The sequence below is a fragment of the Halichoeres trimaculatus genome, unplaced genomic scaffold (genome assembly GCF_033239565.1).
Source record: "Halichoeres trimaculatus isolate MK-OKI-2021-1 unplaced genomic scaffold, fHalTri1.1 fHalTri1_scaffold_10, whole genome shotgun sequence".
NCBI classification, from domain to species: Eukaryota; Metazoa; Chordata; class Actinopteri; order Labriformes; family Labridae; genus Halichoeres; species Halichoeres trimaculatus.
Window position 1 is genome coordinate 11,818,048 of NW_027437187.1, and position 68,986 is coordinate 11,887,033.

The 68,986-nt window shown below is 40.0% G+C and overlaps 6 protein-coding genes across 9 annotated transcripts in view; 3 read left to right on the top strand and 3 right to left on the bottom strand.

Moving 5' to 3' along the window:
• calb2a (calbindin 2a) overlaps positions 1-2,147 on the top strand; it is a 21,270-nt gene extending 19,123 nt beyond the window's left edge. For both annotated transcript variants that reach the window (XM_074678573.1, XM_074678574.1), the window contains exon 11: positions 1,372-2,147. In XM_074678573.1, the coding sequence (XP_074534674.1) occupies positions 1,372-1,488 (117 nt within the window). In that variant the 3' untranslated portion in view covers positions 1,489-2,147. The remainder of the gene's footprint in view (positions 1-1,371) is intronic.
• Positions 2,148-15,272: 13,125 nt separating this feature from the next.
• Positions 15,273-24,971, top strand: LOC141796935 (C-signal). Its single transcript, XM_074678278.1, has 6 exons — positions 15,273-15,544; positions 15,758-15,809; positions 18,544-18,731; positions 22,220-22,387; positions 22,641-22,751; positions 22,985-24,971. Exons 1-6 carry the CDS (start codon positions 15,392-15,394, stop codon positions 23,096-23,098), a joined length of 786 nt encoding a protein of 261 aa, XP_074534379.1. The 5' UTR covers positions 15,273-15,391; the 3' UTR covers positions 23,099-24,971.
• A 128-nt stretch (positions 24,972-25,099) lies between these two features.
• syt19 (synaptotagmin XIX) lies at positions 25,100-32,859 on the top strand. 2 transcript variants are annotated; one of them, XM_074678275.1, is made up of 9 exons: positions 25,100-25,913; positions 27,405-27,639; positions 27,733-27,806; positions 28,931-29,050; positions 29,377-29,556; positions 29,677-29,826; positions 29,960-30,079; positions 30,934-31,045; positions 31,146-32,859. In XM_074678275.1, exons 2-9 carry the CDS (start codon positions 27,450-27,452, stop codon positions 31,451-31,453), a joined length of 1,254 nt encoding a protein of 417 aa, XP_074534376.1. In that variant the 5' UTR covers positions 25,100-25,913; positions 27,405-27,449; the 3' UTR covers positions 31,454-32,859. The 2 variants fall into 2 exon arrangements, with proteins under 2 accessions (XP_074534376.1, XP_074534378.1); XM_074678277.1 differs by having other exon boundaries at positions 27,410-27,639.
• A 2,008-nt stretch (positions 32,860-34,867) lies between these two features.
• On the bottom strand, positions 34,868-45,481 carry LOC141796764 (myosin heavy chain, fast skeletal muscle-like). Its single transcript, XM_074678027.1, has 39 exons — positions 45,275-45,481; positions 45,058-45,201; positions 44,797-44,953; positions 44,671-44,698; positions 44,480-44,585; positions 44,292-44,384; positions 44,117-44,180; positions 43,936-44,034; positions 43,727-43,830; positions 43,480-43,618; positions 43,227-43,345; positions 42,791-42,940; positions 42,494-42,664; positions 42,104-42,404; positions 41,903-41,973; positions 41,717-41,804; positions 41,467-41,584; positions 41,259-41,382; positions 41,038-41,174; positions 40,699-40,954; positions 40,379-40,621; positions 40,119-40,295; positions 39,893-40,038; positions 39,713-39,803; positions 39,237-39,626; positions 39,017-39,143; positions 38,810-38,928; positions 38,529-38,725; positions 38,245-38,428; positions 37,976-38,141; positions 37,730-37,854; positions 37,308-37,616; positions 37,011-37,214; positions 36,796-36,921; positions 35,841-36,011; positions 35,644-35,748; positions 35,453-35,548; positions 34,967-35,098; positions 34,868-34,885 (listed from the first exon to the last, which is right to left on the bottom strand). The coding sequence occupies exons 1-39, from the start codon at positions 45,479-45,481 to the stop codon at positions 34,868-34,870; spliced, it is 5,802 nt and encodes a 1,933-aa protein (XP_074534128.1).
• A 3,611-nt stretch (positions 45,482-49,092) lies between these two features.
• LOC141796763 (myosin heavy chain, fast skeletal muscle-like) lies at positions 49,093-59,647 on the bottom strand. Its single transcript, XM_074678026.1, has 39 exons — positions 59,441-59,647; positions 59,224-59,367; positions 58,963-59,119; positions 58,840-58,867; positions 58,080-58,185; positions 57,893-57,985; positions 57,741-57,804; positions 57,560-57,658; positions 57,347-57,450; positions 57,086-57,224; positions 56,833-56,951; positions 56,397-56,546; positions 56,095-56,265; positions 55,705-56,005; positions 55,504-55,574; positions 55,318-55,405; positions 55,068-55,185; positions 54,860-54,983; positions 54,631-54,771; positions 54,295-54,546; positions 53,975-54,217; positions 53,715-53,891; positions 53,489-53,634; positions 53,309-53,399; positions 52,832-53,221; positions 52,612-52,738; positions 52,405-52,523; positions 52,124-52,320; positions 51,840-52,023; positions 51,571-51,736; positions 51,325-51,449; positions 50,620-50,928; positions 50,323-50,526; positions 50,108-50,233; positions 49,847-50,017; positions 49,650-49,754; positions 49,466-49,561; positions 49,215-49,346; positions 49,093-49,113 (listed from the first exon to the last, which is right to left on the bottom strand). Exons 1-39 carry the CDS (start codon positions 59,645-59,647, stop codon positions 49,093-49,095), a joined length of 5,805 nt encoding a protein of 1,934 aa, XP_074534127.1.
• Positions 59,648-63,252: 3,605 nt separating this feature from the next.
• LOC141796762 (myosin heavy chain, fast skeletal muscle-like) overlaps positions 63,253-68,986 on the bottom strand; it is a 9,791-nt gene continuing 4,057 nt past the window's right edge. For both annotated transcript variants that reach the window (XM_074678025.1, XM_074678024.1), the window contains exons 18-38: positions 68,851-68,974; positions 68,390-68,530; positions 68,054-68,305; positions 67,734-67,976; positions 67,474-67,650; positions 67,248-67,393; positions 67,068-67,158; positions 66,592-66,981; positions 66,372-66,498; positions 66,165-66,283; positions 65,884-66,080; positions 65,600-65,783; positions 65,331-65,496; positions 65,085-65,209; positions 64,663-64,971; positions 64,366-64,569; positions 64,152-64,277; positions 63,891-64,061; positions 63,694-63,798; positions 63,511-63,606; positions 63,253-63,393 (exon numbers count right to left, since the gene is read on the bottom strand). In XM_074678025.1, coding sequence (XP_074534126.1) covers positions 63,253-63,393; positions 63,511-63,606; positions 63,694-63,798; positions 63,891-64,061; positions 64,152-64,277; positions 64,366-64,569; positions 64,663-64,971; positions 65,085-65,209; positions 65,331-65,496; positions 65,600-65,783; positions 65,884-66,080; positions 66,165-66,283; positions 66,372-66,498; positions 66,592-66,981; positions 67,068-67,158; positions 67,248-67,393; positions 67,474-67,650; positions 67,734-67,976; positions 68,054-68,305; positions 68,390-68,530; positions 68,851-68,974 — 3,634 coding nt within the window. The remainder of the gene's footprint in view (positions 63,394-63,510; positions 63,607-63,693; positions 63,799-63,890; positions 64,062-64,151; positions 64,278-64,365; positions 64,570-64,662; positions 64,972-65,084; positions 65,210-65,330; positions 65,497-65,599; positions 65,784-65,883; positions 66,081-66,164; positions 66,284-66,371; positions 66,499-66,591; positions 66,982-67,067; positions 67,159-67,247; positions 67,394-67,473; positions 67,651-67,733; positions 67,977-68,053; positions 68,306-68,389; positions 68,531-68,850; positions 68,975-68,986) is intronic.

Consider the following 68,986-nt stretch of genomic DNA (forward strand, 5'->3'; position numbering starts at 1 on the left):
ACACATTCTCATCTTCAAATTCAGTCTTATGGTCAGAATTTATTTACACTGCATCATCATTTTCTGAGAAATAATCTTCCTTTCGTTTCCTACATCACAACCTCAACGGCCCCCTAACGGTGTACTTGTCAAGACTTATTGATCCCCCTGGCCCTTCCCTCTGGGTTCAGGAGCAGTATGTGGATGTCTTTAATGTTTTGGTGCTGGTTGTTACAGTTTTCATGAGTGTGTTTGTGTGTAAGTGAGTGAGTCTTTGTCTATGCTGGCATGCTCACTGTACCACTGTGTACAGGTCAAATTAACCTGAGAGTCAAACATGGGCTAGGGTCACATTTAGATTGTTAAATAATAACAAAATACTACAATGTCGGTCTATTTATATTAACTACATCATTGATGTGACTTCAAAAACATTCATAGATTTAAAAAAAAAACTTAAAATCTGCTACTTATGTAAATGTAGCAGATATTTTTTTCAACTCCTATTTTGAAATTATTTATTCAAGGTTTATTAATTGGGGAAAACACAAAGACAAATCAGCCATCCAGCACAAATAACACAGTGTTTATAGCAGATGATAAATTACAACACCCATACCAAGAAGGGTGTTTGAGTGAAGATGAAAAGGGTAAGTCACCAAATTAAAAGAATGAAAAGGTTTGATAGATAAAGAAAGATTCAAAGAAACATACACCAGGTAGTGAAAAATGTAACAGAAGATCCAACATGAGCGCAGATTTGTTTTTCAGTTAACCAAGATTTGGTGTCTCTTTTAAATGTGATGAAGTTTTTAATCATTTCTAGATTTTCAAGCAGAGAGTTACAGGATTTAACCCCTTTCAGAAGAAATCAAAAGATGTTCTGTTGATTGAAACTGTACAATCAACTGATGAAGCTCTGGCACAACTCTGAAGTCTCTTAATGGACTCTGGAAAGATAGCAGCACAAACCAGAAAGCTGAAGAGAAGGTTTGAAGGGTAGTTAGGACAGCTGGCTGAGAGTCCATCATATGTATGCTATAGGCGAAGTAAGAGTTAGCTGCTCATCAAGAGACGCCTTTTATGTCAGTGTAAATCCATGGCTAACATTTGTGTTGAGTGGGAACAAGGATTGAGCTTAAACTCATCAAGGACTAAATAATGTGAAGACTTCTCTATAAATAGAGCTAAATCCCAGCTCAAAACTTAGACCATGTCCCCCAGGACTTTCTAACAAAACGCTTACCACTGAGGTTATAGAACATCCATATCCTACAGAGAAAAGAGTTTAGTGAAAAAACTCTGACTGTCAAGGACGATACTTATTGAATTATTCATCCTCACTTTCTCTGACCTTACCCCCTTCTGTCTGTCTGTCCGTCTTTGTGTCAGGATGTGGACGCAAAGAACCTGAGAGGCTACAAGCAGAGCATCATGAGCCTGTCTGACGGGGGCAAGCTGTACCGTGGCGAGCTGGAAATTGTCCTCTGCAGGGATCCAATTGTGTGACTCTTCCTCTTGTTGTGTATCATACTTTTCTCTGCCTGCCCTGCTTTGCTCTCCTGAGACCACTCCCACTTCCAGCTGCCTGGCAACATATACCAGGTGCATGAGCCAGACACCCCCTGCCCCCTGTCATCCCCCTGACCCTTGATAAAGTTACAACTCCAGAATGAATGAAAAGTGCACTGTCAGCACGCAACAGCTCCTCGTCCTTAAGCCCTTGTTTTCTGCAGATGGACCCCTGATCCCTTAACATGACCTATTTGAATCCTCTGGCTTTCCATCTCTGTGGCATTACCCATGTCTTTAACCATTTCAGACCTCATCCCTGTCCATGCCGCCCATGCTGTGCCTGACTTGTATATCCTGTAAAGCCCAAACCCATTACTCCACAGAAATGACCTTTTTACCTGTTGACGACCCCCGAAACTCTCCCCAGCTTCATTGACCCCCTCATTTCCTTGCTCTTTCAACTTGGCATTAGATACAACATGTAGTCAAAGGAAACTGCAGACAACTGTGTTTGAATTGATCTTATTTATGTCTGTGATGGAACTGTTACAGATTTTTCCACCTCTATTTGAGCTAAACCTCTTCTGTTACATTTCCATAATACAGTTTTCATTTTTAATTTATTCTTTGGGCTGATACTGTCAATTGAAAATATTAATAAAATGTCTTAAGATAAAACTGTTTTAATATTGTGATTTTTTTTTATATTTTGTAAACACGGTAATGGTGATGACTTTAGAAGAACTACCTGCATGACTTACAGTCCCAGCAGAGCTGCGTTATACTCTTGAACTTTCATTTCTTGATTACTTTTTCTTGTGCTGACCTTCTGCATACTGACTTCTTCATTTTATCATGTCTCCCAGCTTTAAACTGCTCTCACCTTCAAAGCATAAAAAGGATTAACGATTGGTGCAATCACAACAAGAGCAGGATGATGCAGGCTTTAAAGCTACAGTAAAGTGAAGAAAAACACTTAAACAGGACTCTGTTGTTGATGTTGGGCGTCTGTGTTAACCAACTTAACGGCAGCAGCCGTAACTTTTGAGACTTTGCCTCCACATAAATTGCTTCGTGTGCATTTGAATCAAGAAGCTGATAAAAATAATGGCCATTTCCCTGTTGCGAGGAGTTAGACAGCTTTATTTGCTGCATGATGTCTTTCTCCCAGTTGTATAATGAAAATGACTGAAGGAACAAGTGGAGTGATAATGCTGAGTCGGCACTGCGAGGCACAGCCTGCGTCTCCCCTCTTGTGAATGAATTGCACTTCAGCGTCCTCCTCTTGAGGTTCAGGAGCAATCCTTGAACTGCAGCGTTAAATGAAAATGCTGATGACATTCCAGTTAACATAAATTCAAACTCCATTTCTAATGGATTCCCCTTTCATCTCTCGTCATTCTGAGGAGCTCCAGTCTCATAAGGTCAAACCTTAGGCCTGAATATGTAACACTGTTTAAAAAGGAAACTACACAAAGTTGTGAAAACACAAAAAGGGCAATTTCAAAAGTCAATCATACAAACCTGACGTCACCCTCGCCACCACAGTGCATCTCTGGGGATGTAAATGTTAATAGAAACACAAAGTCGCCGCCTGATAAATGAAACCTGCAACAAAAACAACAGCGCTCCCCCTGAACAATTATTTAAACTGACAACAGCAACGACTGAGCTCAAATTCCAGCTGTATAGGAAGTTTCATCTTTTTCCAGCTCAATCCAGGGTGCAGGGTTTCTTTTCTCCTGAGCTCAGATGTTACTCCTGAGATAGTAGGACAGAACATGATATTTTGAGTAAAATCCTATAATTGATTTGACATGCTTTTAAAGCCACCTGAATAATACAGCAGGCACACAGGCTCCCAGCACACTGTGGAGCTGGTGCAAGCCCACATCAATTAATCAGAAGCATTTAAATCTTTATACCAAGTACAGCAGCACTCTGCTTATCAGTGACTTTTCAATAAAGATGGCTAATGAAAAATCTGATCTATCAATAAATTTTTTTCTGGGGAAACTGCTTTTGTGTTCTAAAGTTAGTGATTATTCATGTCAGAGTAAAATAATATTGCAGGAAGAAAATGTTTATAGAATAGAAGAGAAGGTGTACAGATTAGTCAGTGATCTTCACAAATCTTTGGAATACAGATCTTCTTTTTAATACTACTTTATTGTTTAAAGAGGGGGTGTTGTGCTTATTGAACATGGATATAAAGTAAAACAAAATGCTGGATGTTCATATTAAATACATGCAGATTTTCTAACTGTCACATATACGCATGTTGTAAAAATCCCCAAATCTGTCTGTAAACTGATTAAAACGGCCTAAAAAGCTCAAGATCTTCACAAGATTTGATGAAATGATGAGGTCATCTCTCAAGGACCTTCTAATTACTTCATGACACATCAAAGGGAACGGCCTCAAACACCAAGGTCCGCCCATGGCTCCGCCCTGACAGGGCTCCAGAGGGCTGGCCAATTAGAGTGAAGGGGGTTTGTGGAACAGGGAGCCTTAAAGAGACAGCAGCTAAAACAAAGAGTCTCAGACAGAGGCTGAAATAAAGATTTTCAAAAACACCAGGGTGTGAAAAATAGGGATTTTTTTTTTTATGTGTAGACCATGTAAAGCTACTAAGGGAGCACCAGGGGGGCAAAATAAAACCCAAAAGAGCACAGTATCCCCTCCTTAAGACAACTTTTTGTTGGATGTAGGGTGATGGGATGCTACTATATACTATATTACTGTGTAAAATGATTGACTCTAACATAACAATGTCAAACTTCCATATATATCCCTAGATTACTTTAGATCGCTTAAAGAAGGTGACCAGACAGATGTACATGGTTGATCTCTGTTAACCTTATAAAGAGGTGAAGTATCCCTAAGTCAGCATAAACCTAAATTTAAGTTTCAGTAATTTTGCTCTCCTTTACTAAAGCTGTCCTGTTCTGGAAAGTTCCTCCATCTTGAAAAATAGCTACAATAGATAAATCAGCTATTTCTCTGATCCTGCTCTGGTATTAGCCATTTGATCAAAATCAAATTCTCTGGGAATATTGATCCATTCAGACGTGAATTTATCTCTCACTTCCAAACTTTACCAGCAAAACTGGAAAGACGGACGCTTCCAGGCAAGCGCTCAACACCAAACTAGCTTTATGCAGGAAATCCAACTGTAACACAGACACTAAACTTCAGTCTGAAGAAATGACCTGTCTTGTTGCCAGAAATGACAGTTCACTATGAAGGTCATCAATATGAGAGTGATACTATTTTAGAAACTATTCTCCTCAAAGCGCCTTTAACCATTTAACTGTAGCAAAAAAATGTGTCAGTCGTCCTCGTGGTGGCAGAAAATGTCAGTTACGCAAAAATATATATCATGTCCTTCCTAACACTGTCATCTATTGGATCATGTGAACCACGTGTGGGAAGACTGAGATAATTCACTGAGTAACATTACTTCTCTAAAAAAGCAGTTACAATAGAATTATTGAGGCTTAAAATAAATGTAGGTCTTGAAGGAACTCTTGAGCTAATTGTCAGTGATGAGCCCAGAGTCATGGGGCCACCATCACACACTCTCCCATAGGCAACAAAGTCAAGGGTGGCAGGCCCCCTGACCTGAGTCACTCTGTCTCTTTTCCAGATCAACTGCAACCTCAAGTCCTCTTTAGCAGCTTTCAGAAAGTTACTGGTCTGCACTTAAAGGGGGAGTGAGGAGTTTGAAAGTGATCTTGAAAAGTCTCCCCTCTAGATAGATGCCTGATAGTACTTCACACTTTAAAGTGAGATTATCAGTGCTAATATTGTTGGTTGCAAGTTATGTTAAATTGCTACTTCTTAGCTTCCTGATCAGGTCGACCAGGACCAGATTTATTTACGGCACATAGATGTCTATGACAACACCACGCCAGCTGATAAAGATCAGTAGTGAGAAAAAACAAGTTCTACGACTAATTCTGTAGTGATGGTGGACACAGGAGCCTAGCTGTCAGACAGAAAAAGGACAGAGGAGCAGAAAAAAGCTACACAGGAGAGTGATACAGCCTGAGCTAAAGGCTAATTAGCCTTTAGCTCGGGCTGTATCAGTCTTTGGCACAGGGCCTAAACTGTTTGTGGTAATGTTCATGCCAACCCACAGTCAGCAGTTATTCTGCAGTGGTCTGTTCAAACTTGAGAGTCTATCAATAAAATGAAGAGTGAGGTTACGTTAGCTCTGCTTGGTAGTTGACTGGCAGGACATAGCTAACCAGGATTCGCTAACGTTACATGTTACAGACATGTCTTAGAGCACCAGGCTGCCAGCTGTGCTAAATATTAACAGTACTAAACTACTTACAAACTGACAGTGTTTACTTGTTGTCACGTTAGTCTGCAGATATGACAGAGCACCGGGCTGCTGATGTTGCTATACATAGCCAGCTGCTACAACATTGCTTGATGTCACTTTTCTAACCGTAGCACTTCATAACTGTACTGATTAGTCCCTTACCTCTGTGTGTTGTATCCTGTAAAAAGTTGTCTTGAACAAAGAAAATTTGTTTTGATCCGATCTCCATTTAATGCTAAAACACACGCCTCACTTTAAGTAACTTATGACAGTGTGCAGGGACTCCAGGCCACAAGGTGGCGAGGGAGTGCAGTTAGAATGGATCCTCTTCATAGCATCTTTAAGTTATTTTACTTTTCATGAAAGTATGACTGACCAGCAAAACCTCATCATGGACCAGCTCACAGCATCCTTTCCAGCTACTGTACCAGCACACTGGTGAGTTTACTGGTTCAAATGGGCTACCCCTTATAGACCCCACTTGTTCTGTCTGTCTTGAATCCTTGTCTTTATTGATTCTTCCAAAGACCTAAAGACATGCGAGAGTGGCCCTTGTCTCTCTTTATCCTCAGATTAAAACTTTAAGAATTGCTCCAGTGTGCCCCTTCCCCCTCCACAGCATTCATGTGAGAACTTAGTTACTGCAAGCACTGATTGTCAGGATAGAAAATTCAACAGCTGACTTCAGAGCAAAAGAAGAGAGTAATGAGAGCACGGTGAAAATGTGGTGGAGTCCAAAGAGCCATATTTGTCTTTCAAATGTAGTGGGGTAAGCATTTTTATGAAAGGTGGAGTTGCAGTATCCATGCCTCCCCTAAGCTTGTCCTTGTAGATGTTACCTGCTTCATCTAAGACTGTCTCCAATTTACAGATGTCTCACTGCATTCCTGACCATAGCAAACTGCAGCTCAAAGGTTTTCACACTACTTCCTCTCTCCTTTGGTACAAAGAGAGGTTTTTCATCATTCTTTAGTACAGAGATGACTCATCTGTTGACGCCAGACTTTTAAACGTGGAGTTCTTTGAGGAAGTGAGGAGCTGGTGTTTGAAATATTCTTCTGTAAGTCAACACTGCCGAAACAAAAGGAAGCAGGTGTTTTAGAGATACGTCTTTGTCCTTTTCTTTTCTTTTGTAACTTTTCTTTTAATTGAGATTCTCAGTGAGCATAACGGTAACAACAATTGCAGCGGTACATTTTTATACAGAGGAACATTTTGTGCATTGAAAAAAAAACATTCAAAACAAAACAGAAAAAAATAGATAACAAGAAATCCTTTTTATAGATGATCAGTTGAAGGTCGACCTGATTTTGAGGGGAAAAAATATGTACAGTAGTCTATAAGACTTTAATTGCCACACATGTACTCCAAATCCAGCCTAATTCACTGGTACATAGTGACATAATGAATAAATGTAAAAATATGGATCCACATACATACAGCATGGTTTAACACACATACACCTGAGAATAAACATCACTCTGGAACAGCAGGGAAGTGAAGATGCCTAACATAAGAAATGAAGGGGGACAACATTGTGTTAAATCTGTTTATAGACCCTCAGAGTATGCCTAACTTTCACCAGCCTTACACAACTTAATACAGAGTGAATCCAATTTTCATGTGAAGGAGGAGCAGGGGATTTCCATCTTAGCAAAACAAGTCGTCTTTCCAACAAAGTGACAAAGGCTATCAGATCCTTCTTTGATTTTAGAGACACATCTTTGTACTTGAAAACATGGCGAAGATGCTGGTGGTGAAGAGATTGGACATCTGTAGACTTTTTAGAGCCATTCATGCTCAGTCCCTGTACAAAAATACATTGTGTCAGACATTAAGGAACAAAGACACATAGTGCATTAGCTAAATAGCAGGGGCAGAGCCAGGCCTTTTTAACTGGTGTGGCTAAACTGGGACACTAACCTCTGCAGGGGTGTTATGTGTCATGTGTGCATGAACACTTACTGCTTACATTTGAGAATCATACATTTAAGAATTGAAAATGGGATTTATTTCTTGATCAAAAGTTATAGAAAAGAAAAGAAAAATGACAGTGCCTTACTTTTAGGTATCAGGAAACTACTGGAAATCTGTGTTACTCAGCCAAAGAGTTAGTTTGACAGAGAGCCTGCCTCCAACAAGAGCAGATAACCAACCATGGTTTAGGATTTTAAAGAGGTCAGATTTCAGTAGGGGGGAACAGCCACCTCCTGGCTCCTCCTCTGAAAGGAAAGGTATATATATTGTAGGAGAAGATTGCCCAAAATGTTTGAGCAGTGATTGATATCTGACCAGTTTTCACAACTTGGAAATAGTAGTTGGATGACAGTCAGACAGTCTTTACAGAAAAGCAGAAGCAGTTTTTCCCCACTTATTGAATGGCTTACACTTTACATTATTTGTAAGACACTGAATTTTTACCAAGAACTTTGTGCTTTAAAAAGTCTTGAACTGCATTCTGAGCAAAAGCTTTGGGTCAAAGAGGACTCAGTCTGTAAGCAGTACCTACATTAGCAAAATACGTAGGAGAAAATCTCATAAAAATGCAAATATTCGAAAGAAATATAATGTGGCACATGAACACATTGTTATGCATTGTTATGCATTGTATCTCCTTTAATGAACACTATGATTAAGCCTGGATGAAGCCAAATACTCTGTCTGCAAGAGAGAAAGAGGGAAGAGAATATGAGTACACAACACAAGAGGCCATGATTTATTCATTGATGAAAGGAACCCTGGTATTTTATTCATGGTGTCTTTAAATATAGCTCATCTGGATTAAATAAATGATTGAAAATGGATGTTCCAACCTACATTCTGGTGTATCTAACACATTCATGCACACAGTGAAGTGCACTCACACACACACAGAGTACAACACAGCACAGTGAATAATTGTATACATCCCAAACAGATGCGAGCTAGAAAGAATAAAAAATAAAGATAAATGTGGAGATTTAACACAGCCCAGTTAGATGAAGAGACAAATAAATCATTAAGTATATGGACTGGAAACTTCAATGGGTTCAAAAAGGCTGGAGACAATGGTGCCTCTTTTAGACGCTCACTTCATACTATTAAGTGCAGTTCTGTGTTTAGCTGACCTGACTTAGCACAACTCACTCTTAGCTTTTTTGGTTGTGTTGGGTGATCGTGTCAAATGAAAACTGTCTTCTGATTTTTTTTTCACATAAGTCTCAAAATAAGAGTGTGTTTTCATTAGAAAAAATATTTAATGGAGGGTTCTTACTTATTTTAGCATTATGCTATGGGGGTTTGCTAGCTTGTAACTGGTTATCATATCTATTAATACATCCGTAGATATGGGAAAACCTCTGGCATTACATCAGTTAGTGCTTAAAAAATATACTTGTTCATGTATTTTTCAAAGTCTTGTTTTTGATAGCCCTTCTGTACAAAAAGAACAAAGAACAAAAGAACTAACAAAAAGTGAAGTGATTTGACTGGTTGTTCAGACTTGTCCTTGCCTTGATGCTAGCCTCTAGTCATTATAAAATGCTTGGCTAGTCTGGGCTCATTTGATAGGCTGCTTGTAATACCTTTGATTCCGGTGTGCCTCATTTCTACCTCGTTTTAGTGTACAAAAATTAAGCCAAAATATTCCAAATCCTTCCCTGCAAGGCAAATTGGTCCTAGGTGAGGGACAAGCCAAACTGCAGCCAAAGACCCCTAATGATGAGAAAAAATCAGAAATAAGTTCCCCCTGGCTGAAGGGTCACCAGCCCCTCACCCTGAAGCCAGGCAGGGGGTTGGGGTCTGAAGGTGAGCACCTGGTGGCCGGGCCCTTCACCCATGGGGCCTGGTCGGGCCAAGCCCGAATGGGTGACATGGGCCCATCCCCCTGTGGACCCACCACCTGCAGGAGGATCCATGGGGATCTGGTGCTTTGTGGATTGGGCTGCAGACAAAGGTGGAGGCCTTGGCGGCCTGATTCCTGGTTACGGAAACTGGCTTTTGGGACATGGAACATCACCTCTCTGGTGGGGCAGGAACCTGAGTTGGTGCGGGAGGTAGAGATACTGGCTAGATATAGTTGGGCTCACCTCGACGCACAGCTTGGGCTCTGGAACCAACTTTCTCGAGAGGGGATGGACTCTCTTCTTTGCTGGTGTTGGTCCAGGAGAGCAGGTGTGGGCTTACTCATGGCTCCCCAGCTCTCTGCTGGTGTGTTGCCGTTTTTCCCAGTGGACAAAAGGGTTGCTTCTCTGCGCCTTTGGGTTGGAAAACGGGTCCTGACTGTTTTTTGTGCTTACACACCAAACAGCAGCTCAGAGTACCCACTCTTTCTGGAGTCCTTGGGACGGGTGCTGAAAAACACCCCAACTGGGGACTCCATTATCCTACTGGGGGACTTCAGCGCTAATATGGGCAATGACAGTGTGACTTGGAGGGGTGTGATTGGGAGGAACGGCTTACCTGATCAGAACCAGAGTGGTGTTCAGTTATTGAACTTCTGTGCTAGTCACAGTTTGTCTATAACTAACACCATGTTTGAACATAGGGTGTTCATAAGTGCACCTGGCACCAGGATACCCTAGGTTTCAGATTGATGATCTACTTTGTGGTCGCATCGGCTGATCTGCAGCCATATGTTCTGGGCACTTGGGTGAAGAGAGGAGCAGAGCTGCCAACCGATCATCAACCGCAGCTATCTGATCCAACCGTGAGTTGGATCAGATAGCTGGGGAAGATACTGGACAGACCTGGCAGACCTAAACAAACAGTGAGGGTGAGGACCTGGCTGGGGACCCTGTCAGGATGGTCTTCAACTCACACCTCCGGCAGAGCTTCGACTGTGTCCCGGGGGTGGCCAGGGACATGGAATCTAAATGGACCATGTTCAGCAGTGCCATTGCTGAAGCGTCCTTCCGGAGCTGCGGGGAAAGAGGCAGCTGGTGCTTGTTGTGGCGGTAGTCTCTGGACCTGTTGGTTGACACCGGAGGTGAAGGGTGCTGTCAAGCTGAAGAAGGGGTCCTACAGGGCATGGTTGGCTTGTGGTACTCCAGAGGCAGCTGGCAGGTACCGGCAGGTTAAGCGTTGCGTGGTTGTTGGGATCACTGAGACAAAAACTCGGGTGTGGGAGTAGTTCGGTGAGGCCGTGGAAAATGATTTTCAGTAGGCCCTGAAGAATTTCTGTCAAACTGTCCCGGTGGTTTAGGAGGGGAAGGCGGCCCTCTGTCCACACAGTGGGGATGGGGAGCTGCTGACCTCAACTGAGAGAATAGTTGGGTGGTGGAAGGAATACTTCAAGGATCTCCTCAATTCCACCAACATGCATTCCATCGAGGAGGCAGAGCCAGAGGACTTGAGGTGCAACGTGTTTTCTTTGCTCCTGGCTGTAGAACACTGGACCAGCTCTTTACCCTTGCAAGGGTGCTAGAGGAGGCATTGGAGTTTGCCAAACCAGTCCACATGTGCTTTGTGAACTCGGAAAAGGCTTTTGACCGTGTCCCCCGAGGTATCTTGTCAGGGGTGCTCTGAGAATATGGAATCTATGGCCTGTTGTTATGGACTATTCAGTCTCTGTATTTCTGGAGTGAGAGCTTGATCTGTATTGGCGCAGTCAAGTGGCGGAGAGAGTCAGGTAGGGGGTCTCAGGATCCCATCTCTGCTTTTTGCGAATGATGTAGTCCTGTTGGCCTCATGGAACACTGACCTCCAGCTCACACTGGGGCAGTTTGCAGCCGAGTGTGAAGCAGCCAAGATGAAGATCAGCACCTGTGAGTCTGAGGCCATGGTTCTCAGTCAGGAAAGGATGGACTGCCCACTCCAGGTTAGGAGAGAGTCTTTGCCCCAAGTGGAGGAGTTCAAGTATCACGGGGTCTTCTTCACTAGTGAGGGGTAAATGGAGCTAGAGATTGGCAGACGGATCAGGGTGGCGTCGACAGTGATGCAGATGCGAAACCGGTCTGTTGAGGTGAAAAGAGAGTTGAGCCGAAAGAACAAGGCTCTCAATCTACCACTTGCTGTGGGTAGTGGCCGAAAGAACAAGATTGCGTATACAAGCGGCTGAAATGAGCTGTATCCGCAGGGTGTCTGGACTCAGTCTTAGAGATAGTGTTCGGAGCTCGGACATCTGGGAGAGGCTCAGAGTAGAGCCCCTGCTCCTCTGCATTAAGAGGAGCAAGATGAGGTTCAGGCATCTGGTGAGAATGCCTCCCAAACGCCTCCCTAGGGAGGTGTTCAGGGCATGTCCAGCTGGGAGGAGACCCCGGGGTAGACCCAGGACATGGTGGAGAGATTACATCTCTCGACTGGCCTGGGAACAGCTTGGTATCCTCTCAGAGAGCTGGTGTAAATGGCTGGGGACAGGGCCCACTGGTCTTCACTGATAGCACTGCTGCCCCTGCTACCCAGACTCGGATACCTGGTGAAAAATGAAATGAAATGAAATCCCAAAGCATGGGTGGATTTCAGATGATGCTGCTCAGACAATGAGTCCGAGAGAAATCCTCTGCAAAAAAAGGCAAAGATCTCTCAAATCAGCCCAAAATCTTGTAGTTCCCTCTCTACTTAGTGCTGTCACAGGAGGTTAGACTTTTCAACAGAGCTGCCAAACATCAAGTAATAATCAACCCCTTGCATCAGTTAACATGGAAGATGCAGAAGTAATTAGCTATTTTTCAGCCAATCACCAGGGGTTTGGCTCAACTCTGGATGACATGTCATATCATCGTCTTTCAGATTCAGATTCAGAATATTTATTGTACCCTTGGGTAAATTCAGTTTACAGTGAGTGAGCACTCTCATATTGTATGTATCTGTCACTGTTTTGGTGCTGAGTGTGAAGAGTTTTAGAGCCCTTTGCTAAAAATAGTAAGATGCTGCCAAGAGAGCAAAAAGAATGACCCATAATAGTTAAGCTGAGCTTAGGGTCCCTGTAAATCTTGCTACTTTAAATATCAAGAGACAGAAAAATAAACACACTGAGAGAAATGTGTTTTATACTCAGCAAAACTAATGATGACAGTAACCCTCACAATCTCTTATAGAAAAGTCATAGAAGCCCAAGGCTGAACTTTCTGATCACCATATTGGGAACCAGCAACACTGGAAAACACTTAGTTGCAGAAATGGATGCCTTTTTCTTAAGTTGACATGAGGATCGTCAATAATATTTGTCCTTCTATGACCTTTCATTGGGTCCATGACAAAGTCCCAGTGGCCCATTAATGTTCAGTCCTTACCACCAAGCCGATAAAGACATTTCAGGAAGAGCATATGAAAGAGGATCCTTGTGAGATACAGGAAGAGGAAGTACTATAAAATGATCAATATTGCCATTTCAGTGGCAGAAATTCTCCTGTAGTGACCTGACCTGTCTTTCACTTTGGCTGAACATTGTAAAACCCCAGAGAGCGTGTAATCTTCAATACATTACTGTGTTTATTTTCACTTCGCTGATTATAACTAACCAGTGTTATTATTCAGGCAGGAAGGCACGCATGGACAGCCACCAGTAAATTTCTATGACACTGCACAGTGTATAGCCATTTTTTTCTGCTCATATGAATTTATAGTTTTACCCTTTATGTGTTTTTATTATAGATGAAAGAATGAATCAAAATCTTTAACAGCTCAAAACTGCAAACAGCATTAATGGTCGTAAACAGAGACTACACCACAGGTAATAGTGACGTACATCATGTGCAGACTGCAATCTAGTACCTTTGCAATGAAAGTCACTTTGCTGTCCTTCCTTTGATATTCAGTGAGCAAAAGGGAGTTAATACTAACGTAGATACATCTAAGATATTACACAGTTAAGGGACATAGGGTGGTTCTGTCGGTGATACCTTTAGTAAAGCTTGGAGGCAGCTTGGTAGTGCTTGTGTTAAATTTTGGACATGGACTCATTTAGTGGTTTTTGTTGACGAGGTAATAAAAAAATAGAACAGATAAAACAAGGAAAAAGGGAAAAAAAAACATTGAATTCTGTGTCTACTGTCCCTCTGCAATGTGTCCTGGACTGACCAGCAGCAATCCAAGCTATTAACAGATTGTTGTGTTTGCTGCAGAACAATACATCACTGCACAATTGTGTATGCTGAGGAAAGCCCATTGCTCCACCACACAATGTACTACTACCAACCCATCATTTGCACCGAGTGCTCTGTGCCAAAGAAGCTTGTCAGCAAAATGAAGACACGAACGCCAAATTCTAAATTAACTGACCTGAAGCAGACCTGGGATATCTGCTGCTCCCAAACACAGAAGCTTTAAGAAAATCTGGATTTAGGAGGCTGCCAGAGAAACCATCTGAGTTAGGACTGCTTAAGCTGTGCTGTCACCCTCATGTCTGCATGTCCATCTTGGCTGCAATATTTGAGAGCCAACTAAAAATTCAGAGATGTGATAAGCCTGTGAAAAATTATGCACTCTGTAAACATATGCCTGGAAGTAATAATGAAGTCAAGTACTCTAACAAAGATGATAGATGCCTCCACAACCTGAAAACCTAAATAAGATATCTGGTACAGAAATCAAAGATTTTTAAGCATTGAGAAATTTCACACAGTAGATAAAGTATATATATATATATATATATATATATATATATATATATATATATATATATATATATATATATATATATATATATATATATATATATAAAACTGATAATACACTGCATCCATTCATTATCTCTACTGCTTAGTCCTTCTGGGGGGGACATAGCGACAATCAATCACATGCTCACACCTACAGGCAATTAAGAATAACCATTTAACCTCATGGGGATGTTTACAGACTGTGGGCGGAAGCCAGAGTACCCAGAAAAAAACCCACAAGGGGAATATGCAAACTTGGGTTGGTTCCTGTCTGACCGGGAATCGCACCAGAAACATTATTACTGTGAGGCAACAGTGCAAACCACTGCATCACCATGCAGCCCCTAATGCTGTTCTGTTAAAGGACATTTAGCTCGTGCAGCCCCAGCCACAACCTAATGTATGTTGTTTTATCATCTGTTGATACAGGAAGCTGTAGTTACTAATACTACTAAAGTCTTTCCCTTGCGATGGCTACAGTTTGTAGTTTTATGTAGTAAAATTATTATTATTATTAGGTTAATGTTAGGGTTGTTCATTATTTATTTATGGAGCAGGTCTTCTACGGGACCCTGTAATGGACTTATTCGCTCACCTCAAAGAGTGTAATAACAAGAGTGGTCATCTGAAGACTTCTGCAGCGCGGTAAATGGTGTGTGTTACAAACTAAGATGACAGCACATGTTTATCACGACTATATTCTGAATAATAATAATAAAAAAAATGTTTGCAACTCTTTTTTTTTAACGAGTGTATCTCAGTTTTTCATGTTTTTTCTCTCAACCTGAAACGGAAACAATCGCTGTGGACCATCTTGCTCGTGTGAAATCTTTGATGTGTTGTCCTTTAGCCAAGTGGAGCAACCCTCCCACCTACCGGCCAAGTCGCGCGACAACTCAGGACTCAACCTTGTCGAGAAAGATCTGCAAAGCGAGCTCAGCCATCGGTTTTCAGTCTGCCAGTTTGGTCCGTACAGGTCACCTTTGCAATGAATGGGATCATGAATTTCAAAAACTGCGGCTCTGTGTTGGTCACAGGAGCCAGCCGTGGGCTGGGGTTGCAGATTGTCGACTGTCTGGCTAGTGGAGATTTCTCACCTGGCAAGATTATAGCTGCAGCCAGAAACCCCGCGAGTGCACAGGTAAACACCTATCCTTAAAGCTAGAGAGTACTTTGTGCTTTAATAGCATCATTATCACTGAGTAAAAGACGAAAAGTTGACTTTTTTTAGTTCGCATAGAAAAGCAGCACAACATTAAAGTTACACGATATAGAGGGCGCTGTTCTCTTTTCCAGTTCCCTCAAACCGAGATTTGTGCCAGGGAAAATGACTAAGGTTTTTTTTTACTTACAGAAACTGCAAGAACTGGCCGGAAAATACCCCAACATCCACATTATCACTTTGGGTAAGGCTGTAAAGAAGTTTTTTTTTTTAGAGTGAATGTGTTTTATGTATGAATATTTTTCCCAATTGAAATTTTGCTTTTTTATTTGTAAAGAAAGTAGAACCCAAGACTGCAGCACATCAACATGATGAAGGGAAATGTGTCAGTATACCAAATAACTCTTTATTAATGTATAGAAGAAAATCTGAAATCTAAAAAACTGTTTATGTCATTTTTTTTAAAACTTCTGTTTCAGAAAGTTCAAATACAAAGTAGTAGTAGGCCCAATGAAATAAAGCCCCAAATAAACTATAAAAAGGGGGGGTGCGGTTACATAATCAGGCCAGATGGGGTCATCATCAGCAGTGTCTTTTTTGTATCCAGTCTATTTTGCTTGTATGGTCCTGCCTTTAGTCAGTCAACAGACTCAATTTCTCCTTTTTTTGTTTATTTCCTCAACTATGTCCTACCACTGTCCTAGTTGAGGAGGGTCAGATCTTCACCATTTCCTCATGGTGGCTTTTTTGTATGCCAGCATCAGGACTTTAAAAAGATAGATGTCTTCACTTTAAACTACTCCACGGGAACTGGTTCAAGGGTCCATTGGTTGATTGAACTCAGCTATCAGTTCAGTACAAATAAAGCTGGACTTGTCTGGTGAATGTGGCTTATGTCCAGTCTAGTGAGACATTTTTAACTAAACATAAGATTTAAACAGCTGCTTACAGGGATGTCCCAATGCCAAACCCTAGTATCAGATCAGGGTTGATTTTTGCATTTCCTAATGTATCTTTAATTGGCACTTAAGCTGGCCTTCTCAACTGATCAGTCACATTAGCAGTCATTGAGCACAACTTGATGCTGAATGCTAATGCGTCAGCATATCTGAGCATTCTGTGTGCACCCAACCGCATAGAGTTGATGAAAGAATAATGAAATGATAGGGCTTGGATGATATGCTATTCCCGCAATTGGATTCTATTACGATTTTTGGGGTGCCGATTTAATTTGCAATTGTTCAAAATTTCAATTTTTGCGATTTTAAGTTTGTTTTTTTAACACCAGACCACGTGAAAAAGTTTAATGATGATGATAATGGTCACAGACTATATTATGAGCCATATTTTCCCATTAAATGCACATCATGTTAGTCAGAGAGAAACATTTCACCCTCTGCTGGAGAAAAGTGGTAACTTTTCTTCAATCCAGTTTATAAACTAATACTGAAATGAAGAATTTGAATTAAAAAAAAAAAAAAAAAAATTTTGACAAAGAATCCTGATTTTGATATTGTCAAACAAAAAATCCAGATGTATTGTATAATTTACTCCCACCCCTCGTAAAATAAGGTGTGGTATAGTAGTGTGCAACAGCAGCAACACTTAGCTTTATTGTAGCACATGTGCACAAACAGACACTTACACACAATAACATCTCCTTTACAGCATCGAACGGTGTCTCTCCAGCCTGTTACCTTAGCATTAGCAACTCTGTGGCTTCAGTGTCAGCAGTGTGGAAACCTATCAAGCTAGAATGTTTCAGACAAAACATCCTAAAACAACATGCAGTGCATTTCACTAACAGAAGAAAGACTGCACCATGGTTTCTGGACGTCAAAAGAAGCAATAAGTATCCATTGAGAGGTAGAGCATCCAGAATGCTCTGAAAAGAAGGTGGGACACAGATTTATGCAATCTCTGTCATCCAGTGTATGTCCTGCTGCTCAGACACTTGCTTTCACATCCTGCCTCACTAGAGCTGTACAGCACTGTCTGTGACAACATGTGAGGACATTTAAACATGATGTGATTAGTCTCTGCTGAGCCTCACAGCTCATCAGATTGATTCCTGTACTTGTCATTATGGGATGAGCCAGGTCAGTTGAAGTTGTAATCCGGTTTGGGGCAACATAAACATTTTGATGACAGGACAAAAAAACACGAGATAGTTATGTTAGTGTCTCATATTTAGATAACTAGTCTCGCACCATCTCATGGGAGTGGAGTTCAGGGTAGCCTTGGATTTTGTGGTGTGCTGTGTTGTATGCACACAAGTTCAGGGGGCCTCATAGAGCATGTAAAGTAGATGAGATAACTTTAACGTCAAAACTAGCTGGACTGAGTTTAATTGAGTTAGTAAGCTCAAGACATAGTTTAACATTCATTTTTATACTATTCATCATTTTTTTAAATAAGTGTGTAGTAGGGCTGCACGATTATCGCAATCGCAATCGCAATGTCAGCACATGCAATTCAGATTTTTTTCCATGATAACCAAGCAAGTCTGTAGACTCATCATGACACAGCTTTTTTTTATTAAATCGCAAGCACAATCGCAATCGCAATATTGTCCACCTAATCGCAAATCGCACCTTTTCCCCAAATCGTGCAGCACCAGTGTGTGGCCTCACTTTTGTACTGCTTTAGTTAAGTTTATCTCTGCAAACCCAAGAATTAGCTTGGGACTTAGTATCATCTCATACACATCCGCATTGGGGGAAAAATGCTAATCAGGACATCCCTACTCACTCAGATTGCAGTTTTTACAGTGAATTATCAACAAAACTCCTAAACACAATCCAACAAACTGCACATTATATGAAATCAACGCTGACTTTAACTCAAGATTGCTGTAAACATGACATCACATGTGATAAAAATATTCTTGTTACACTTAAAACAGCTAATTCATTCATGTTTTATGATATTTTGTGTGCTCTGACTTTGAGGATTCACAGTGCTGCTGTTTCTTCTAGATGTTGTGAACCAGGAGCACATAGAGAAGGCTGTGGTGGAGGTGGGCCAGCTTGTAAAAGAAGACGGCCTGAACTGCCTGATCAACAACGCGGGGATTAACGTGTTGGCTGACTTTCACGCTGTTACTGCAGACATGATGATAGAAAACTTCCATACTAATACTGTGGCTCCACTAATGATAACCAAGGTAAAGTATATTGTTGGATATATGTGCATCATGTTGTGGATGATCTCACTTGAGACAAAAAAGTTTTGTTCTCTCAGCCTCTTGGCTCTTACTTCACCAATAGCTGAGAAAAGGAACCATATGTGTGATAAGTCAACAAACACAGGACCAATGCCTGGTTATTTTCCTGACTGCTGCAAACTTATGCAAAAGCCTGACCTTGATGGACAGGAGAAAAAAAGGCCGCTGAGCAGAGGGCAGACTGCATTTCATGAATATTAATTGAAAGTCTGGCTTCAGTTGGGCTCAGAGAACAGAGCAAACTACAGAGCTGCACCTTGTGCTTGGAAAATTTCAGGCACTGATCGAGAACATGTCAGCAGGACAGATGCTTGCTGACACCCAGTTTGTTGTAAGTGTAGGACAGAATTTCTGCAACTACAAGGCCATGCTGCAGCCTCGTAGTGTGAAAGTAGAGAGAGGTCAGCTGTGAATCACATAATTCAGAACAGTGATTCCCTGCTCTCTGCAGGAAGAGTGTTTGAAACATTGCTTTTATTCATTTGGGCTGGTGATAGTCGTTACTTTAAGCTTTACTGTGTGCATTTTGTTTTTCTGTCCTTCCTGCTTTAGTAAGCAAAATATCTGGGGATAACTGGAGAGGAATGTATTCCTATTTTGCACAAACTTTCTCTTGGAGTCAAAGATAAACTAATTAGATTTTGCTCGTCAAAGGTCAAGAGTACTTTCAGTGCTGTGCTGCCCAGAGGGAATGTCATCGTATCTGGTTTATTTTCTGATTCTATGTGAATGATTCACATTGGCATTGATTAATCAACAGTCTCTCTTTGCTCTGACCTAAGTCTGTTCTGCTGTCATGAAGAGGGTACTCTGACACAGAAAGCTCTGCAGAGAAACACACAAAGCGAAGTTTTGTGGTGTTGCAGGCTTGACCTCTTCTGTCAAATGTAGACAAGATTATATATTTCATTTTTTAATGGTAATGTTTCCCTTAAACTGTTTTCATTATGCATATACCATCCAAAACACAGTCGACAGAACTGATAAGCAGACTCATACAACCACAGGGCAATACAACAAGTTCTACTTTATACAAATATACAACAGCATGTCATAATAATGTTTGGCCTTGTTGTTTTTAAGCATTTTAAAGACATCTCTTAAAGTTTGAAATATTGTGTGAGGTGCTTCTCACAACTACCATAAAAAATTGTGACACAGCCATTAGCTAGAGCACCTAACAGATTTATCTAACATAAATAGGGATGGGTACCTTTCACATTTGAAATGCGGTACCGATGCCCGGTACCTGGCAATCGGTATCGGTACTCTGTACCAATTTTCTGTACTTTGTGTTTATGTGGTAAAAAATATTAATTTGTTAATAATAAAATATCTTTTTTTCAGTTTAACATATTTATTTTACAGTATATAACCTTGCATTGCCAGGTTCATGTCCAGTGTGTAAAATCACCTACTGTTACAATCCCTCACAGTACAAGAATGTGTTCAGGTACCTAAATATGGTACCTTTCGATTGTAAGTTAATCGGTACCTGGTACTTTTGACAGAATTTGGTTGGTTCCTACAAAAGTACCCATCCCTAATCATAAATATAAGATAAAATATTACGGAGCCCTTGGTCAAGGGACCAAGGCAGAAAAAAAAATGTATATGTTTGACATGCTCACACAAAACTTTATCGTGCACACTAACGTGAGCACATGAAAGCTTCTCTTGTATTTCTGGATATCGGAGAATAAATCTTATCATGAAACTTAAAAGATACCACAAATGATATCAGTTATTACTGAGTCCAACCCCTGATATTTAACCATCAGAAAGATTGATTTTGACCTGCCTGTGCAGAGCAACGCTAACTAAAGCGCTGGGATCTTACGTTGAATCTCAAGTCTCTGAAAAGGAAATGTTCTTCACCTTGTATTTTGCTGGTGACATTACCAAAATGTGCTCACTTTGATAGCTCTACAAAGGGTTCTCTACCACAGTCTGCAGCGAACCTTTTTATCAATAGATTTAATCATTAATGTGATTTTGCGCTCTGAGACAGCACGCCTGTGCCAATCCGTTGTGCTCAGAGACTCCAAATCATACTCAAGGTTCTGTGTTTTCAGACCCTTTTGATTATGGAGATCACTAAATAACTGTAGTGTGTTTTACTTGTTTTTATCACACTAGCGACGTGCATTTTTACATTGCTATATTTGTGTTCATGAAAATTTCTTGTGCGCACAAGTTTGTTTCTCTTGTGCACAAATTAGTTTCTCGTGCACACTATAAACAAATCTTTTTATTTTCTCTGCCTATGTCCCTTTAGAGGCTCTGTATAATATTGATTTGGTTTCGTAATTTTTTAACCATTTTATTTGGAACCAGTAAAAGAATGTTTAGATGTTGCATCCACCAACGAAGTAAAGGCAGACTGTATAAGTGATCTTGAAAAAGTCTCACTTTTCTATTTTTGACTGTTTCTAATACACAATTTAAAACAAGATTATCAGCATCAAAATCAGTTATTTCTGAATGCTATTTCTCAGTATGAGTTGTCAGCCTAAGAGTCTATCAATAAAATGAAGAATGAGGTTACGTTAGCTCTGCTTGGTGAGGTTGGAGTTGGTAGATGAGCACAGTAAACTTGTTTTGAACAAACAAAAGTAGTGTTGAAATGAAGATCTGCTCTCCATTCATTTGCTTTGAAACAAACCCACGCTTGGGTAAGATGTTCTTTTTGCACATTTTGTTACCCTTTGATTGGCTGCAAAATATGAAGCTATTATGACAGCCCTGATGCCAGTAGGATTTCTGATGGTTAGAATTGGTCATTTTTGGAAATATTCCTTTGTGCAAGACAGTTAGGTGTAAATAATCTAACATACAGTTGTAAGTTGCACAAATCACCACCAGAGAGCAGTATTAGATTCCACTTGAAACTGAACTGTGTTCATGAGAAGGCAAACTCTAGTATATGAAGTTTTAAGTTGCACAAATCACCACCAGAGGGCAGTACTAGATTCCACTTGAAACTGAACTGTGTTCAGGAGAAGGCAAAGTCTCGTATATGAAGTTTTAAGTTGCACAAATCACCACTAGAGGGCAGTACTAGATTCCACTTGAAACTAAACTGTGTTAAGGAGAAGGCAAACTCTAGTATACAAAGTTTTAAGTTGCACAAATCACCACCAGAGGGCAGTATTATATTCCACTTGAAACAGTGCCATGTTCAGGAGAAGGCAAAGTCTAGTATATAGTGATTTTTTTTTTTTTAAGTGGATCACTGCAAGTCTTTGTTTTCAGCATTTTTCACAATGTGTTTATTTCATTCTTCCACCAGTGAACTATTTCTGTTAGACAACTTTTATTTTTTGAAGATTTATGGCTCTCTGATGCTGTAATAGTCACCGTTGTAGTTTTCTGAATGAACTGAGGATAAATTCAGCCTCAGATGTTATTTTTTCTCCCTACACCAGGCCTTCCTGCCTCTTTTGAAGAAAGCTGCATCCAAAGGAGGTGCAGGAAGCATGGGCATCCATAGGGCAGCAGTTATCAACATGAGCTCTTTGCTGGGCTCTGTTGAGCAGAACTGGGGCGAAGGGGCCCCCGAACTATTCAGGTGGTACCCCTACAGGACTTCCAAGGTACTGTTTCTGCCATTAACACATATTAAAAGACCAATAAGCTGTTTATATGTTTGGATTCTGCATTTGTGAGTTCACTAATGAAAGAATGTTGGAAGAGTAAGAGAAGCATGCAGGATTTTATTAGGATATGTGCAGCTGTAAACACCCCACCCCCCCAAGGTATCAGCTTCGGTGGTGATATGTCAAACCGTAAAACTGATCTCTCTTTGCAATGTGTCACACGGAAGAGTTTCCCCTTTGCTTTTTTCAGAGTGCTCTAAACATGGTGAGTCGCTGCATGGCAGTCGACCTGGAGGCTGATGGGATTCTCTGTATGGTCATACATCCCGGCTGGGTCCGCACTGATATGGGGGGACCTCAGGTTTGCAGCTACTCTGTCCCTCTGTGTCACATTGCTTTAGTAATGCTCTTGAAGAAAGTAGAACCAGTTGTGGTTGTCACCTAAATGCACTGTATGTTGTGTGACATCACATTGAAGAGCTGTTAGTATAGCCACACTTTAATTAATGAGCCACTCACACGGATCACAGCTGTCACATTTCTACAAAGTGTCACTTTGTTTGGAAAAAAAATGTGTTTTATTTCTCTCTCCAGGCCCCACTAAGCCCAGAGGAAAGCATTTCCTCTACCTTGTCTGTCATTGGTGGACTGACAGAAAAGGATCATGGGTCATATCTAGACTTCAAAGGAGACACGCTGCCCTGGTAACCCTGTCTATCACAGCAATAAAGGGATGATTATAAGCACTACTACCTGATCACCTGATCACATGATCAGCATAAGCTATGCACAAACAAGTGAAAGTGTTGAGTTTCTTTATGAAGATCATCTTTAGTTGTTCTTTGCTGTAGGTCTGCAGGATGTTCTGTGCACTGTAGTTTGTGTATGAGCTTCATACTTTCCTCATGTTAAACTGGGAGCGCAGTGAAAATCTTACATACCAATAACATGTTACTAAAGGAAAAAGATGTGTTCAGCATAAACATAAGCTGTGTTATAGATCAGGAATATAATTTTTTGTTACTGAATGTTGATAAGCAGACTCAATGTGTCAGACAATCCAACAAGATATTTTAGAGAGTCCCTGCTAAGTTGCACTTTAAAGAGGGGGTATCGTCTTTTTTTTTATTTATTTTTTTTTTTTTTAGAATTTATTCTGTCCCTCTGACATTCATCTAATAGTTTTACATGACTGACAGATCAAACAAATACCTATTTATCTAACACTGTTGTTTTAGAAAAACCTTACTTCAGCCTCTGTCTAAAACACTTCTTTCTAGCTGCTGTCTCTTTAAGGGTCCCTGCTCCACAAAAACTCTCTTTCTGATTGGCCAGCACCCTGGAAGCCTGCTGGAGGCTAAGCTATGGACACACCTTTGTGTTTGAGGACCAACAACAAGTCATGTACCAGTTAGGAAACATTAAGACCGATGATATGATGACATCATCATTTCAGCAAGTCTTGTGAACATCTTGTGCTGGGTTTTTAGAACAGATCTTTTTGAGCAGTTTGCATACAGATTCAGGGACCTCTACGACAGACTATAAAAATAGAGCATGTTTAGTTTTGACATCCAGCATTGTTACTTTATATCAATGTTTAACCTTTGGGAAAGCAGAATACCTCTCCTTAGCTGTTCTTAATTCATGTATCCATCTCAGCAGATCTTTTGATACTGGAAAGCTGATGTGTCTTGTTCTTTTTTTTGCTATATGTTTCTCAGAGTTGTAGTTGTAAGTCTGTTATTTTGCTAAGGGTTCTGTATTTGGATGTGGTCCCTAATGTAGCATTGATGCTAACATTGAATACAGTGTTCATAACTAACTGTAATGTGAATTTTAGGCAGATTTAAGCACACTTTGTTTAATTGCCAACTACCACTGTTACCAGTATGGATCTTGAGGTTTTCACAGATAATATTGGAGAAAAGAAATTAAACAACACAATAAAAAGTATCAAAAAGAGCCACTATTAAACATTTGTTTTATGCTGCACAATGCTGCACAATGCTAAATTATGGCACCCTACAATGCTGCATAGTTTTGAACAATTGTTTATAATTAGCATTTAGAAGCTTTCCAAGACACTGCACTACATTGAAAATGAGCTTTTCCTGACATGTCAGAGAGGTTTTGGGATAGGATGTGTGTATTTGAAGTGATCCCTGAGATTGAGCCAAATCTTATGTTTCACTAATCTCACTGGTTTTCCTTTCTTTGCCTCATTCTTGTGCACAAAGTTCTTCCCCCACTCTGAGCTAAAAAAAAATACTGTTGAGCCTCTGAAAGCTCCAAATGTTATCTCCCTGTCAGTCAGTCAGCAGTTTAAGTGAATACATTTGAAATGAAAAGACAATATCTGCTGTGTTATTCCTACTTAACTGTATTATACTTCAACGCTGGAAAATTAATACATATGATTTATGTCCTGTATTTAAACTGGGGAGCTTAACTCTGTGGAGATTGTTTTTGGTAGCTTTTTGTAAAAGAAAAATGGACATCTGTTATATTTTTAGGAAAGCTTCTATTTGTAGAGATTTACGAAAAAGCAGTAATAAAGGTTTGATTGTATTCACTTACACCAAGTCCTCTCCTTTGTTGTTATGTTTAGTCTTTGTCTGCTAAAGAGATATTTAAACTCAGAATGTGAGACTAAAAAAAACCTTTGCCACACAAGGAAGAAATACTCTTCCTCATTCTTTCAACAGAAACATCTTTAGTTCTATCAGGGTAACTTTTTTTTTTTATTATTATTGTTGTCCTTCAAGTCTCCATTCGTACAGACAGTTTGTAACAAGTCTTCAAAATAAGATGAAGAATATAAGGCTTAAAAAAATAAGTTCATTTGCTGTAGTCATTTTGCCTCAGTTGTTAGAGAGAGAGGTGTGTGTTAGCCGGTCAGTTTATTGTACCTGTCGCTGCAGATAGTTTGGGTATAGTTGATAAAGCAGAACTGTCACTGGACACACTGAGAGCTCAGAGAGGAAACACATCAGATATGCCCACCTCCCCATGTAATGTTCATTAAACATCCAATAAAGTTCATTAAATGTTCTTAAAAGTGAAATAAAAATGTGCATGGTGGAGAATATAGGTGCTCACAAGTAGACGGGTATGATGACTGGACAAACTCAGTGTTTCAGTCTGTGAACATTTACGTCACTTGAAAATTTGGCTTTGGAAGGATCTGAAACAAGAATCAAGACACTCAGAAGGTTGGGTTAAGGTGTCATCTCAATCTACTCAGACCAGTTTGCTAACAATGGAGTGGATGAAGTCAGGTGCTTAGTGTTTGTGTGTGTGTGGATGTGTATGTGTGAGTGTGTGTGGAGAGAGAGATAAAGGAAGCGTGCCTGGAGTGCAGAGAGGAGGAACAGTTACATGATAAGATACTGCTTTGAATTTTTCCTGCTCACAGGTTCTTTTGTGTCTGTGACTTTTCAGAAGTTCTGCATGGATTTATTGCTCAGGAGGGTTTGTGAATTTCTGAAGAGAAGGTGCTCGTGAGTTCCCATTGCCGACAGTGAGTAAATATTTGAGTTTGTCCTTCACGTGCTAATAAGTCAGTTCAAGTGGAAAACAATCACAGAGGCTACACAGAGGTGAAGTCAGAATGTGTCTTTTCTGTTCACTCATCACCTGTCCCCTTAACTTTTTCAAGTATTTAACATTGGCTGTTTTATTTAGATGTTAATAATTAAGGGCTGAGTTTCATTTTCTATCATTGCAGTTGTCACCTTGTTTTGCATGAGGTGTTAAGTGTGGGATATTTGCCTAAGACTGCTTCTGATAATCATGTCTTTGTTACCACGTCAGTTCTACTGTTACTGTATTTAATACACAAATCAACTGACAAGTAAAGTTTGTTGCATATAAGCTGACTTAATGACATGTTGACATGATCATTGTTGCAGATCTTGTACCTTTTAGTGCAGGTATGACAGCTTAAAGTGTGCCTTGGCTCCACGTTGGAGCCTTTGATAAAAGCATTTTTGTAAAGATATTTTAGAGGTTTTTGAGACTGACATGATGATCTCTGAGGATTGAAGTTTGTAGAAGTGGATCAGGTCTTTTGAATACTTCAGCTAGAATGAGGCAGTCCAATACCTCCGCTTTTTACTGTGGTCTTTTACTGTCAGTGCTCTTATTAAGGCTTTGACCATAAAACTGATGCAGCTAAAGAACTCAGCCATCATTCAGCTTTTTATTTGATAATTTTTTACTGCACTATGTAAAAATAATTATTAAAAGTACTAAATGTGTCATTCAAACTGTCACTGAACTGTAATATTTATATACCTAGATATTTTTCTTATTCATTTCCACAAACTTTCTGTCTTTCTTGAATCTTTTAATTTCTGTATATTATTGCTTGGAAGTGACAAAAACAGACGAAATTTTGCATTCATTTGTAAATGGACAAAGAAACAAAAGTATGAAGAATGCAAACAATATGCTTTGATTAAAGCTTCTTTGAAAGCAGGCTGAGAATAATACATTACTTTGTGAAATACTTAGTGTGGGCGGCAAAATCAAATAGACCATCAACATGAAGACTGAGTATATCTCTGGTGATTTTCAGTGCTTTACCTGCTGTTGCACAATAGGTGCAGGTGACATTGCAATTTTGGAGGAAGCAGGATAAGATTTCATTTTTGTAATTAAGCAACGAACCTCTTTACCATTATGAACCACAAAATTCCTTCCCTAAGCTTCAATCTTTTATATATGTGAACCACAAAAAAATCAGATTAAGGCAAGTTTCCCTGTTTGTCCAGTGTTGACACATTTCAGCAACTTCTTTTGTTCACAACAATCCAAAACAAAAAAGGTATTCATTTTAAAAACAAAACTCCTCATGATTATGTTTTCTTGAGTTTTCAGTCTTCAACTTTCACCATTCTATCAAGTCATGAGCTGATGTGCTTCTCTGACCTTTTTGCAGTCATCTTCAGAGAGTCCATAATGTGACATGCAGCTTAGTTTTTACATTGATGTCCTCTCTGTTTTGCAGACAAGCGTAAAGGCTACATGTAGGTGTGCCGTCGTTTTGAGGCTGATGGACTTTCCAGCACCTGTTGGGCCCCCACCTGCAGCTGAAGACCTGATGATGCCGCACTCAGAAACACTCAAATACTGTATCCTGGGTATCTCAGTCGCTCTTCTTCTGCTGGCACTGGGGATCTTGGCATGGCAGATCTTCAGATGCTGCACACACACTCACAGCACACACACTCAGCGAGATGCTTGTGAGTAGAATTTAGTATATCATACTAAACACCGCAGCAGTCGGACAAAACCGTAATTGCCAAATATAACTGTGTGGGGTTTTTTCTCTGCAGTGAACAATGATCTGGAGTACTCTGATGAAAAGCCTGGAACATCAGGAATCTCTTCAGGAACACCATGTACCAGGGTAAGAAGAGGAAAAAGATTTAAAGACTGACTTTTAAGAAAGACCACGTGTCATACACAGTATCTCTTCAAAATTGTATCAGATGACCTGAAGAACAAAGAATGATGCATAAAAGTCGCCAAGTCTAGATTTCTTTGAGCAGGTCATTACATTTGAGGGTCTATGTCCTCAGTTTGATAATGTAACAATTTTTTTCACCATTCATTTAAAAACTGAGTTTTACCATGTAGAACTCTTAGAAAGGTGCATCAGAATATTAAGAAAAAGATTAAACAACTATCACAGGCAAGCTTGTTTAGTTAACTAGAACTTTAACACTGGATTTCTTCATTTAAAATACCTTGGAAAAGATTATTTGAAAGTCTAAAGCTTGTATTTCAAGAGATACCATAGGTATTTGCAGAAAAAGTTACAGTTTCACGGAGGGAGGTAACAAAGAGAAAATCTAGGATAGCTTTGATATAGATTCCTCTCATAGCCTGGGTATGTGTGACAACCCTATTATTTGTGTTTGAGGAGTTAGTTTTTGTCTGTGTACACAGTAGATGACAGATGAGGTGTTTCCTCGTGTAGTACTGTCAGCTTTGTCTGAGAGCTTTTTCCTCTTTTGTTTGGATAGTTGACTGTTTCCATTCCCTGTGAATTGTGTTAGTAAGTTTAGAAACATATTTTGAACATGCAATGAAAGGATCCACCCCAAGCCATTTCCTTTCTTAAAAAAAAAAGAAAAAAAAAGAAAAAATCATGAATAAATTTAAATAAACACTGGAAAAATGGTAATTAGATTGGTTTATGACATTACTCCAGGGGTCAAAATAAAAATACAAGGAACACTTTTTAAAATGATACCAATGATATTACCATATAATCCACCATCAACACTTGGTCACTCTGCTGCTTTTGAAATTAAAGGTTCTTTAAATGCTTTTACCTGACATTTATTCATTCATTCACATTTTACTGCAAGGTGTCTCTGTTTACACACTGATAGATCATTGAACATTCTTGTTTAAACAAATAAAAGTTGACTTAGTTGTCACAAATCAAATAAAAGCAAGAGTCACTGTAGTTGCAAACAGAAACACCACTGGTATAAAGGACATATTTGTCTGCACGTTCCTCAGGTGAAAGATTTAGACACAGAGGTCCAAAGGCTGAGTCGCTGTCTGGCCCAGGTCTTGCCTTCCCCCTCAGGGTCCAGCCAGATAGAGGAGGATATGGAAGAGCAAACAACCATCAAAAAGGTCATAAACATTGCTGTGCATCTTATTGTCTCACAATCTCAAACCTATGTGTATTTTTAAATTATTTTCATCACATGCCCATATTATACCTTAAAAAGACTAGAAGTCTCTTTCAAATGTTTTAATTGGCACGTGTATATGTCTCACGAGTAGTGCTCTCTAAGTAATGAAAACAGGTGTTTCTTTTGTCATTGTGTACTTGGGTAACTGTTGTTTTTAAAGAGAAACTGTTTGCTGCCATGTTCTTCTAATAGTACAATATCTTGATCTTTGAACCAATCTGAAACTAAATCCTTCTGGTTTCCCAACGCATTTCTTTATGCTAGGTTGATGGAACACTACGTTTCTCCGTGTATTATGACCAGCTTCAGTCTCGTCTAGTGGTCACCATCTTGCAGGTGGAGGGACTCCAGGAGCACAGTCAGAAACTCCATCCCTTTGTTAAGATAAGTCTCATGTGGGCCAGCTCACATGGAGTGGAGCTAAAGAGCTGCATAAGTGAAGAGGTAATAATGTCCTTATTATTCACCAATGGGCAAAAAAAATCTATGGCTCTCCTTATTTATGGAAATACAAAACTGTTTCTTGTTTCCAATTCTGCTTGTTTACTGCACTGGCCCTCCTAGGACCGCAGGATAGAACCCGTGATGTGGACAGTGCTGCAGGATTGGCGGACTCGTATCGTAAAAGGCAGCTGTAATCCTTTATATGGAGACCAGTTTAGCTGTTTCTTACAAGAAGATAAGAAGCTTCATCACATTAATCTCAGAATGGAGGTCTGGAAGTTACATTGATTTTCTGAAATCTTTATAACCTCTTTTATACCATTTCATTCAAAAAATATCTAGAAGAGAGAAAACTGAATGTGTTTAAAGTGCATATTTCTGTATGTGTCTGTTTTCAACCAAGGTAAGGGACTTTGACAAATTCTCCAGACACACAGTGCTAGGGGAGGTCAAGGTTCCTCTAGGGCAGCTCAACATCTCCTACCCTCTTGAGCTACAAGAAGATCTTCAGATACCCCAAAAGGTATGACTACTACTCTACTCAGACGTGACAAAAAACTAATTAATCCTTCAATTAAGATGAACTTGAAAAGGCATTTTTTCCCAAAATACACTCACTACAGTAGTAATGATTTGTCAAAATATAGAGATTGTTAATATAGTTTATTACTCAGTGTATTGTGTAGTAACCAGATACCTTTTTTTGGACAGTGATTCAAGGGCTAATGTTGAAGCTAAGCTTGATACCATTTCATACAAAGTCACAGATAAAACATACTAAAACATACTCTCAAAAAAGACTGATGCTTGGTCTGTTATTTACTGTACAGAGACCACTGACTGTTGATAACTTCCTCTCACAACCATACTTTCACAGCAAAAAATGCAATTTAAGAACGTTTTAATGCCTAATTTTTAGTAGAAATTGTCTTATTAGAATTAATATGCACCACATTAACCTGAAAATTCCAGAAAATGTCTTATTTGAAGATAGTTAAAGACAAAATAATGTATTAATTTTATTGAGTATCATAGAAAAATCTACTTAGGGTAGATAAGAAAAATGCACTTGTCAGTTTTCTTGAAATAAGAATAATGTCTTGATACAACAAATTAAAAAGTAGTTAAAGAAAAAAAAATATCAGTTTCACTTTTAGCAGAATAGGCTTTAATGCAGTTGAAATGCTGCTATGTATGAAACAGAAAACGACGTCCTCACTTCTTTGTTGATTTATTAACGTCACATATGCAGTACTGTGTCAAAATATTTTAACCTCTGGTTCCAACTGTAGACTTTATGGTGGCTCCAAATGTTTGTATGTAGCCTGTTTTGAATGTAACTGTCCTGAATTATTAACTTTTTAAATATTCAAACAGGATCTTGTTGGAGAGGTGCTTCTGTCATTAAAGATTCTTCCCACCTCTCAGAGACTCGAGGTTGGACTACTCAAAATCAGAGCAGTCCCCCCAGAAATATGCTCGGACAATGGTAAATGAAAAACACCTACATTTTAAAAACCTATACAAACACACCTATTATGTACAAATCAAGTGTTACATGTAGCATCTTTTGTCTTCTGTATTTTCAGCCTTGTATGCCAGAATCACTGTACAGTGCAACCAGTGCAAGTTAAGGTACCAGAAAACCTCTGCCATAGCCCACTGCCTGGTGACTGTCTTCAACGAGGTCTTCATGTTCTCCCTGCCAGAGTTCCCTCTAGAACAATGCAAAATTTCAGTTTCTGTGTACGAGACTCACATGACTAGGAAATCCACCAAACACCTGGTTGGACAGCTGACTGTGGAAAAGGACAAAAGTTCTGAAGACAAACACTGGAGTTTAATGATGCACTCTGTCCGCCAGCCAATAGCAAAATGGCATGGCTTGCTGATGTGATTAACCCCTAACAAACCCTCACCTTCACTTTGTGGGTGCTTGTGTAGGTGTGAAAGATGAAGCAGGTCATCCCAGATTTTTCATCAGGGCATGTGATCCCATAGCACAGACTGACAAGCCCCACTTTCACTGAGGATAGTTAAACAGAGCTCACAGCAGCATCTAAGCACTGAGTTGCCAATCCAAAAACAAATAGGACAATACAACTAAAAAAATAAACAAACCAAATTACTATTTCACAGTAAGTAAAAAAAGACTGACACAGTATAGAAGTTATGTTCATGTTTAGGCATGAGCAAGTCAGTTCTGCTCAATATTTAATGCAGATGTCGTGATGTTAGTATAAAAATCTTTGAGTTTTTACTTAAGTTTCAGAAAAGCCATTTCCTGCCATAATGGCACTGACCTTAACCCATCCCATGGCCTTGGACCTCAGTTACTTGGCAACAAGAAGAAGCAGGAAATTGGTGAAACCTTTCTTTATTTGGATGATTTAATTCAAAGTACATTTTTTTTTTGGATATTTAAATAATGGATAAAATGTGAAATTTCAAACCAACATTTTTAAAAGGCATCTTGCTCTTGTTGGTGTCTCCCCTCTGGGGAGTCCCAACCCCCACTTTGGAAGCAACTAAGCTTGAGTATCAGCACCTGTTCAGCAATGGACCACTCATAAATTACTTTTCCTTCTGACTTCTCAGTGACAGTGGAGTAACTTCTTAACATTGAACTTTGCATACTTTTTCTTAGTTGACTCACAGTACATTATTTATATTTCTGCCAATCTACTCCTGAGTATTATTGTTATTGTAACATATCATAGCTCTAAAGATATGAAATAATCATGATATATCTCTGAAGAACTGTGATCACTTGATAAACCACTTTTTTGGTTGTGTTTCTGTTTGTGCTTTTTTACCTGCTTGTAAAACTGTTCCCTCTGTTTGTTAACAGCAAGTATACATTTTATATTTACACATTAACTTTCATATTGAGAATCCAAATAGTTTATTTCCAGCAATATAATTTTAATTCCATAGGACAAGATAAAACTTCTAACTGTATAATAAATGTTGTTATACAACTTTTCTACAATTTTCTGGTTGGACAGAATTGAAAGTCTTGACATGTCTTGAGGTACCTGTCAAACTTGTTTCTATTTTAGCTCTTAGCTAGCAGCCTGTGACATAAAGCGTCATTAGGGTAGAGCTCCTTGTGGTGATCATTGTCATTGCTGATTTTATTGATTACTCTTGCCATAAGTAATGTAAAACCTTTTACAAAAACAATTGTTCATGTAATTGATAAAATTTGAAAGCCTTGGAATGTGGTTGTACAATAGTCATCTCTTCAGCCCCTTTGAAATAACAATCTTGGCTAATCCACCACATGGGGGCCTTACTTCTCTCCACATTATTATTATTATTATTATTATTATTATTATTATTATTATTATTATTATTATTGCACAATAAAAGTACATAAAAAAGTAGTTAATAATTTACTCTACTGTTTCATACAGGGTCCTGTAAATTTATTTAAAATATTGAGTTTTAGATTGCTTTGGAATAAAATATTTGGTGAGAAGACGGAAAAAAAATCGCAACACGTTTACTTTGAAACCATGTTGAAGCAAGTTACCTGTACATTTTTCGGATACTTAAGTACAGTTTCAGGAGAAAAACGTTTATTCTGGAAACAGGGCTATTAACAATAGTTTTTCCTAGATCAGCCGCCCAGTAGGCTAATAATACGGCTGTGAATATCTCTGAGGATCTGTGCCATCAGTGTATGGGGCGCGTGCGTGAGTATGTAAAGCGCGCGAGGGCTGAGATAACGGTTTTTGAGGTAAGAACAAACGGTCAAAAGTGATGAGGATATTGATTCAAAATGCCATTTTTAAGAGTTTTATCGAGTGTTTTTTTCTGTTTTACCGTTTTTCTTCACCCAAACCAGGTATCCGGTTGAATTTGTTTGTTTTAGCTATCTTAATATGGTTTCACATAAAGCTAGGAGTAATGGCTGAAGCTAAGGTAAGTTAGCTTAAATTTCGTTTACAGTTGATCCATCTAGCTCACAATAAATGGGGTAAGTTACCACGAATATGGAAGTCTTTAGAAAATATTTTTATGGAGGGAAAAATAAGTTAATGTAGGGTTACAGAAACGAACTCTTATTAATGCTATTACTCATAATTCCCACTCACACTTCACATTAAAATTTAATGCGTACAGTGTTTTTTTTTTAAGGTAGGAATATCAGAGTTGCCGAAAAATATCCCTTTGTTGGTCCTGTCTTTGCGATACCGTTGAAAAAAGTAAGAATAAGTGACTATCTGTTCTATTTTAACTTTCTGCACTAACATTTTGGGTACTGAAAAATAAGCAAACTATAGGTGTCTTTTGAAACGTTTCCTCACTGTTGTTAGATAAAGAGATCATTTAGTCTGGTCTATGTGGTTACGGTTATTGTAGGGTCATTTTTTTTTAGCTTTATGGTGAAAATAGCATCCTCTTAACTAGCATGACACTTATGAGAAACTGGTTTTTCAATTAAATTTCAAAAAGGTCCAGTTTTAGACACTGCATTGTATCTGAAATAAATATTTTTTGATTGTTAAATCACTGTTATTTATTTTATTATGAAAAAATGTGTTGTGGGTCTGAATTAAGTTTTAAATTTGTCACTCCTGTATTTCAGAGGAAAACTATGAGGAAGAAAAAGTTCAAGTCAAACTTCTTCAGGATGGTGGCTGTTTTTTTGGTTTTCATGACAGGTGGGTGGTCCTAGTTAGTGCTAGTTAAGCACTATATATATATATATATATATATATATATATATATATATTTATATATATATATATATATTTATATATATATATATATATATATATATATATATATATATATATATATATATATATATATATTCTAATATTTAAGTAAAATAGAAGCATTTAAAGTTGATAGATAAATCGTTATAATCTTGTTAAATTCAAGAAGGGCTGTATTTAAAAAAAAGCTTATGAAATGAAAACATCTTTTTTAGAGCTGTGTATGGTCTCTGAGCATCAGACAGTGGTTTTCTGCTTCCAGAGAGAAGATGAGCTGATCCACTTTTCTTTTCTACTAACTGTGCCACTTGTGAAGCCTGGAATACAGAGACTTCATTGGCTTAGAAGTGCCATGTAGTATTGCTTAGCTGAAATGCAACTGGTCTGTGCGTTTTCAGCTTTGCTCAACCAATACCATACACACTTCGTCAAAATGTCAGAGCGGCTACTTCAAGACAGACCTGTGTGTTTGTCACATTTTAATATTGAAGATAACAGATATTAAAGACCAGACAGGAATTTTCAAAGGAATTTTATTTCACTTTGTTTAATACATAGGCAGAAGATGATGAGTCAGTTGTTCACTCAGCTTCTTTTCCCTAAAGACATAAATAAGAAACATTAATCTTTGTAATCTTACACTGGCTGAAGCACACTGTTTCCGTAAAATTTGGACTTACCTTGCCAGAGTCACGGCTCTTAGCTCTCAGTTTGTTGACCTGGGACTCAGCAATGTCAGCACGCTCCTCAGCCTCCTCCAGCTCATGCTGAATCTTCCTGCACTTGGACAGATGAACATTGGCCTGCTCCTCCTGAAATACCATAAACAATGCAAGGTAATGTTTTATCTTATTTTATATTTTTATAACATTTAAATGAACAGTGAAAAGGGTTGGTTAGACATGAATGAGAAAAAACATTGTTGGCATGAACATTGTTAAGACTAATTTTTGAAGGCGACTCGGTTGTACCAAAACACCTTTTGTTTATTGATGAGAAAAAACATGAAAAACAGATCTCTAACATTTGAGACAATTAAACGAGTTCTAGTATCCGACAAGTGTAAACTTTTACCCTTCTGTATTATGAATTATTTTTTGTGAAGATTAAAATTTGTTTTTCTACATTAAATCTGTAAAAGTCAAGTATGGTAAAATTGCTCTTACCGCTTCCTCAGCCTGCCTCTTGTAGGCCTTCACCTTGAGCTGCAGCTTGTCAACCAGATCCTGCAGTCTGGTGACGTTCTTCTTGTCCTCCTCAGTCTGCAATAAAATATGGTTTGTATGTTATACATTTAAAAGAACAACTTTATTTTATTGAGACAGTTTTAAATCGATAAATAATAAAGAGACTATACCTGATAGGTGAGCTCCTTCACTCTCCTCTCATATTTGCGGACACCCTTAACAGCATCAGCTCCACGTCTCTGCTCACCCTCAACCTCAGCTTCCAGCTCACGCACCTTTAGGTAACAGCAACATGATAAATGTATATAAATGTGAATATTTTTCATTTCTTGGCTTACTTTTCAAACCCTTAACATGACCTTCTTACCCTAGATTCAAGTTTCTGGAGCTGCTTCTTGCCACCCTTCATGGCCAGGTTCTCAGCCTCGTCCAGGCGGTGCTGCAGGTCCTTAACTGCAACCTCAAGGTTCTTCTTCATTCTCTCCAGGTGAGAGCTAGTATCCTGCTCCTTCTTCAGCTCCTCAGCCATCATAGCAGCCTAGGGGAAAAAAAATGAAACACTGACAAAAGGGGTTGTTCAAAAGGACTTCTTGGTCACTGACTTCATCCCAACATCATCAATACAGATAATTCGTGATACTGAGCCCTGTTTGATTACTTGAATTCCCGTAATTGATAAAGCACCTTTTATGTTTTAAAAATCTAAAGAATAATATTCAAATATCCTAAAGATTATTTCTTTGTAAAAGTCCACATGAATTTAATCCACTCATAATAGGGTAATGGTGCACTTTGACTTGAATATCAAGTGCTCAAAAAGACAGCAAGAGCCTGCATTCTTTACCATGGACATTGCCTGGTTTTCCAAAGCAATTATCACTTCCTCTGTTCCTGTAATCTATATGGATTTTCTGCCCTCTTCAGAAGTTTTATTATTTACAGTTAATTGCCTTACTAAGGAGTCTTCTCCTTTGTTGCTTTAGTAAACTAGTATGCCGTTGCAAGTTGAGTTTTAACAATTGTATCAAAGTGGTAGTATAGAACATAGCTGTATTGTCAGTGCCTCGAGAAACTATTGAAATACACTGCTGCTTTTGCTTTCTAGTTCAAGGTAATTCCAGACTGTTGACATGTAGACCATGAAGTTGTTCATTTCAAATAACCAGTCTACTTGCATTCAGCTAAAAGTTATACTTAGATTACAACATCTAATGTAAATTCTATATTTTAGATGATTGATTCAAATTTCCCATCTCTGATTACTTTAAAATGCCTGGATCGGTCCTGATCCTGACAAATACAGAGAAGACGACTACACCTACATCAGTGATGGCCTTCTTGGCCTTATCCTCTGCATTCCTTGCTTCCTGAACAGTGTCATCCACTTCGCTCTGAATCTGGACCAGGTCAGCCTCAAGCTTCTTCTTGGTGTTCAGAAGGCTGGTGTTCTAAAGGGAGATTGTGTATAATAATTATTATTTCCCTGAAATAGAGATTGATATGGCAGAAAAAGTAGCCAAGATACAGGAAAAGTCACCTGTGAGTGCAGGAGTCCAACACGCTCACTTGCATCCACCAGCTCCTGCTCAGCAACTTTGCGGCTTCTCTCAGTCTGTTCCAGAGCAGCTCTGAGTTCCTCAATCTCAGCTACCATGAGACCGTTCCTGCGTTCCACCATAGCAGCTTGTTCTTTGAGGTCTTCCTGAGCTCTGACAGCATCATCAAGGTGCAGTTGTGCGTCCTAGAGAAAAATGTCAGAATAAAATATACCATGACTGCTAAAATAAAAGAGCTGTAATTATGAACTCTGCATTAATGGTGTGTGCTACAGTACCTTCAGCTGTCCCTGCACATTTCTCAGCTGCTTCTGGGACTCAGCAGCCTGGCGATTGGCATGGCTCAGTTGAATCTCCATCTCATTCAGGTCTCCCTCCATCTTCTTCTTGATTCTCAGGGCATCATTCCTGCTCCTGACCTCAGAATCCAGAGTGCTCTGCATGGAGTCAACCACTCTCTGGCTGTTCCTCTTGATCTGCTCCATCTCCTCATCTTTCTCTGCAAGCTTCCTGTCCACCTCACCCTTGATCTGGTTGAGCTCAAGCTGGACACGCAGGATCTTAGACTCTTCATGTTCCAGGGTTCCCTAAAAACAGAAGGTGTAAGTATAAATCTTTAACGTCGTACTTTTTGTCAAATATTTGTCAAAAAATTAAGATGTTGGAATTCTATTCAGGAGAATTCCCCATAAAATCATACCTCAGCCTCTTCAAGAGCTGTCTGGATCTCAGACTTCTCAGTCTCCACCTGCTTCTTTGCCTTCTCAAGCTCATGGATGCTCTTGCCAGTCTCACCAATCTGTTCAGTCAGATCTGAGATCTCCTCTGCAGAGAGAATGAAGAGTTTTGTATTGTTAAGGCTCAAAATATAAAATGAGAATTAGATAGAAGAAAGAAATAGACCCTTTTCAGCCAAAAGTGTTTGCAGAGTGTAAGGAGAACTTACGCTGCAGGTTCTTGTTTTCACGCTTCATGGTCTCCAGCTGATCCAGGGCTTCCTCATAGGAGTTCTTCATCTTGAACAGCTCAGTGCTGAGAGAACGAGCCTCCTTCTGGGCTCCCTCAAGCTCTGCCTGACCCTCCTCATACTTCTGCTTCCACTCGGCCAACACCTAAATTTCAATTGATTTTCTTAGTTACTGACCAGGATAAGGTTGAATCTCATTAGGGTTTCTAGAGTTGTTTGTTTGAAGAGTTGACAGAAGTGAACATTACCTTGTCAAAGTTCCTCTGCTTCTTGTCAAGGTTGGCAGCCAGGCCATTAGCTCTCTCAACATCAATCATGAGGTCCTCCACCTCACTCTGGAGCCTCTGTTTGGTTTTCTCCAGAGAGGCACACTTGGAATTGACAGCCTCAATCTGTTCCTCAGCCTCCTGAAGGCGCTGGGCAAGCTTTTTCCTGTGTGAAAACAGTGTGGTTGGTCGCAGTGAAAGCCTTGAACTTAAAACACCCACAATATTTTTACAAATTAAAAAACATTTTATGAAAAAGAACTCACTTGGCTTCCTCAAGCTCTTCAGTGCGCTGGATAGCATCAGTTTCATATTTGGACCTCCACTGAGACACCTCACTGTTGGCCTTGGACATTCCACGCTGCAGCTCAGCCTTTGCTTCCTGCTCCTCCTCAAACTGCTCCCTCAGCAGGTCACAGTCATGGCGGGCTGATTGCAGTCCATGGGCAAGAGCATTCTTGGCCTAATGAAAGAAACAATATTTGATAAGAATATCTGTGTTGAAAAAATAAATTCAAGAAGGTATCAGTGAGGTAAGTTTTCTTACCTTAACCTCCTCCTCAATGTGTCTCTTCAGCTCCTCAATTTGCTGAGTGTAGGCCTGTTTGCCTCTGGTCAGCTGGGAGACGAGAGCTTCTTTCTCTTCAATTTGACGCCCAAACTCACCTTGTTAGAAAGAAGGGGTGATACATTATTGTGTGCCACACTTTTACTGCATCAAACAACAGATTTTTTAATTGGTACTTGTAGATACCATTTTCTGTCAGGAGACGTGCTTTCTGTGCGCCCAGGTCATTGATTTGACGGACATTTTCATCGTTCTTGGTCTTCAGTTCGCTAAGTTGGTCCTCAAGAGTACGGCACATTTTCTCAAGATTTCCCTAAAAAGAGAAAGAGATCAAATTAGTGATCATATATGTATGACCCTGTTCACTACACAAACTCATTAAAATCACATAAACTGTGTTTTGTACCTTTGCTTTAGCTACAGCCTCCATGTTGCTGGAGAGGTCATCAATCTCCATCTTGTATTCGCTCTTTTCCTTCTCAAGCTTCTGCTTGACGCGCTGGAGGTTGTCGATCTGCTCTCCCAGCTCAGCAACGCTGTCGGCCTGTTTCTTGCGAAGGGCAGCTGCAGTGGCTTCATGCTGCAGAGTGGACTCCTCAAGATCACGACGAAGCTTCTGGAACTCAGCTTCACGCTTCTTGTTCATCTCAATCTGAGCAGCAGTGGCACCACCAGCCTCCTCCAGCCTCTCACTGATCTCCTCAAGTTCCCTGGAGAGGTCAGCTCTCTGCTTCTCAACCTTGGCACGAGCAGCACGCTCAGCCTCAATCTCCTCCTCCAGTTCCTCAACACGGGCCTGTTAATTGAAGGCATTTTGTCTTTCAGTGAACAACTACTTTACAAAAAACACAGTATGGGTGTTCATTTAACTCATTTTTTCACCTGAAGCTCCTTGATCTTCTTCTGAAGCTGAGCACCCATTGACTGCTCATCCTCAATCTTGCTGAGGAGCTGGCTGATCTCAAAGTCCTTCCTGTGGGATTAACAGAATAAAATCAGTGTGTAGTGTTGGTTATAATCTTGAGTGTTATTGAATGTGATTAAATTGAAAAACCATGTTACTTTTTCAGTTTCTCCTCAGACTGCTGCTTGTCATTCTCAAGATCCATGATGGATTCCTGAGCCAGTTTCAGATCACCCTCAAGCTTTCTCTTGGCTCTCTCAAGGTCCATGCGCAGCTTCTTCTCTTGCTCCAGAGAACCCTCAAGCTAAAGAGTAATACAAGTTTTTATTGACCAGGTTCATCATCCACGTCTGTTTGCTTAACTCAGTGACTTTTGAAACTCACGTCATCCACTTGCTGCTCAAGCTTGGTCTTGGATTTGGTCAGAGTGTTGACTTTGTCTTCCTCAGCCTGCAGATCATCCAGAGTCTGCTGATGAGCCTCCTGAAGGGCTTTCTTTTCCTTGGTCAGCTTAGCAATGCTCTCATCCTGAGAGGCCATCTCTTCAGTCAGGTTCTTCACCTGTATTAACAAGCAAAATGTTGTCATGATGTATTGGGCTCCAGATTTCACTTGATTTGCAATTTATATCTATTTTCCCAAACCTTGTTCTCAGTGGCATGTTTCTCCTTCTCCACTTTGGCCAAGGTAAGCTCCAGGTCATCAATATCCTTTTTGAGCTCAGAGCATTCATCCTCCAGCTTTCTCTTCTTGGCAGTGAGCTCAGCATTGATTTCCTCTTCATCCTCCAGTCTCTCAGTTGTCTCTTTGAGTTTGGCCTCCATCTGGATCTTACTCTTAATAAGTCCCTCACATCTCTCCTCAGCATCTGACAGATTCTCTGATTCCTGGTTTGCAATGGAAATCAAGATGTGAGCAGATCCTTGTTTTAACAGAAACAGACAAAACTTCAATGTTTACTCACTGATGCAACTTGCAGCTGCAGATCATTCTTTTCCTGCAGCAGGGACACCATCTTCTCTTCCAGCTCCTTCTTTTTGGCCAGGGCAGCAGCCAGGTCTGACTGCATCTTCTCATAGTTTTCCTTCATCTGCTGCAGTTCCTTCTCAGTTTCGGCGCTCTTCAGCAGAGGCTTGATCTTGTAGTACACCTTCATCCATGGCCAGTGTTTGACATTCATGAATGAGCGGACATTGTACTGGATGGTATAGATGGCCTCTCTGTTGACAAGAAACATCTGTTATGAACAATCTATTCATGCTTTTCCCCTAATTTCATTTAGTGCAATCTTTTGATAGCTTGCCTCCTCTCCATCATCTTCACAAACTCCTTCCTCATGAGGTAAGCACGGCAGAGAGCCTGAGTCATTGTGACCAGAGTTGCCAGTTTTTCATCTCTCATCTCCTCAAGAGTACCCAGAAGACCAGCTTTGAAGAACACCTAAACAGAAAATTCAAAGTGTATGTAAGAAACTCAGCAAATTCATTGCTTTAAGTAACTATGTAAGACTAAATATTGGCCTACCTTGGTGTGTCCAAATCTGTACTCATCATGATTCACATCAATTGATCCAAGCAACTTCTCTGAAGCCTTCTTGTTATCAATGAACTGTCCATCAGGGATGACACCAGCGTTCAGCACCTTGTATCTTTATAGAGGGAGTTCATTATGAGTGTGAGCTCTGTTTTTTGTGCCCCTTGAAATAAGTTTCGAGTAACATATCATGCGATACCTCTGCTTGAAGTCAGCATAGAGAATTCTGCTGGGGAAGCCCTTTCTGCAGATTCTGATACCCTCCAGCACACCGTTACACCTGAGCTGGTGGATGACCAGGAAGTTCTCCATCAGACCTGCAAAAGACATTCGTTGTAGCTATTTGTTCCTAATAGAAAATGAACAAAACCTCAAAAGAAAACAAAACTTGTGAACTTGCTTAACATAAAAATTCTCAAATTATCAACTAGATTGGGTTTTTCATGTACCTGGAGTCTTTGACTCGTTGGGAATCAGGCAACGCACAAAGTGAGGGTGGGTGCTCCTCAAGTTAGTCATCAGCTTGCCCAAGTTCTCCTGTTGATCAAGAATGTTAACATTTGTCATGAGATCAAGCAACTAAAAATCTCTGACTTAATTGGGACATGACCCAAATTTGCCCTGTAAAATCTTACCCTGAACTGTGAAGACACAGTCTGCATAGAGCCACCCTTCTTCTTGCCTCCCTTCTTTCCACCACCAGTCTCTGTTGATAAATAAGACAAAATCTTAGAGAAGTTTTCAAACAGCATTTACATATCCTTCAGTTTATCAATGATAAACCGATCAATGACCTTAGACATATATGTTTATGATTACTGTTGTTAAAATCATACCCTCAACAACGGGAGGATACAAGGTAGCCACCAACTTGACTGAGGACTTCTGGTACAGCTGAAGAACAGACTCATTCAGTGGATCCTTGTTCTTGTCCAGCCAACCAGCGATGTTGTAGTCCACGGTTCCAGCATAGTGGACCAGAGAGAAGTGGGCCTCAGCCTTGCCCTTGGCAGGCTTGGGCTTCTCAAATGCTTTGTTTTTGCCAAGATGCTGGTCATACAGCTTGTTCTTGAAGGATGTGTCTGTGGCCTTGGGGAACATGCACTCCTCTTCAAGGATGGAGAAGATGCCCATGGGCTAGGAAATATATGAAGGAAGAATATTATGAAACCAAACAATCAGTAAAACCAAGACAATTGCATAAAGCCCTTGATTATAATCATTACCTTCTCAATCAGCTCAATGCAGGCAGCCAAGTCCATACCAAAGTCAATGAACTCCCAGACAATACCCTCCTTCTTGTACTCCTCTTGCTCCAGAACGAACATGGTGTGGTTGAAGAACTGTTGCAGTTTCTCATTAGTGAAGTTGATGCACAGCTGCTCCAGGGTGTTGAACTATAAGAAGAATTACCAGCCAGATGAAACATTGAAAACAAAGAGAAAGTTTGTGTCAAGAACGGTCTTAAGCAAATTGAACAATAAATAAATAAATATATAATTGAATAAGTATGTAAAGCTTACATCAAAGATTTCAAAGCCAGCAATATCCAGCACACCAATGAAGAACTGCCTTGGCTGTTTGGTGTCCAACATCTGGTTGATACGGATGACCATCCACAAGAACATCCTCTCATAGATAGACTTGGCCAGGGCAGTCACTGAATTATTCACCTGAAAAAAATACAGGTATTATTTTATTTGAGACGGTTCAGTATTTTATTTGAGAGACCATAGATGTGAAATAAGAAATACTGTACCTTGGTTTTGACATAAAAATCTACACACCTAACAGTACTCATAAAATTATGTATTTCATGTTTCATCTTTTAAAATGATCATAAGTACTTTTTAATGTATCTCATTTTTTATTGTGTTCAAACAAATGAAGCACTGCAGTATATCAGAAGAAGTAATTGAACCTAATTTCTAACTTTAATATATATCTATTCATATTTACCTGAGGTACAGTCTGTCCCTTGGTGACAAACTCATTTCCGACCTTCACTCTGGGATAGCACAGAGCCTTAAGCATATCAGCTGAGTTGAGACCCAGCAAGTAGGCGACCTTGTCAGCATCTGACAAGAGTAGAAGGATTAAAACTTATACATGCAGCATGTGACACTGCAAAATAGTAATGACAGAAAAAAACACTAGCTGAAAAAGAATATTACAACCAAGCTGTATTTAATGAGTCAAAATTAGAACTCACCTTCTGTGCCATCAGGCTCAGCCTGCTCCTCACGCTGCTTCTGCTTGAACTTCATGTTACCATGGTGAAGCACAGCACCAGTCAGCTTGTAGATGCACATCTTCTCCTCATTATTGAAGCCCAGGATATCAATAGCATTCTGTGTTTGAAAGAAGTATCCAAACCAAATGTTATCACTTCTGAGAATTGATTAGGAGGTTCTTTAATTATTGTCATCATTCATTAAAATAATGTGACGGTCCCTCACATCAGTGGCTTCCAGCTCAACTTTGTCATCAATGCTGGCCACAGTGATCTGACCCATGCTGCACATGGGGAAGTCATAGGGGTTGGATGTGATGAGCGCCATTTCTGGGAAACAAATGTTAAAAGCTCAGTACTCTGTTTTAAATATATCCATTTATACTTGGAGCTGAGGATTAATACAGATTCTGTCAATTTTATCTTTGTGTTTACCAATCAGCTCAGGTTTGTGGTTGGTAAACATCTGGAAGAAGATGTGGTAGCCTCTTTCATCAGGAAGCTGGTATGTCACTCTAGACTTCTCCAGCAGATCTATAAATGTTTAACAAACAAGTTATGTTCTGATCACAATTTCATTCCTGTTTTGTGAAGGTCTCAGAGAACTGTTACTTACATGTCTCAATATCAGCACTAGCCAGTTTGCCAGTTGTGCCGAAATGAATTCTGATGAATTTACCCTGGTTTTTTTTTTTGTTTTTTTTTTTTAAAAAAAAAAAAACAATTTAGAAATACAGAAACATGTGCACTGTTTCACATAAGCCCTGTGATACCAAAATTTCTATACTTACAAAACGAGATGAGTTGTCATTCCTCACAGTTTTGGCATTACCATAGGCCTCCAGCAGAGGATTGGCTGCAATAATCTGATCCTCAAGGGAACCCTAAAAAAAAGAGTCAAAAGTGATATGAGACATGTGATTTTCCTAAATTGAAAGATGACGGAACAATTAAGTGTGAACATTATTCATGAACATACTCCCATCTTTGAATCCTTCTTCTTCTCTCCTCCACCAACAGAGATAGTTGCAAAGTACTGAATGACACGCTTGGTGTTCACAGTCTTTCCAGCACCAGATTCTCCACTGGGTATAGAGAAAGACTTGTAAGGACTTGTACATTGTCTTTGTCAAGGCATAGAAATATAAAGTCAACAAATACTAAACTTACGTGATCAAGACAGACTGGTTCTCTCTATCTGTTGATTTATGAACAAAAAACAGTTCATGAGATTTACTTGCAGCAGGAGCCTCAATCAATAAAATGATATCTTTTCTCACGGAGGTTATGTCTTACCAGTAAGCATGAACTGAAAAGCGTTGTCAGAGACAGAGAAGATGTGGGGTGGAGCCTCCATACGCTTCTTGCCTCTATAGGCACTGACAACTTCAGCATCATACACTGGGAGCCACTTGTAGGGGTTTACAGTGGCACAGAACAAGCCAGAGTAGGTCTGAAAGAGGTCGGAAAGATCCACCAGTTACCATCAGACAGCATACTTTACATGTGAATCCTGTCATAAAATATTCCTAACTATCATAAGGCTTGTTTTCTTACGTAGATCATCCATGCTGCATAACGCTCTTTGAGGTTATAAAGCACAGAGGCTTCATTGAGGTGGGTCATCATGGCCATGTCCTCAATTTTGTCGAACTTGGGAGGGTTCATGGGACAAACATCATCTTCTTTGACTGTTCTCTCCTGAAACAGGAACAATGTGTCATGAGAAATGATGAACTGATAAAGAATTTGACACTGATCTCAAGGTACCAACCTCGTCATTGACCAGGACTTTGACAGTGACTTTGCCACCATCCTTCTTGATGATTGTTGCCTTCAAGTACAGCTCTTTGGCATCAGCCACATAGCAGGCACTCTTGGCATCAAAGGGTGCACTTTGGGCCTCAATTCTCTCCTTCTCTGGCTTACGGAGATAAATGGCAGCTTTGCCATAAATGGCCATCTCCGCGTCTGTGCTCATGGTGGCAACTTTTTCTGTTTGACAGTAACACAGGACCAGACATCTCAGACTGAGCTTGAAGTCTTGGAAGTAAAAATTAATGACAGCCTTAGCACAAGCAGGTGCAAGGACCTTAAAAGAAGATTTTTAAGACCTGTGCATTGAATGGTGTGAGAGCCATTTATTATTCTTTAGAGTTGACAAAGTATTTGGTTTTTAGAAATCACATTGTCACCTACTAACAACAGGAAGTAACTGCTTCCATAAAACCACTGTCAAGCTCGATATAGATTGTCACTTTCCTCAGAGCCTTAATGCTACATGCTTCATGCTAAGACTTGGGTGGAGGAATTAGAATCTTTTCCTAACAATAAGTCTGTGCCTTTTCTGCACATTTACGAAAGTCCCACCAGCTTTTGAAAGGCGAGAAGCCTTAGTCGACAATTAAGTTGGATGAAAGAGGATTTGTTCTGGCTGCATTCCATATCACTTCAGTTGCATTCAGACATGTTTCTTTTCGCTTTTGTGACTATCATTATTTCTTTCAAGGCTGCCCTACACATCCAAGTACTTTGCTCCTCTGATTCTCCTCTCTTGCCAACTTTGTTTCCTCTTTCCTCTTCTCTAACCACATCAAGCACTTTGAGATGCTTACTGACTTAACAAATCCAGGGCTACTTCTAGTTTGATTACCAAGGTAATTATATTTAAGAGCTGCTTTAATCGAACTGAACTGCACACTGACGTTCACCACAACAGACTTGCACAGCACAGTTATGTGCATGGCAAGGGCCCATTCAGTGCTGCTTGCAGCTTTAATTAAATATGAAAACTTTTTCATAGTAAACACTGATTCAAAATCTAATACTAAAGTGAATAAGTTCTGTTGTATTACATATATATTACAGTATTTGGCATACTTATACAAAAATGTATTCAATTGCAAATCGCTCTTACCTGGCCCCCTTTATGTATGACGTATTCACCAATCCTGTACAAAACAGTTCATTAGATTTGTTAGAGCAGGTTTAAAATTATTTATTTGTTCATTTGTGCCGTTTGAATAGCCTTTATCTTTAACAACAAGAATTGGTCTGCTGCACTGAAGAATGTAGACTTACCACAACCTGGACCACAGCTTCTTCTGTGGCACGCTGTTTCCTCAGTGTGTTTCCTACTTATATTGAAAGGGATCAGCTGACACCGCTGAAGTTAAATGTAGTTGCGGTCCAAATGTGGTATGGCCATAGAGACTTACGAGGTATACATAAAATGTGTTGACAGCATATACTGTGCATCTACTGTTTCAGGTTTCAGTGAGGCATCATAGTAATAGATGTTTGCATGATCATTACTCATCTGTAGCTTAAGTTTGAGAAACATACTGTTTTTTCTTATTTTTTTTAAAATAAACTACTTTTAAAAATCTTTCTTTTTGATTAAAGTAAGTGCAGTTGAATGTGTCTACTAAAAATAAATAATCTGCTACTATTTAAAATGTTTACTATCATTGTGCAGAATAATGATAAGTACATTTCAATTATCTCAAATGATGCCTGTTAACAGTGATAATAAATTATTTTCTAAATGACATCCCCTTACTTTAAAGTATTTCTTCTAATCAGTGATGATTAATCATTATGCATATCCAGCGCATCATCTTACAACTTTGACACCAAAACTGTCAGCACCTAAACTCTGCTGTCAAATCCATATCAGAGTTTTATTGCTTCTTGATTCTATCATTAATTAATATGGAATTGTCTTTAATTTTTTTTTTTTTTTATTATTATTATTATTGATCAAGCCTTAAACTCTGCTGTCAAATCCATACCTGTTTTTTATTGCTTCTTGTTTTCATCATTAAATAAAATGGAATTGGACAATTGAACAATGTTTTTCTTAAGTTTTGATCAAGCCTTAATGAGAAGTTTGACTTTTTTTATTTCGAGACATGAAACTTTGGAAGACAGGCTGACAGGCTGACAGGCTTGGCATTTGCCCTGCAAGTCTTAAATTTACAACAACTCGAAAGACTACTTTAAAAAATTCAAAATTTAGTTTTACAACTTTTAAATCCTTAATCCAGTTCTTTGCCCAGACTCAAAGCCTAAACTAAGTCTTATATTTGGCTCAACAGTATTTAGAAAATAATTTATTTAAAAACATTTTAAATACTGTACCTGGTTAATAAGGAGATCAGTTGGTTGGTAGATTTGTACAATGCTAAAAAACATATTCAAACAATCAAAACAAGAATATCAGTAAGAATAAAAAAATCTTTATTTAGTGTATCCTTTAAGTTGTCTAGGAACATGTACAATTTTAATTTAGACCTGGGCTGTTGCCAGCTGCTAAAATTAGCTCTTCTTCTGAATGTTCAGTAACTTTTGAAACACTAGTCCTTTCCACATGCTTTCAAATGTTGCTTACAGCAGACATTCTCATCTTTCCAGGGGAATCACATTTGTCTTAATTTGCAATTTTAGTGCTTCAAATTTGGATCAATGATTTGTTAAAGATACCTTGGTTTCTCTCTCTGAGCTAAGTGGCAATGGTTGTAGATGTGTAGTCTCACCCTGTGTACTGATTATTCAACATTTAAATATGCAGTATGTTTTCACTGTGACAACTACCTACTCCACCCATAAGTGTGTGTGTGTGTGTGTGTGTGTGCATGTGTGTGTGTGTGTGTGTGTGTGTGTGTGTGTGTGTGTGTGTGTGTGTGTGTGTGTGTGTGTGTGTTAAACTGATTTGGAAAGGCACAACACAACACAAAAGCATGAGACATAATTATGTCAAATAACCCGCTCGGCAATTTTAATGAGTAGTCATTAAATTCTGGTGCTGATATAAGGGGCAGCAGGGAGTACTGTCTCAGCAGTGATCTTTTGAAATTGAGCTGGTGCATGCCTTTTACACGACTCTTGCCTTCGCACAAGATGATATAAATCTCCCTCTCATTGTTTGTAGTTTTGTAAATCTTTTGCACTTTGATCATTTGCACTGGGTATATTTCTCCTTATTTGCAGAACATTTGTGAAAACAAGTTCTCTCCCAGAACTTTTCTGGACACATCTACACTGTCACAATGCACAGGAATGCACCCTTTTCCATTGGAAAACACACGGGATAATAATATAACAAATGGCTGTAAATTGGCAAGTCAAGTTTTGATGATGACAAAAATTTGTGTGGAGGCCAGAAAATATCTGAATTCAAAATTGCTACGCTGTCTTGATGAAGATTTCTAAGAGGTTGTTTCTCTTGGATTGTGGTACTGAAATATTTCCTTTTTTTGTTTTTTACTCTTTTATTCTAAACTTGGGATCCCACTTGGTCATTTTTATCTGAAAACCTCAAATGCTGCAGACTCACATCCACTAAATATGTACATCTTTTTTTTTTTTTTTTAGCTTGAAAAGAGTGTGGGATCATTGGCCACACTTAATGTTGATTTAGCCATCATATCTGATAGTAACTATTCAGGGGTTGTAGAAATGATTTCAATAACTATTTAATGCTCAATCACAGAAAAAAACAAACACAAAATTCAAGATCAAAATACATTTTATTATGGTATGTTTCAGACCATATTATATGATTAGAAACAGCCCATCAGCTGGAATGCTTTACTCAGCTGCATCTTTGCCCTGTAAAAAATGGAGAAATAAATTAATCAATACAGACAGTACACAGATTTGCTGAAGACACAGGGAGTATGAAGATTCTTGGTTTTGAATTATCAATTTACCTTCCCAGAGTCACGGCTCTTAGCTCTCAGTTTGTTAACCTGGGACTCAGCAATGTCAGCACGCTCCTCAGCCTCTTCCAGCTCATGCTGAATCTTCCTGCACTTGGACAGATGAACATTGGCCTGCTCCTCCTGAAATACAAAAAGAACATTTTAAATGTTCAAATTCCCACTGAAGTCTACATAAAAAAGTAGACGTTATCAGGTTGTTTTTGTTTGAACATGAATTCAGAGAAATACTTTGTCCTTACCGCTTCCTCAGCCTGCCTCTTGTAGGCCTTCACCTTGAGCTGCAGCTTGTCAACCAGATCCTGCAGTCTGGTAACGTTCTTCTTGTCCTCCTCAGTCTGTAATAGAGTGTAGTTTGTAATTTTGATCGTTTGTAAGTTCAACTTTTTTTATGGATACAGTTTTTGCATGTTAAAGAGACTATACCTGATAGGTGAGCTCCTTCACTCTCCTCTCATATTTGCGGACACCCTTAACAGCATCAGCTCCACGTCTCTGCTCACCCTCAACCTCAGCTTCCAGCTCACGCACCTTCAGAAAACAGAAGCATAATAAGTATATAAATATGAATATTTTTGAAAGTCTTGACTTGCTTGTCCAAATTCCATGCATGACCTTCTTACCCTAGATTCAAGTTTCTGGAGCTGCTTCTTGCCACCCTTCATGGCCAGGTTCTCAGCCTCGTCCAGGCGGTGCTGCAAGTCCTTAACTGCAACCTCAAGGTTCTTCTTCATTCTCTCCAGGTGAGAGCTAGTATCCTGCTCCTTCTTCAGCTCCTCAGCCATCATAGCAGCCTAGAGGGAAAAAATGTACCTGGTGAGAAAGATCTTAGAAAGACAACTGATCATGACTTCAGAAGGAGAAAAAAATAAAAGTACACCCACATCAGTGATGGCCTTCTTGGCCTTCTCCTCTGCATTCCTTGCTTCCTGAACAGTATCATCCACTTCGCTCTGAATCTGGACCAGGTCAGCCTCAAGCTTCTTCTTGGTGTTCAGAAGGCTTGTGTTCTAAAGGCAGATCATGAATAATAATTATTATTTCCCTGAAATAGAGATTGATATGGCAGAAAAAGTAGCCAAGATAAAGGAAAAGTCACCTGTGAGTGCAGGAGTCCAACACGCTCACTTGCATCCACCAGCTCCTGCTCAGCAACTTTGCGGCTTCTCTCGGTCTGTTCCAGAGCAGCTCTGAGTTCCTCAATCTCAGCTACCATGAGACCGTTCCTGCGTTCCACCATAGCAGCTTGTTCTTTAAGGTCTTCCTGAGCTCTGACAGCATCATCAAGGTGCAGTTGTGCGTCCTAGAGAAAAATGTCAGAGTAAAATATACCATGACTACTAAAATAAAAGAGCTGTAATTATGAACTCTGCATTAATGCTGTGTGCTACAGTACCTTCAGCTGTCCCTGCACATTTCTCAGCTGCTTCTGGGACTCAGCAGCCTGGCGATTGGCATGGCTCAGTTGAATCTCCATCTCATTCAGGTCTCCCTCCATCTTCTTCTTGATTCTCAGGGCATCATTCCTGCTCCTGACCTCAGAATCTAGAGTGCCCTGCATGGAGTCAACCACTCTCTGGCTGTTCCTCTTGATCTGCTCCATCTCCTCATCTTTCTCTGCAAGCTTCCTGTCCACCTCACCCTTGATCTGGTTGAGCTCAAGCTGGACACGCAGGATCTTAGACTCTTCATGTTCCAGGGTTCCCTGAAAAGAGAAAAATAAAAATGTTTAAATCCAAAACTTTGTATTGTTTACAATTCTGCAATTTTCAATTGCAAGATGCTTTTGTCCAAAGCAACGTACAATATATGCAAAGAATATAGTCTGGAGGAAAACCCCTGTCAAGTGTGATTAAGTGCTTCATTTTGTGGCTGCAGGTGCTGCCATCTAGTGCCAGAAGATTTTTTTTTTTTTTTTAATTTCATTGAAAATAATTTGGGCACAACTAATAATTTGTCATCAATATCATAATGCCCATCAACATTCAACATTATTTAATATGCAGTGATTAATTCTTACTAAGAGTTACTTTTTTAATACATCTATTAACAGATTGAGGTGTTTGAATTTTGTTCAGGCAAATATCCCATAAAATCATACCTCAGCCTCTTCAAGAGCTGTCTGGATCTCAGACTTCTCAGTCTCCACCTGCTTCTTGGCCTTCTCAAGCTCATGGATGCTCTTGCCAGTCTCACCAATCTGTTCAGTCAGATCTGAGATCTCCTCTGCAGAGAGAATGAAGAGTTTTTTATTGTTAAGGCGCAAAATATAAAATGAGAATTAGATAGAAGAAAGAAATAGACCCTTTTCAGCCAAAAGTGTTTGCAGAGTGTAAGGAGAACTTACGCTGCAGGTTCTTGTTTTCACGCTTCATGGTCTCCAGCTGATCCAGAGCTTCCTCATAGGAGTTCTTCATCTTGAACAGCTCAGTGCTGAGAGAACGAGCCTCCTTCTGGGCTCCCTCAAGCTCTGCCTGACCCTCCTCATACTTCTGCTTCCACTCGGCCAACACCTAAATTTCAATTGATTTTCTTAGTTACTGACCAGGATAAGGTTGAATCTCATTAGGGTTTCTAGAGTTGTTTGTTTGAAGAGTTGACAGAAGTGAACATTACCTTGTCAAAGTTCCTCTGCTTCTTGTCAAGGTTGGCAGCCAGGCCGTTAGCTCTCTCAACATCAATCATGAGGTCCTCCACCTCACTCTGGAGCCTCTGTTTGGTTTTCTCCAGAGAGGCACACTTGGAATTGACAGCCTCAATCTGTTCCTCAGCCTCCTGAAGGCGCTGGGCAAGCTTTTTCCTGTGTGAAAACAGTGTGGTTGGTCGCAGTGAAAGCCTTGAACTTAAAACACCCACAATATTTTTACAAATTAAAAAACATTTTATGAAAAAGAACTCACTTGGCTTCCTCAAGCTCTTCAGTGCGCTGGATAGCATCAGTTTCATATTTGGACCTCCACTGAGACACCTCACTGTTGGCCTTGGACATTCCACGCTGCAGCTCAGCCTTTGCTTCCTGCTCCTCCTCAAACTGCTCCCTCAGCAGGTCACAGTCATGGCGGGCTGATTGCAGTCCATGGGCAAGAGCATTCTTGGCCTAATGAAAGAAACAATATTTGATAAGAATATCTGAGTTGAAAAAATAAACTCAAGAAGGTATCAGTGAGGTAAGTTTTCTTACCTTAACCTCCTCCTCAATGTGTCTCTTCAGCTCCTCAATTTGCTGAGTGTAGGCCTGTTTGCCTCTGGTCAGCTGGGAGACGAGAGCTTCTTTCTCTTCAATTTGACGCCCAAACTCACCTTGTTAGAAAGAAGGGGTGATACATTATTGTGTGCCACACTTTTACTGCAACAAACAACAGATTTTTTAATTGGTACTTGTAGATACCATTTTCTGTCAGGAGACGTGCTTTCTGTGCGCCCAGGTCATTGATTTGACGGACATTTTCATCGTTCTTGGTCTTCAGTTCGCTAAGTTGGTCCTCAAGAGTACGGCACATTTTCTCAAGATTTCCCTAAAAAGAGAAAGAGATCAAATTAGTGATCATATATGTATGACCCTGTTCACTACACAAACTCATTAAAATCACATAAACTGTGTTTTGTACCTTTGCTTTAGCTACAGCCTCCATGTTGCTGGAGAGGTCATCAATCTCCATCTTGTATTCGCTCTTTTCCTTCTCAAGCTTCTGCTTGACGCGCTGGAGGTTGTCGATCTGCTCTCCCAGCTCAGCAACGCTGTCGGCCTGTTTCTTGCGAAGGGCAGCTGCAGTGGCTTCATGCTGCAGAGTGGACTCCTCAAGATCACGACGAAGCTTCTGGAACTCAGCTTCACGCTTCTTGTTCATCTCAATCTGAGCAGCAGTGGCACCACCAGCCTCCTCCAGCCTCTCACTGATCTCCTCAAGTTCCCTGGAGAGGTCAGCTCTCTGCTTCTCAACCTTGGCACGAGCAGCACGCTCAGCCTCAATCTCCTCCTCCAGTTCCTCAACACGGGCCTGTTAATTGAAGGCATTTTGTCTTTCAGTGAACAACTACTTTATGAAAAAACACTGAATGTGTGTTCATTTAACTCATTTTTTCACCTGAAGCTCCTTGATCTTCTTTTGAAGCTGAGCACCCATTGACTGCTCATCCTCAATCTTGCTGAGGAGCTGGCTGATCTCAAAGTCCTTCCTGTGGGATTAACAGAATAAAATCAGTGTGTAGTGTTGGTTATAATCTTGAGTGTTATTAAATGTGATTAAATTGAAAAGCCATGTTACTTTTTCAGTTTCTCCTCAGACTGCTGCTTGTCATTCTCAAGATCCATGATGGATTCCTGAGCCAGTTTCAGATCACCCTCAAGCTTTCTCTTGGCTCTCTCAAGGTCCATGCGCAGCTTCTTCTCTTGCTCCAGAGAACCCTCAAGCTAAAGAGTAATACAATTTTTTATTGACCAGGTTCATCATCCACGTCTGTTTGCTTAACTCAGTGACTTTTGAAACTCACGTCATCCACTTGCTGCTCAAGCTTGGTCTTGGATTTGGTCAGAGTGTTGACTTTGTCTTCCTCAGCCTGCAGATCATCCAGAGTCTGCTGATGAGCCTCCTGAAGGGCTTTCTTTTCCTTGGTCAGCTTAGCAATGCTCTCATCCTGAGAGGCCATCTCTTCGGTCAGGTTCTTCACCTGTATTAACAAGCAAAATGTTGTCATGATGTATCGGGCTCCAGATTTCACTTGATTTGCAATTTATATCTATTTTCCCAAACCTTGTTCTCAGTGGCATGTTTCTCCTTCTCCACTTTGGCCAAGGTAAGCTCCAGGTCATCAATATCCTTTTTGAGCTCAGAGCATTCATCCTCCAGCTTTCTCTTCTTGGCAGTGAGCTCAGCATTGATTTCCTCTTCATCCTCCAGTCTCTCAGTTGTCTCTTTGAGTTTGGCCTCCATCTGGATCTTACTCTTAATAAGTCCCTCACATCTCTCCTCAGCATCTGACAGATTCTCTGATTCCTGGTTTGCAATGGAAATCAAGATGTGAGCAGATCCTTGTTTTAACAGAAACAGACAAAACTTCAATGTTTACTCACTGATGCAACTTGCAGCTGCAGATCATTCTTTTCCTGCAGCAGGGACACCATCTTCTCTTCCAGCTCCTTCTTTTTGGCCAGGGCAGCAGCCAGGTCTGACTGCATCTTCTCATAGTTTTCCTTCATCTGCTGCAGCTCCTTCTCAGTTTCGGCGCTCTTCAGCAGAGGCTTGATCTTGTAGTACACCTTCATCCATGGCCAGTGTTTGACATTCATGAATGAGCGGACATTGTACTGGATGGTATAGATGGCCTCTCTGTTGACAAGAAACATCTGTTATGAACAATCTATTCATGCTTTTCCCCTAATTTCATTCAGTCAAATCTGTTTTGTAACTTGCCTCCTCTCCATCATCTTCACAAACTCCTTCCTCATGAGGTAAGCACGGCAGAGGGCCTGAGTCATTGTGACCAGAGATGCCAGTTTTTCATCTCTCATCTCCTCAAGAGTACCCAGAAGACCAGCTTTGAAGAACACCTAAACAGAAAATTCAAAGTGTATGTAACAAACTCAGCAAATTCATTGCTTTAAGTAACTAACTATATAAGACTAAATATTGGCTTACCTTGGTGTGTCCAAATCTGTACTCATCATGATTCACATCAATTGATCCAAGCAACTTCTCTGAAGCCTTCTTGTTATCAATGAACTGTCCATCAGGGATGACACTGGCATTCAGCACCTTGTATCTTTAAAGAAGGAGTTCATTATGAGTGTGAGCTCTGTTTTTTGTGCCCCTTGAAATAAGTTTCGAGTAACATATCATGTGATACCTCTGCTTGAAGTCAGCATAGAGAATTCTGCTGGGGAAGCCCTTTCTGCAGATTCTGATACCCTCCAGCACACCGTTACACCTGAGCTGGTGGATGACCAGGAAGTTCTCCATCAGACCTGCAAGAGACATTTGTTGTAGCTATTTGTTCCTAATAGAAAATGAACAAAACTCCAAAAGAAAAAAAAACTCATGAACTTGCTTAACATAAAAATTCTCAAATTATCAATTAGATTGGGTTTTTCATGTACCTGGAGTCTTTGACTCATTGGGAATCAGGCAACGCACAAAGTGAGGGTGGGTGCTCCTCAAGTTAGTCATCAGCTTGCCCAAGTTCTCCTGTTGATCAAGAATGTTAACATTTGTCATGAGATCAAGCAACTAAAAATCTCTGACTTAATTGGGACATGACCCAAATTTGCCCTGTAAAACCTTACCCTGAACTGTGAAGACACAGTCTGCATAGAGCCACCCTTCTTCTTGCCTCCCTTCTTTCCACCACCAGTCTCTGTTGATAAATAAGACAAAATCTTAGAGAAGTTTTCAAACAGCATTTACATATCCTTCAGTTTATCAATGATAAACCAATCAATGACCTTAGACATATATGTTTATGATTACTGTTGTTAAAATCATACCCTCAACAACGGGAGGATACAAGGTAGCCACCAACTTGACTGAGGACTTCTGGTACAGCTGAAGAACAGACTCATTCAGTGGATCCTTGTTCTTGTCCAGCCAACCAGCGATGTTGTAGTCCACGGTTCCAGCATAGTGGACCAGAGAGAAGTGGGCCTCAGCCTTGCCCTTGGCAGGCTTGGGCTTCTCAAATGCTTTGTTTTTGCCAAGATGCTGGTCATACAGCTTGTTCTTGAAGGATGTGTCTGTGGCCTTGGGGAACATGCACTCCTCTTCAAGGATGGAGAAGATGCCCATGGGCTAGGAAATATATGAAGGAAGAATATTATGAAACCAAACAATCAGTAAAACCAAGACAATTGCATAAAGCCCTTGATTATAATCATTACCTTCTCAATCAGCTCAATGCAGGCAGCCAAGTCCATACCAAAGTCAATGAACTCCCAGACAATACCCTCCTTCTTGTACTCCTCTTGCTCCAGAACGAACATGGTGTGGTTGAAGAACTGTTGCAGTTTCTCATTGGTGAAGTTGATGCACAGCTGCTCCAGGGTGTTGAACTATAAGAAGAATTACCAGCCAGATGAAACATTGACAACAAAGAGAAAGTTTGTGTCAGGAATGGTCTTAAGCAAATTGAACAATAAATAAATAAATAAATATATAATTAGAATAAGTATGTAAAGCTTACATCAAAGATTTCAAAGCCAGCAATATCCAGCACACCAATGAAGAACTGCCTTGGCTGTTTGGTGTCCAACATCTGGTTGATACGGATGACCATCCACAAGAACATCCTCTCATAGATAGACTTGGCCAGGGCAGTAACTGAATTATTCACCTGAAAAAAATACAGGTATTATTTTATTTGAGACAGTTCAGCATTTTTTTTGAGAGACCATAGATGTAAAATAAGAAATACTGTACCTTGGTTTTGACATAAAAATCTACACACCTAACAGTACTCATAAAATTATGTAATTCATGTTTCATCTTTTAAAATGATCATAAGTACTTTTTAATGTATCTCATTTTTTATTGTGTTCAAACAAATGAAGCACTGCAGTATGTCAGAAGAAGTAATGGAACCTAATTTCTAATTTTAATATATATCTATTCATATTTACCTGAGGTACAGTCTGTCCCTTGGTGACAAACTCATTTCCGACCTTCACTCTGGGATAGCACAGAGCCTTAAGCATATCAGCTGAGTTGAGACCCAGCAAGTAGGCGACCTTGTCAGCATCTGACAAGAGTAGAAGGATTAAAACTTATACATGCAGCATGTGACACTGCAAAATAGTAATGACAGAAAAAAACACTAGCTGAAAAAGAATATTACAACCAAGCTGTACTTAATGAGTCAAAATTAGAACTCACCTTCTGTGCCATCAGGCTCAGCCTGCTCCTCACGCTGCTTCTGCTTGAACTTCATGTTACCATGGTGAAGCACAGCACCAGTCAGCTTGTAGATGCTCATCTTCTCCTCATTAGTGAAGCCCAGGATATCAATAGCATTCTGTGTTTGAAAGAAGTATCCAAACCAAATGTTATCACTTCTGAGAATTGATTAAGAGGTTCTTTTGATTTGATAATCATTCATTAAAAACACATGGAAATTATGTTGTGACGGTCCCTCACATCAGTGGCTTCCAGCTCAACTTTGTCATCAATGCTGGCCACAGCGATCTGTCCCATGCTGCACATGGGGAAGTCGTAGGGGTTGGATGTGATGAGCGACATTTCTGGCAAACAAATGTTAAAAGCTCAATATCTTGTTTTATATACATCATTTTTTAAATATATCAAACTGAGGATTAATACAGAGTTAGTTAAGTTTATCTTTGTGTTTACCAATCAGCTCAGGTTTGTGGTTGGTAAACATCTGGAAGAAGATGTGGTAGCCTCTTTCATCAGGAAGCTGGTATGTCACTCTAGACTTCTCCAGCAGATCTATAAATGTTTAACAAACAAGTTATGTTCTGATCACAATTTCATTCCTGTTTTATGTAGGTATCAGAGAACTGTTACTTACATGTTTCAATGTCAGCACTAGCCAGTTTGCCAGTTGTGCCGAAATGAATTCTGATGAATTTACCCTGTTTTGGAAAAAGACAGTTTAGAAATACAGAAACATGTGTACTGTTTCAGATAAGCCCTGTGATACCAAAATCTCTCCATACTTACAAAACGAGATGAGTTGTCATTCCTCACAGTTTTGGCATTACCATAGGCCTCCAGCAGAGGATTGGCTGCAATAATCTGATCCTCAAGGGAACCCTAAAAAAAGAGTCAAAAGTGATATCAGACATGTGATTTTCCTAAATTGAAAGATGACGGAACAATTAAGTGTGAACATTATTCATGAACATACTCCCATCTTTGATTCCTTCTTCTTCTCTCCTCCACCAACTGAGATAGTTGCAAAGTACTGAATGACACGCTTGGTGTTCACAGTCTTTCCAGCACCAGATTCTCCACTAGGTATAGAGAAACACTTGTAAGGACTTGTACATTGTCTTTTGCTACGTTTCCACCAAGCAGTCCGGGTCGGTTCGTCTCGGTGCGCTTTTAGCGGCGTTTCCACTGACTCATCCCGGGACGGATCCCTCAAAACCGAGACGAGCCGTCCTACTTTTTTGGGACCCTTTCGTATGGGTGCCAGACTGAACCGATCTGCTCTCGGGAGGTGGAGCAACACACTGCAGACGGTTGATTGGTCAAAAGAATCGTCACTTACCCCGACAGCAGCTGCATTTCTCCTGGCGACTCACAGACTCTCTGAAACGAAGCTTGATTGCACTTTGTAACAGAGAGTTTCTTGAAAATCACAGAGGACGAAATGCTGCATGTCTTCCGTCTATGCTCTTTATTTACTGTGTCGCGTTTTCTTCTTTGTTGGATTTAATCGTGGGGTCAGCTGCTACAGCATCGCGCTATTGTTTACCAGCTGCGGCTTCCAGCATCAGGCTTACACGCCGCCCACCACGAGAGGGCACAGTTTGCTGTGGAAACAGATCATACTTAACTGTCCCAAACCATCCCATACTGTACTGAACCGACCCGGACTGCTTGGTGGAAACGCAGCTTTTGTCAAGGCATAGAAATATAAAGTCAACAAATACTGAACTTACGTGATCAAGACAGACTGGTTCTCCCTATCTGTTGATTTATGAACAAAAAACAGTTCATGAGATTTACTTGCAGCAGGAGCCTCAATCAATAAAATATCTTTTCTCACAGGGGTTACGTCTTACCAGTAAGCATGAACTGAAAAGCGTTGTCAGAGACAGAGAAGATGTGGGGTGGAGCCTCCATACGCTTCTTGCCTCTATAAGCACTGACAACTTCAGCATCATACACTGGGAGCCACTTGTAGGGGTTTACAGTGGCACAGAACAAGCCAGAGTAGGTCTGAAAGAAGTTGGAAAGATCCACCAGTTACCATCAGTCAGCATACTTTACATGTGAATCCTGTCATAAAATGTTCCTAACTATCATAAGGCTTGTTTTCTTACGTAGATCATCCATGCTGCATAACGCTCTTTGAGGTTATAAAGCACAGAGGCTTCATTGAGGTGGGTCATCATGGCCATGTCCTCAATTTTGTCGAACTTGGGAGGGTTCATGGGACAAACATCATCTTCTTTGACTGTTCTCTCCTGAAACAGGAACAATGTGTCATGAGAAATGATGAACTGATAGAGAATTTGACACTGACTTCAAGGTACCAACCTCGTCATTGACCAGGACTTTGACAGTGACTTTGCCACCATCCTTCTTGATGATTGTTGCCTTCAAGTACAGCTCTTTGGCATCAGCCACATAGCAGGCACTCTTGGCATCAAAGGGTGCACTTTGAGCCTCAATTCTCTCCCTCTCTGGCTTACGAAGATAAATGGCAGCTTTGCCATAAATGGCCATCTCCGCGTCTGTACTCATGGTGGCAGTTTACTTCTAAAAGAAAAATTGAAGATGAGAAAACTCAAGTATTAATCCAGCATCAGTCAGGCAGTCAATTTACCAAAGAACACATGTAGAAAATAGGTAACTAAACTTAAAAATAAATCAACCCCTTCAAATCCTATGGTCTTCCAATTGGGAAGTTGAGAAGCTTGAGGTAGCTCTGCAGTAAATGGCATTAATCCTAGCACTTATCAAGTATTAATGTTGTCATATTGCACATCAGATTAAACAGGTGGAACTCAGCTACAACTGCTATTAAGACTTTCTGAGTTTTCTTTCTGGTAATACTAGTAACATAGACACCACAAAACCCCTTTCATGTCCTACATTTCCCTCAAAGACTTTCTGCTGCATGCTAAGACTTGGGCAGGTGGTTTAGAATCTTTTTCTAATAATATCTTTGTGCCTTTCCTGCACTTGATGGCAGCACCTGCTGCCGAATAACTTGTAGCACTGTTGTCGCACTGACTAGGTTTTCCTTCTGTCTAAATTCTTGCTTGTGTTGTGTGTCAGACAAAAGCGACTGCTAAATAAAACTGTAGAACTGTAGATTTGTCAAGGTCTCACTTGTTTATTAAAGGTGGAAACCCTTGGGAGACAGTTTAGCAGGATGAATGAGGATTTAATCTGGCTGCATCCCATGTCACCTCAGTTGCACTCAAGCATTCCCCCACTTGCATTTTTCACTTCCATTTAAACCCCTAGCACCAGAAATGCACAGTTATCCATGGAAATAAAGAGATAGAGAGACAGAAGGGGGGAAAAATGTTTTTTTCTTTGACAAAATCTTTTTTTTTATGCTGCCCTGATAAATCCTTGCATTTTTCTCTGCAGATTACCCTGTTTTGCTGACCTTGATGAGTCTTAGCCACGGGAAGAACTTTGGGATGCTTTGCGACTTAACAAAGCTGAATCTCTCTCTAGTTTGACAGAGGACCAAGGTTATTACATTTTAGAACTGTTGGATGCAGTGGAAGCGTGATGCCACTGCATGATGTGTTTTAACACTTACAAAGGGTCCATTCAGTGCTGCTTGCAGCTTTAATTAAACTAGAAATTGTTTTTAAAGATAAACATTGAAATCATGATTAAACATCTGAAAGTTAATTAGACAAGTTGTAATGAATTGCACATAATTTTCAGTATCTGTCAACTTAAACAAATAAAATAAAATAAAATAAAATAAAATGACATCCAAATTGCTCTTACCTGGCCCCCTCTATGTATGAAGTATTCACCAATCCTGTTTGAAACAATTGATCAGGTTTGTCAGAGCAGATTTAAAATCATTGATTCGTTCAATTGTGCCACTGATTTGGCTTTTATCTGAAATATAACAACATGAATTAGTCCGCTGCATTAAAGAATGTAGACTCACCGCAAGCTGGACCACAGCGTCTTCTGTGGCTCGCTGTTTCCTTGACTAGTTTCCGTCTTATATTGAAAGGGATCAGCTGACACAGCTGAAGTTAAATATGGATACGGTCCAAATGTGGTAGCGTTATGGGGTGTTCATAAAATGTGTTGCCAGGATATGCTTTGCATCTAATGTTTCAGGTTTCACTGAGCCATTCTAGTAATGGACTTTTGCCTGAACATTAGTTATCTTGAGACTAACATTGAGCTCTCAAGCATCCATTGTGTTTTTAAGAAAAAAAAAAATCAAAAAGACTTCTTTGGCTTGTCTTAAACTTAATAATGTAGATTTTTTTTTACTTTAAAAGTATTATTTACAACTTTTTGAATGTAATGCATCGTGGCAATATGTAAAGCATATCATTTAAGCTATTTCATATAAAACAAATGCCTGTCTGCAGTGGTGAGAGGCTAATAATTTTCTAAATGACATTCACATGCTGTTAAGTCTTTTTTTAATCACCAGTACTTAATTGTAATGCATATCCTCTGCTACAACTTACAAGTATGACAGCAAAGCTTTGCTATAAAATCTGTACGTAGGTTTATTGGTACCATCTGTGTACATTAGAAATAAAAGCAGTTTAATTTCAAGCTGTAATTTTTAAATAACTTCAAGACCACTAAGGAAAAAATGTTAGCTGTAAAACTTTTAAAGTTTTGAAACCTTACTTAATACTGACCTGGTTTTTGAGGCACTTGGGAGAAGGATTTGTATGAAATGAATAGAAAAAGAGTTTATGCTCATAAAAGTTATGCCTTTCATCCAAAAATGGTTTAAAACATAAAACTCAATACATGTTGTGCACCACATATATGTTGTGCAGGAAAATATACATTTTTAATCATAAAGGCACAAAAAACTGCTTCAGATATAGAATTGAATAAGAGAAAAACATTAAAATGTAGGTTTCTACCAAGATTATAAGACCAAAGATTAACAAGAGAATATACTTTTGGGTGGATTTAAATTACACTTTTGCAGCAGCATTTTGTTCGTTTACTATTCTCTGCTGTGCTTCATTTTTAGTTCAGATACTAATGAAACATTGTTAGTAAAAACAAAAAATATGGCTTCAGGTTAAGCCTTTGACATAATCAGTTGTATTTACATTTCAGTAAATGCAAAAAAATATATATATAAATATATATATATATATATATATATATTTTTTTTTTTATAAAAACACCTATAGAGAAGTTTGATGATGGTTGATATTTTTAAAAGGTTTCACTTTTTGTTTAAAACACCAAAGTAAAAAGACCCCTCTCTTTCACATTTTCTTCTCTCATTTTTCTCAAGATTTACTGTATAGATTTTGATAAAGTCAAAGGAAGCACTGAGGGAGCAATTGGGAGATTCTGGAGTTAGCCAAGTTTCAAAATTATTTTCATTTTCGTCTGTTGTGGCCAAGGGCGGACTGGCCATCGGGAGCACCGGGAGGTTTCCCGGTGGGCCGCTGCCTCAGTGACAGACAGACCTGCAGCACCGGCCGTCGTCGGGCTGAACAGGTCGTACGCATCCCGTTGTTATGACCTGGGCCGAGACAAAATCCAGGACTGTATTTCAGTCCCAGTCCGCCACTGGTTGTGGCCCTTAATGAAGTCTTCTTGGCAAAAAATGCTCTCTTGTGTCAAATTCATCTTTTGTGCCTTCTCAAGATTATTTATTTATTTATTTACTTCTTACACACCTTTCCCTACTTCTTGATCACTACTATAACCTCTCAAGTATACAAAAAGCAGTTCTCTGTCCTGATGTACTCCCAATGGCTATTTCTGTTTTAAGTATTATGGTGCTTATAATCATATCAATTTTTTCCACTTTACTTTGATCTTGGGATCACACTTGGTATATTTCATCTGAAAACCTCAAATGCTGCAGGCTAACATCTGCTAAATATTAAGTTCATTTTTAGAATGAAAATAATTGAAATAATCATTTACTGTTCAAACAGAAAAAACACAGAGGAATGCAAGTTCAAAAAGGTTTATTGTGGTGTATTTCAGATCATATTATATGATTAGAAACAGCCCATCAGCTGGAATGCTTTACTCAGCTGCATCTTTGCCCTGTAAAAAATGGAGAAATAAATTAATCAATACGGACAGTACACAGATTTGCTGAAGACACAGGGAGTATGAAGATTCTTGGTTTTGAATTATCAGTTTACCTTCCCAGAGTCACGGCTCTTGGCTCTCAGTTTGTTAACCTGGGACTCAGCAATGTCAGCACGCTCCTCAGCCTCTTCCAGCTCATGCTGAATCTTCCTGCACTTGGACAGATGGACATTGGCCTGCTCCTCCTGAAATACAAAAAGAACATTTCAAATGTTCAAATTCCCACTGAAGTTTACATAAAAGTAGACGTTATCAGGTTGTTTTTGTTTGAACATGAATTCAGAGAAATACTTTGTCCTTACCGCTTCCTCAGCCTGCCTCTTGTAGGCCTTCACCTTGAGCTGCAGCTTGTCAACCAGATCCTGCAGTCTGGAAACGTTCTTCTTGTCCTCCTCAGTCTGTAATAGAGTGTAGTTTGTAATTTTGATCATTTGTAAGTTCAACTTTTTTATGGATACAGTTTTTGCATGTTAAAGAGACTATACCTGATAGGTGAGCTCCTTCACTCTCCTCTCATATTTGCGGACACCCTTAACAGCATCAGCTCCACGTCTCTGCTCAGCCTCAACCTCAGCTTCCAGCTCACGCACCTTCAGAAAACAGAAGCATAATAAATATATAAATACGAATATTTTCGAAAGTCTTGACTTGCTTGTCCAAATTCCATGCATGACCTTCTTACCCTAGATTCAAGTTTCTGGAGCTGCTTCTTGCCACCCTTCATGGCCAGGTTCTCAGCCTCGTCCAGGCGGTGCTGCAGGTCCTTGACTGCAATCTCAAGGTTCTTCTTCATTCTCTCCAGGTGGGAGCTAGTATCCTGCTCCTTCTTCAGCTCCTCAGCCATCATAGCAGCCTAGAGGGAAAAAATGTACCTGGTGAGAAAGATCTTAGAAAGACAACTGATCATGACTTCAGAAGGAGAAAAAAATAAAAGTACACCTACATCAGTGATGGCCTTCTTGGCCTTCTCCTCTGCATTCCTTGCTTCCTGAACAGTGTCATCCACTTCACCCTGAATCTGGACCAGGTCAGCCTCAAGCTTTTTCTTGGTGTTCAGAAGGCTTGTGTTCTAAAGGCAGATCATGTATTACAGTTATTATTTCCCTGAAATAGAGATTGATATGGCAGAAAAAGTAGCCAAGATAAAGGAAAGTCACCTGTGAGTGCAGAAGTCCAACACGCTCACTTGCATCCACCAGCTCCTGCTCAGCAACTTTGCGGCTTCTCTCGGTCTGTTCCAGAGCAGCTCTGAGTTCCTCAATCTCAGCTACCATGAGACCGTTCCTGCGTTCCACCATAGCAGCTTGTTCTTTGAGGTCTTCCTGAGCTCTGACAGCATCATCAAGGTGCAGTTGTGCGTCCTAGAGAAAAATGTCAGAATAAAATATACCATGACTACTAAAATAAAAGAGCTGTAATTATGAACTCTGCATTAATGCTGTGTGCTACAGTACCTTCAGCTGTCCCTGCACATTTCTCAGCTGCTTCTGGGACTCAGCAGCCTGGCGATTGGCATGGCTCAGTTGAATCTCCATCTCATTCAGGTCTCCCTCCATCTTCTTCTTGATTCTCAGGGCATCATTCCTGCTCCTGACCTCAGAATCCAGAGTGCCCTGCATGGAGTCAACCACTCTCTGGCTGTTCCTCTTGATCTGCTCCATCTCCTCATCTTTCTCTGCAAGCTTCCTGTCCACCTCACCCTTGATCTGGTTGAGCTCAAGCTGGACACGCAGGATCTTAGACTCTTCATGTTCCAGGGTTCCCTAAAGACAGAAGTGATAAGGAGATACCTTAAACTTTGTACCATTTGTTATATATCTGTCAAAAAATTAAGATGTTAGAATTTTATTCAGGAGAATTCCTGATAAAATCATACCTCAGCCTCTTCAAGAGCTGACTGGATCTCAGACTTCTCAGTCTCTACCTGCTTCTTTGCCTTCTCAAGCTCATGGATGCTCTTGCCAGTCTCACCAATCTGTTCAGTCAGATCTGAGATCTCCTCTGCAGAGAGATTTATGTGTTTTGTATTGTAAAGGCTCCAAATATAAAATGAGCTTTAGATAGAAGTATGAAATTCACCCTTTTCAGCCAAAAGTGTCTGCAGTGTGTAAGGGGAACTTACGCTGCAGGTTCTTGTTTTCACGCTTCATGGTCTCCAGCTGATCCAGAGCTTCCTCATAGGAGTTCTTCATCTTGAACAGCTCAGTGCTGAGAGAACGAGCCTCCTTCTGGGCTCCCTCAAGCTCTGCCTGACCCTCCTCATACTTCTGCTTCCACTCGGCCAACACCTAAATTTCAATTGATTTTCTTAGTTACTGACCAGGATAAGGTTGAAACTCATCAGGTTTATTTGAGTTGTTTGTTTGTAGAGTTGACAGAAGTGAACATTACCTTGTCAAAGTTCCTCTGCTTCTTGTCAAGGTTGGCAGCCAGGCTATTAGCTCTCTCAACATCAATCATGAGGTCCTCCACCTCACTCTGGAGCCTCTGTTTGGTTTTCTCCAGAGAGGCACACTTGGAATTGACAGCCTCAATCTGTTCCTCAGCCTCCTGAAGGCGCTGGGCAAGCTTTTTCCTGTGTGAAAACAGTGTGGTTGGTCGCAGTGAAAGCCTTGAACTTAAAACACCCACAATATTTTTACAAATTAAAAAACATTTTATGAAAAAGAACTCACTTGGCTTCCTCAAGCTCTTCAGTGCGCTGGATAGCATCAGTTTCATATTTGGACCTCCACTGAGACACCTCACTGTTGGCCTTGGACATTCCACGCTGCAGCTCAGCCTTTGCTTCCTGCTCCTCCTCAAACTGCTCCCTCAGCAGGTCACAATCATGGCGGGCTGATTGCAGTCCATGGGCAAGAGCATTCTTGGCCTAATGAAAGAAACAATATTTGATAAGAATATCTGTGTTGAAAAAATAAACTCAAGAAGGTATCAGTGAGGTAAGTTTTCTTACCTTAACCTCCTCCTCAATGTGTCTCTTCAGCTCCTCAATTTGCTGAGTGTAGGCCTGTTTGCCTCTGGTCAGCTGGGAGACGAGAGCTTCTTTCTCTTCAATTTGACGCCCAAACTCACCTTGTTAGAAAGAAGGGGTGATACATTATTGTGTGCCACACTTTTACTGCAACAAACAACAGATTTTTTAATTGGTACTTGTAGATACCATTTTCTGTCAGGAGACGTGCTTTCTGTGCGCCCAGGTCATTGATTTGACGGACATTTTCATCGTTCTTGGTCTTCAGTTCGCTAAGTTGGTCCTCAAGAGTACGGCACATTTTCTCAAGATTTCCCTAAAAAGAGAAAGAGATCAAATTAGTGATCATATATGTATGACCCTGTTCACTACACAAACTCATTAAAATCACATAAACTGTGTTTTGTACCTTTGCTTTAGCTACAGCCTCCATGTTGCTGGAGAGGTCATCAATCTCCATCTTGTATTCGCTCTTTTCCTTCTCAAGCTTCTGCTTGACGCGCTGGAGGTTGTCGATCTGCTCTCCCAGCTCAGCAACGCTGTCGGCCTGTTTCTTGCGAAGGGCAGCTGCAGTGGCTTCATGCTGCAGAGTGGACTCCTCAAGATCACGACGAAGCTTCTGGAACTCAGCTTCACGCTTCTTGTTCATCTCAATCTGAGCAGCAGTGGCACCACCAGCCTCCTCCAGCCTCTCACTGATCTCCTCAAGTTCCCTGGAGAGGTCAGCTCTCTGCTTCTCAACCTTGGCACGAGCAGCACGCTCAGCCTCAATCTCCTCCTCCAGTTCCTCAACACGGGCCTGTTAATTGAAGGCATTTTGTCTTTCAGTGAACAACTACTTTACAAAAAACACTGAATGTGTGTTCATTTAACTCATTTTTTCACCTGAAGCTCCTTGATCTTCTTTTGAAGCTGAGCACCCATTGACTGCTCATCCTCAATCTTGCTGAGGAGCTGGCTGATCTCAAAGTCCTTCCTGTGGGATTAACAGAATAAAATCAGTGTGTAGTGTTGGTTATAATCTTGAGTGTTATTAAATGTGATTAAATTGAAAAGCCATGTTACTTTTTCAGTTTCTCCTCAGACTGCTGCTTGTCATTCTCAAGATCCATGATGGATTCCTGAGCCAGTTTCAGATCACCCTCAAGCTTTCTCTTGGCTCTCTCAAGGTCCATGCGCAGCTTCTTCTCTTGCTCCAGAGAACCCTCAAGCTAAAGAGTATTACAAGGTTTTATTGACCGGGCTCATCATCCACGTCTGTTTGCTTAACTCAGTGACTTTTGAAACTCACATCATCCACTTGCTGCTCAAGCTTGGTCTTGGCTTTGGTCAGAGTGTTGACTTTGTCTTCCTCAGCCTGCAGATCATCCAGAGTCTGCTGATGAGCCTCCTGAAGGGCTTTCTTTTCCTTGGTCAGTTTAGCAATGCTCTCATCCTGAGAGGCCATCTCTTCGGTCAGGTTCTTCACCTGTATTAAAAAGCAAAATGTTGTCATGATGTATTGGGCTCTAGATTTCACTTGATTTGCAATTTATATTTATTTTCCCAAACCTTGTTCTCAGTGGCATGTTTCTCCTTCTCCACTTTGGCCAAGGTAAGCTCCAGGTCATCAATATCCTTTTTGAGCTCAGAGCATTCATCCTCCAGCTTTCTCTTCTTGGCAGTGAGCTCAGCATTGATTTCCTCTTCATCCTCCAGTCTCTCAGTTGTCTCCTTGAGTTTGGCCTCCATCTGGATCTTACTCTTAATAAGTCCCTCACATCTCTCCTCAGCATCTGACAGATTCTCTGATTCCTGGTTTTCAATGGAAATCAAGATGTGAGCAGATCCTTGTTTTAACAGAAACAGACAAAACTTCAATGTTTACTCACTGATGCAACTTGCAGCTGCAGATCATTCTTCTCCTGCAGGAGAGACACCATCTTCTCTTCCAGTTCCTTCTTTTTGGCCAGGGCAGCAGCCAGGTCTGACTGCATCTTCTCATAGTTTTCCTTCATCTGCTGCAGCTCCTTCTCAGTTTCAGCGCTCTTCAGCAGAGGCTTGATCTTGTAGTACACCTTCATCCATGGCCAGTGTTTGACATTCATGAATGAGCGGACATTGTACTGGATGGTATAGATGGACTCTCTGTTGACAAGAAACATCTGTTATCAACAATCTATTCATGCTTTTCCCCTAATTTCATTCAGTCTGATCTGTTTTGTAACTTGCCTCCTCTCCATCATCTTCACAAACTCCTTTCTCATCACATATCCACGGCAGAGAGCCTGAGTCATTGTGACCAGAGTTGCCAGTTTTTCATCTCTCATCTCCTCAAGAGTACCCAGGAGACCGGCTTTGAAGAACACCTAAACAGAAAATTCAAAGTTTATGTAGGACAAACTTAGCAAATTCATGGTGTAGACTGACACAAGCTGACAAAATGCATTTTCCTACACTACATTGTTTTGGCAAATTAAGAATTGTATGAAAGGCATACTTGTCTGTCTTGCATTACTTTTCTTTAATAACACTCAGTCATTTTTTTCTTGAAACAACTTAAAACATTCCTGTTTCTTGTAAATATTTTACATTTCAGTCAAGTAATCTCATTTAAAAAAAAAAAACCCAGAAGCACTCAATTTTTTTCTCATGTTTAATAGGCTAACCGAGTAAAACATTGGCTTACCTTGGTGTGTCCAAATCTGTACTCATCATGATTCACATCAATTGATCCAAGCAACTTCTCTGAAGCCTTCTTGTTATCAATGAACTGGCCCTCTGGGATGACACTGGCGTTCAGCACCTTGTATCTTTAAAGAGGG

Excerpts from the sequence above, each read along its gene's own strand:
- LOC141796935 (XM_074678278.1), top strand. The coding sequence starts at position 15,392 with ATGAATGGGATCATGAATTTCAAAAACTGCGGCTCTGTGTTGGTCACA. Across the intron at positions 18,732-22,219 it reads CTCCACTAATGATAACCAAG|GCCTTCCTGCCTCTTTTGAA; the intron begins GTAAAGTATATT and ends TCCCTACACCAG. Across the intron at positions 22,388-22,640 it reads ACCCCTACAGGACTTCCAAG|AGTGCTCTAAACATGGTGAG; the intron begins GTACTGTTTCTG and ends TGCTTTTTTCAG.
- syt19 (XM_074678275.1), top strand. The coding sequence starts at position 27,450 with ATGGACTTTCCAGCACCTGTTGGGCCCCCACCTGCAGCTGAAGACCTG. Across the intron at positions 29,051-29,376 it reads AGCAAACAACCATCAAAAAG|GTTGATGGAACACTACGTTT; the intron begins GTCATAAACATT and ends TCTTTATGCTAG. Across the intron at positions 31,046-31,145 it reads AGAAATATGCTCGGACAATG|CCTTGTATGCCAGAATCACT; the intron begins GTAAATGAAAAA and ends CTGTATTTTCAG.
- LOC141796764 (XM_074678027.1), bottom strand. The coding sequence starts at position 45,481 with ATGAGCACAGACGCGGAGATGGCCATTTATGGCAAAGCTGCCATTTAT. Across the intron at positions 44,954-45,057 it reads ATGCAGCATGGATGATCTAC|ACCTACTCTGGCTTGTTCTG; the intron begins GTAAGAAAACAA and ends GACCTCTTTCAG. Across the intron at positions 41,805-41,902 it reads CTGTGTCTTCACAGTTCAGG|GAGAACTTGGGCAAGCTGAT; the intron begins GTAAGATTTTAC and ends CTTGATCAACAG.
- LOC141796763 (XM_074678026.1), bottom strand. The coding sequence starts at position 59,647 with ATGAGTACAGACGCGGAGATGGCCATTTATGGCAAAGCTGCCATTTAT. Across the intron at positions 57,225-57,346 it reads TTGAGCTGGAAGCCACTGAT|AATGCTATTGATATCCTGGG; the intron begins GTGAGGGACCGT and ends TTTCAAACACAG. Across the intron at positions 51,450-51,570 it reads TGAAAACAAGAACCTGCAGC|AGGAGATCTCAGATCTGACT; the intron begins GTAAGTTCTCCT and ends TTCTCTCTGCAG.